Source organism: Microtus pennsylvanicus, chromosome 5 (genome assembly GCF_037038515.1).
Source record: "Microtus pennsylvanicus isolate mMicPen1 chromosome 5, mMicPen1.hap1, whole genome shotgun sequence".
Lineage (NCBI taxonomy): Eukaryota > Metazoa > Chordata > Mammalia > Rodentia > Cricetidae > Microtus > Microtus pennsylvanicus.
Window position 1 is genome coordinate 83,331,321 of NC_134583.1, and position 69,470 is coordinate 83,400,790.

At 46.8% G+C, this 69,470-nt stretch overlaps 5 protein-coding genes and 1 pseudogene across 6 annotated transcripts; 1 reads left to right on the plus strand and 5 right to left on the minus strand.

The window, feature by feature from the left end:
- Window positions 1-6,003: 6,003 nt before the first annotated feature.
- Window positions 6,004-6,822, minus strand: LOC142851031 (uncharacterized). The gene is made up of 3 exons (XM_075974921.1): window positions 6,705-6,822; window positions 6,372-6,647; window positions 6,004-6,299 (listed from the first exon to the last, which is right to left on the minus strand). Exons 1-3 carry the CDS (start codon window positions 6,820-6,822, stop codon window positions 6,004-6,006), a joined length of 690 nt encoding a protein of 229 aa, XP_075831036.1.
- An 8,835-nt stretch (window positions 6,823-15,657) lies between these two features.
- On the minus strand, window positions 15,658-22,145 carry LOC142851032 (uncharacterized). Of its 2 annotated transcripts, none has more exons than XM_075974922.1 (2): window positions 21,601-22,145; window positions 15,658-16,330 (listed from the first exon to the last, which is right to left on the minus strand). In XM_075974922.1, exons 1-2 carry the CDS (start codon window positions 22,143-22,145, stop codon window positions 15,658-15,660), a joined length of 1,218 nt encoding a protein of 405 aa, XP_075831037.1. The 2 variants fall into 2 exon arrangements, with proteins under 2 accessions (XP_075831037.1, XP_075831039.1); XM_075974924.1 differs by lacking the exon at window positions 15,658-16,330 and having other exon boundaries at window positions 21,309-21,934; window positions 22,040-22,145.
- A 10,521-nt stretch (window positions 22,146-32,666) lies between these two features.
- On the plus strand, window positions 32,667-33,371 carry LOC142851033 (uncharacterized). The gene has a single exon (XM_075974925.1). It carries the CDS (start codon window positions 32,667-32,669, stop codon window positions 33,369-33,371), a length of 705 nt encoding a protein of 234 aa, XP_075831040.1.
- A 5,328-nt stretch (window positions 33,372-38,699) lies between these two features.
- On the minus strand, window positions 38,700-39,286 carry LOC142851363 (large ribosomal subunit protein eL15-like; annotated as a pseudogene).
- Window positions 39,287-41,606: 2,320 nt separating this feature from the next.
- On the minus strand, window positions 41,607-42,398 carry LOC142851034 (uncharacterized). Its single transcript, XM_075974926.1, has 2 exons — window positions 41,785-42,398; window positions 41,607-41,652 (listed from the first exon to the last, which is right to left on the minus strand). Exons 1-2 carry the CDS (start codon window positions 42,396-42,398, stop codon window positions 41,607-41,609), a joined length of 660 nt encoding a protein of 219 aa, XP_075831041.1.
- Window positions 42,399-62,989: 20,591 nt separating this feature from the next.
- LOC142851364 (uncharacterized) lies at window positions 62,990-63,769 on the minus strand. Its single transcript, XM_075975221.1, has one exon. It carries the CDS (start codon window positions 63,767-63,769, stop codon window positions 62,990-62,992), a length of 780 nt encoding a protein of 259 aa, XP_075831336.1.
- Between the last annotated feature and the right edge of the window lie 5,701 nt (window positions 63,770-69,470).

The following is a 69,470-nucleotide window of genomic DNA, read 5'->3' on the forward strand; positions in this document are numbered from 1 at the left end:
ATTTGTAGGCCAGGGATGTCTAGAAATTGGTCCATTTTTTTTTCCTGTTTGAATTCCTGTCCTGACTTGCATTAATACTGAAGAGAGATTTGGAAGTGTAAGCCAAATAAACCCTTTCCTCCCAAGTTGCTTTCATGGTGTTTCATGGGGTCAGCAACAGTGACCCCAACTAGGACAGAGATGGTACAGGATAGTGGGGTGTTGCTGTGACAAACCGACCATGTGTTTCGGGGAGGACTGTGGAAGGACTTTGGAACTCTGGACTAGAAACGTCATTGAGTGTCGAGAGCTTAGTAGGCTGCTCTGTGGGAGCTTGGAAGATAACAACATTGAGAACAGTGCAGAGGGTGGAGGCCTGGCTTGTGAGGTGTCAGATGGGAAGAGTGTCCATTTGTATGAAGAGTCTGTGGTGCCTGATCAGCCAGAAGCTGAAGAATGAGGTGTGTTTAATAAGAGCCCAGAACCACAAGGTAAAGCCTTGACTTTGCGGGGGTCATGGATGCTGATCAACTGTGATTAAGAAGAGACCAGAATCGTTGAGGTGCAGCTTTCTAGAAAGTGTTCACTTGGGGTCAACACACAGAAGTTATGGTCTCCAGAGGAGCCCAAGGTTGTACCTCCTGCTGGTAGCCAAACTTGGCAATCTAAGAGTCACCCTGGTGGTACTGATTTTGAAGGCATGAAGGGGTCATGGAGAGCAGCTGAGGCTTGGCACTGTGTGGCCGGGTTGGAGTCCCTGAAGACAGCCCAGAGAGGATATTGGTGGAAGTACAGCCCCCTATAGCAGAAGACCCTGGCATGCTGGAAATGCCAGTACATTGGAGTGACCACCAAGAACGGCAGAATCAGAGGATTCTCCAATCAGCTGGAGTCCAGAAGACAAGCTGTGTGTGCTGCAGAGGGCAGAGCCAGAGAAGTGACCCAAGCCCTTTGGAGGAGCTCAGCAGAGTGTGAGCGAGTCCCAGACAGCGGGCACTGAGTTATTTATACTGTTGGAATTTGATTTTGCTTGGCTCAGATTTGTGGCCTGGTTCTTCTCTCTTCAAGTGAGAAAGCATTTAATTTATTTTTTTTTTATTTTACAAGAGACCACAATTGAGAGACTTTGAATTTAAAATGACTTTGGATTTTAAAAGAGACTGGCTATTTTAAAGAGAATAAATTTTCTAGTCTTTGAATTTTTAAAGACTGAGGGACTTTTAAAATTTGGAAGGTTTATAGTGTAATGTTGATGTTAAAGTATGATCTAGGGGAAGAACAAAAACGGAAGGTTTATGGCTCAACAGTAATGTGTTTGTGGGCCAAGCTGACAAGGGGTCAATTGTGCTGGCTAGTTTTATATCAACTTGACACAATCTAGAGTTATCAGAAAGGAAGGAACCTCAATTGAGAAAATGTCTCCATAAGATCCAGATGTAGGGCATTTTCTTAATTAGTGATTGACTGGAGAAGGTCCAACCCATTGTGGGTGGTTCTGTCCCTGGGCTGGTAGTCTGGGGTTCTATAAGAAAGCAAACTGAGCAAGTCACAAGGAGCAAGCCAGGAAGCAGCATCCCTCCATGGTCTCTGCACCAGCTCCTGCCTCCAGGATCCTGCCCTGCTTGAGTTCCTGTCCTGAATCTGAAAGACAAAGTCAGTCACCAAATGGCAGTGGCCAGAATGATTGGGAAAGAATCTAAAAAGCTCAACAGAGCGCCACACCCACAGGAGTGCAAAGCCCAATGAGGACTAACTAGGGAGAAATTTACTGATAGTCAAGTTTTTCTCAGAGTCCAAAACAAAGCCCATATACACATTTTCAGTCTGAGACACCTGGTAACTCCTAGGTGGTAAGGGCGAGATCTGTGGTGGACCACAAGCGAGGCTATGGACCTGCCAACTAAGTGAGCCAATAACTCTTGAACCGTTCAGAGGGAGCGTATTTACCAAGTATTTCCTTACTGTTCAGGCTGTGATAGGCTCAAAAATGTCCACCTCAGTACAGATCACTCCAGTCTCTGCCATAGGGTCAGAAAGCCCACTAGGCCTCTCCTACTCTTGGGAGTCCTTTCTCACTTTCCCTTAGCAAATTTACATCCGTGGAGACCTCCAATCATCCAGTACCATCGCTATGAGAATAAAATCAGACAGTTCATTCAAAGGTGCCTTGAGCCAGCCTTGGTCCAAACACAGATGAACAGGAAAAAATGGTCTCCTGCCAGTTATTCCCCTACCCAGCCCCCTCCCCCCACACACAATCAAACCAGGAGATTAGAGTGGACATTTACTGACAGCCAAGCTGGCCCAGCATGGTCATGCACCTGGTAGGTTCGAAAGTAAACAGGACATAAAATGAAGAGATGAATCCACACACGTTGTTGTTGTTGCTGTTGTAGAGAAGCAGCAGAAAGATCCGGCCAGATGATGGGCGAACGTGTAGGTTGTGCTCTCTCTCCTCACTCCTCCATGGACGGCCTATAGGATTTGCTGATGTTGCTGGAGAGGGATGTTTGCTGGGAGGCTGCTCTTCCAATTGGTGCAGCTCGTGCTTATATCTCTAGGGGCTGATCTTCTTCCAGTTAGTGCAGGTGGTGCTTGATATCGCAGGGGATGATTGGCTACGGGAAGGATGGTGGGTTCGGTGGGTTTGGGTGGTGGAGTGGTTACAGAGTCCAACTGGTGGTGACTGTGGTGCAGCGGCCTGCCTGCAGGACTCTTACCTGTTGACTGGCTGCTGAGGCTGAGGTGGGAAGGGAAGGGACACGGGATGTGCCCTGGGACTCAGGCCCTAGGGATTGGGGCAGTTTACTCACCTCTTCTTCCAATTGTTACAGGTGATTTAGCCTGGTCTCTTATAGAACCTATGACTGCCATCATAGGGATAGCACCATTCATAATAGCCTGGGCCCTCCTCGATCAATGCTAAATAAGAAAATGTAGATCTTGCCTACAGCCAGATTGTATGGAAGCACTCTCTCAATTGTATCTCCCTGCTCTCAGATGACCCTAGCTTATGTCAAGTTGACATAAAACTAGCCAGTACATTGACCGTCACAGTGACCACTACAATGACAACCAGTGACCACCATGACTGACATTCACAGTGACCACTGAAACTGACCACAGTGACCACTATGACTGATAATTAAAGTGAACTCTACAACTGACCACCAAAGTGACCACTTTGACTGAGCCTAATAGTGAGTACTACAACTGATGCCTCAATGACCACCATAGTGACCACTATAGCTAACTATCATAGTGAGACTACAGCTGACTACCTCATGACCACTATGACTATCACAGTGATCATCACAACTCACGCCCACAGAAACTATTATGACTGACCCCCACATGACCATTCTGACTGGCCATGACAGTGATTACTGCAACTGACCACCACAGTGAACACTACAATGGATATCACACCTAACCTCTGCAGATAACCATCTGCCACCCAGGGTACAGCCCCACTGCTCTCTTCCATGGCCCCATGTTTTCTAGGAAAGACTGGTTGATTCACATACAATGTTAGAGGAGGGCATTGAGGCTTAAGAGACACATGGCATTGCTGATGACTCCGGTCCAGCAGCAATGTGTGGTGTGAGCCAGTCTCTCCAGTGCAGGCCTACATCCCCTCTGCCAGGGAAGACCTGTCCTCAGTTTCCCCCACAACCTCTTGAGTAGCTAACTCACTAAGGGAGCTTCCAGAGGCAGACTGGCAATGAGGAAATTTCCACGCTGATGACACCTGCCTGCTATGACATGCTGAGAAAAACATTGGGTGCTGGGGAGAGGTCATCTGAGGAGAGGAGATCTGACTTAGCAGGAAGGGGTATAATGGACCAGCAAGTGCGAAGGCCCTGGGGCAGGTCCTGTGCCAGCACATAGGAGGGGCTGCAAGGAGACTGAGGCAGCTGTCCCCAAGCCAAAGAAGGGGACAGGGTTGGTGGGTTTAGGAGATGGGATGATCCCGAGTGGGCCCAGTGTAGTAGACATGGCTGAAATGGAAGGGGGCATATGCTGATTGGACTCTCAGAGCAGTACCTTGCTGATAATGGCTGGGTCTGCCCTCATCAATAACTAATTAAGAAAATGCCGTACAGCTGGACCTTCTGTGCTGTGGGACAATGGTCTGTATCCTGTCACTTGTATTTTAAATAAATGCCGATTGGCCAGTGGCCAGGCAGGAAGTGGAGGCGGGGCAATGAGAGTTCTGGGAAGAGGGAAGTTTCAGTCTGCAGTCATCACCCAGACACAGAGGAAGCTAGATGTGACTGTCTTGCTGTAAAAGGTACCAAGCCACATGGCTAACACAGACGAGAATTTGGGGCTAATATAAGAGTTAATAAGAAGCCTGACCAATCAGTTTATAATTAATGTAGACCTCTGTATATTTCTTTGAAACTGAATGACTACAGGACCCGGTAGGACAGAAAACTCGCTCAATACTTATGGAAGCATTTTCTCAATTCAAGTTCCCTCTTTTACACTGACTAGAGTATGTGTCAAGTTGACATAAAACTAGCCAGAACACCTGATCTTGTGTCCATTTTGGTATCACTGGATCCAGTTTCTGAAGGCTTATGAACTCTGAGAAGAGTCATTGTGGTCTTGCATTTTGTGTCTCTGTGTTGAGATTTGTGCATCTGTAGGGATGGCTAACTTTTCCACTTACATTTATTTTATTGTATTATTTGTTTTAATGAGGATGGATGATTTGAGTGCATGTATGTATGTGTATCACACATGCATCTGGTGCCTGAGAAGGACAGAAGAGGCCTTGGAATCCCTGGGACTGTAGCTAGAGACAGTTGTGGACCTCATGTGGGTGCTGGGAATTGAACCCAGGTCCCCTGGAAGATCAGTCAGGGCTCTTAACCTCTAAGTCATCTATCTCTCCAGTCCCTCTTCACAGCGTTCTCTTGAGGGCTTAATCTCCAGTACCACTCAAGAGAGAAAACAAGCTACAGCCACAACATCAAATTAAACCATATGTACATATACAGTAAAATACAGTTAACAAGGCCACACAGTGATGGTACATGCCTTTGATCCCAGCACTCGGGAGGCAGAAGCAGATGGATCTCTGTGAGTTTGAGGCCAGCCTGGTCTACAGAGAGAGTTCCAGGACATCCAAGGCTACAGAGAGAAACCCTGGCTCAAAAAAAAGGAAGAAAGAAAGAAAGAAAGAAAGAGGAAAAACCCTAAATAGTTAACAGTAAGCACGTACACACAGAATACACCAAAAGATATAAATTTAATAAAGGCAAAACAATAAAATACAGAAATGGGATAAAAGGGAAATATTGGGACTGGGAAAGAAAAAAAAATCCAGATTTTAAAAAGAGAAAAGGAAGAGGAAAAAATAAAGACTAAAAATAAGAAAATTTGGGGATAGTGTGGAATAAGAAAGAGAGAAAGAAAAAGAAATCACTAATGTTTCCTTCCACCTGAAATAGTTGAGGTGGATCAGAGAGGCCTCTTTTCTGTTCTTCTGTTCTCACTAGCACCACTGACCCCTCGGCCAGCCCAACAGCCTTCAACCCAAACACAGTATCAGCACACATAAAGATTTAAAACACATACACACAAACAAGAATGTGAGTATAGGCTTCTCAAAACAGAGTCATGACTTATTAAAAACATTTTAAATATAGATTTTAAGCATGAGAGCTAAGATTTATTATTTATTTATTTATTTATTTATTTATTTATTTATTTATTTATTTATTTATTAGCACAGGCCAGGTACAGGGATGATGGGACAGGTGGCAGTTGTGTGAGCATACCAGCGACTAGCCTGGGGATTGAACAGGCTCAGTTAAAGCCTATGCTATACGTGGAGGTGGAGATGAACATCTTGCACAAAGCAACCGAGTTGTAGGATTTGAAAATGGGGTGACAAGCAAGAGAAGGTCTTCAGAATCTGGGGAGCCAGAGGTGAGGCTTTGGCCTGGAACATTGGGTGCTTACATATGATCCAGGATGTGCTGGAGTCTCTTGGAGCCTGTGGTCAGCCGTTCAAATCTTACACTGGCAGCACACAGGCCCACAGGAACAGGACCCAGAGCAGCAGGGCTTGCAGCAGCTGGACTGACAGCAACAGGGCTTACAACAGCTGGACTGACAGCAGGACCCACAGCCTGAAGAGCAGCAGGGCTTGCAGCAGCTGGACTGACAGCAGGACCCACAACCTGAAGAGCAGCAGGGCTTGCAGCAGCTGGACTGACAGCAACAGGGCTTACAACAGCTGGACTGACAGCAGGACCCACAGCCTGAAGAGCAGCAGGGCTTGCAGCAGCTGGACTGACAGCAGCCTCCACAGGAACCACAGCCCCCACAGGAGCCACAGCCCCCACAGGAGCCACAGCCTCCCTTGCAGCCTCCACAGGAACCACAGCCCCCACAGGAGCTACAACCTCCCTTGCAGCCCCCACAGGAGCTGCAGCCTCCCTTGCAGCCCCCACAGGAGCTACAACCTCCCTTGCAGCCCCCACAGGAACCACATCCTCCCTTGCAGCCCCCACAGGAACCACAGCCCCCACAGGAGCTACAGCCTCCCTTGCAGCCCCCACAGGAACCACATCCTCCCTTGCAGCCCCCACAGGAACCACAGCCTCCCTTGCAGCCCCCACAGGAACCACAGCCCCCACAGGAACCACAGCCTCCCTTGCAGCCCCCACAAGAGCCACAGCCCCCACAGGAGCTACAGCCTCCTTTGCAGCCTCCACAGCTGGAGCAGGAACAGGCAGGCACACAGCAGCACACAGGCTTGCAGCAGCAGGAGCCACAGCCCCCACAGCTGGAGCCACAGCCTCCGGAACAGCCACAGCAGCTCATGGTTTTGGTATTTGGCTGAGGATGGAAGAGGTCAGAGTAAGTCTGGTAAAGAGAGAGGTGTTAGGTATGGAGTCTCCTGAGCCTAGGGCTTTTATATCTCTGCCCAGGTCAAGTGCAGAGCTGCACATGGTCACTTCCTGGTTCCTGCTTGTGCCCTTTCTCTGAAGCTGGTATTTGTTTGTTTGCAGAGCCATGAGACCCTGTTAGTTCCGATCCAGCATACACTGCCCTAGGTTTCTAAATTTAGCTCCTTCCTCATATTGCTTTTTTCTGTCCTGGGTGGTGGTGGGGTGTTGGCTGTGTTGCTTCTTGTTTTTAAAGCCAGTCACATTTGATCATGTGTCATGAAGGATCAAGGAATCACTCCCAGATTTCCCTTGTGAGAGTTATCCCACTATTTAATTTTAATGTTTCAATGTTATCAATAACAACTTAGTTTAAAAAGTAGAATATTGGCCGGGCGATGGTGGCGCACGCCTTTAATCCCAGCACTCGGGAGGCAGAGGCAGGTGGATCTCTGTGAGTTCGAGACCAGCCTGGTCTATAGAGCTAGTTCCAGGACAGGCTCCAAAGCCACAGAGAAACCCTGTCTCGAAAAACCAAAAAAAAAAAAAAAAAAAAAAAAAAAGTAGAATATTAGGCAACAAATGGTCCCTTTAAAAAAAAAAAAAAAACAAGAGTATCTCACTGTATTGCCCTATTTTCCAGGGCCATCTAAGTTTCCAGTCCTGGTTCCCACTCTTCTTACTAGTCCAGGGAGGTTAACCTCAGCATTGCCCTGGTTTGGGAGCTGTGCATGCATTATAAGACCCTGGCATGCACTGCAGCGTTCAGTCTCTCTGGCATTGGCCCTCCCCATGCCTGGTCCATGGTTGTGTAGTCTCTCAGTGCACGGCACCCTGCTCGTTGGTTTCAGCTCTCACCAGAGCATATCAGGGCAACTGACTGCCTCTCTCTAGTGGAGCTTCACTAGAGTTTTGATAATTATAGCATAGCTCAGTATTTCTTTTAACACAGCTCCCGAAAGTGTGTATATGTGTGTGTAAGCATATATATATATGTATATATATAAGTATATGTGTGTGCGTGTATGTGTGTGTGTGTAGGCATGTGTGAGTGTCTGTGTATGTGTGTGCACCTGCACTTGTGTGCATGTGTGTAAGAGGCCAGAGGACAACCTCAGGTGTCATTCCTTAGGCTCTTACACTTTTTTTTTAAAACCAAGTGTGAAGGTTGACTTTAATTGCCAAATGGACACAATCTAGAATCACTTGGAAAGAGAGTCTCAATAAATACTGTCTACCTTGGACTAGTCTATGGGCATGTTTATCAGGAACTGTCTTAATGAAGTTAACTGACTCAACCCACTGTGGGCAGTACCACTCCCTAGGCAGAGAGTCCGGAGCTGTGTAAGAGTGTAGAAACAGAGGTGCTGGAGAGATGGCTCAGTGGTTAAGAGCTCCTGCTGCTCAGACACGTGAAACAAATTTGGATCCTAACACCCACGCTAGGTGGGCTGTAACTTCAGATCTTGATGTGGGAGTCCCCTCTGTGTGCTGTGATTACCATAAATGAATAAAGAAACTGCCTTGGCCTGTTTTAGGGCAGAACTTAGGTAGGCAGGGAAAACTGAAGGGATTGCTGGGAGGAAGAAGGCAGAGAGAGAGAGAGAGAGAGAGAGAGAGAGAGAGAGAGAGAGAGAGGGAGAGGGAGAGGGAGAGGGAGAGGGAGAGGGAGAGGGAGAGGGAGAGGGAGAGGGAGAGGGAGAGGGAGAGGGAGAGGGAGAGGGAGAGGGAGAGAGAGAGAGACGCCATGGAGCCACCGCCACCAGAAATAGACGTGCTGAAACTTTGCTTGTAGGCCATGACCTCGTGGTGATGCACAGATTAATGGAGATGTGTTAAACTAAGATGTAAGAGTTAGCCAATAAGAAGTTAGAGCTAATGCGCTAAGCAGTGATTTCATTAATACACTTTCTATGTGATTATTTCAGGGCAAAGCCAGCCAGGCAGCCAAGAAGAACAAGCAGCCCCCTACCTCCTACAAGATCCAAGGGATCTGACACCCTCTCTGGCCTATGGGTACTGTACATCCACTCACAGACATATTCACAGAGACACATAAATAAATGCAATTAAAAGAATTCTTAGAAAGAGCAGAGGAAGCAAGTTTAATGCAAGTAAGCCGGCAGGTAAGCAGGGGTTAATTTATCTTGGTTCTTGACTGTGGGCATGATGCCACTAGTTGTGACAAGCCCTATGACTTCCCTGCAGGGACAGACTGTAATCTGGAATTGTGAGCTCCACTAAGCCACTTGCTGTCAGGGTGTTTTGTCATAGTAACAAATGTGAAGCTGGAGCCTAAGGTCTTCTGCTAGCCAGGAACTTGCCATGCAGCAAGCATGACCAATAAGGCCCTGGAATATGCCCGTCTTCACCTGCAGTGGTTTGAAAGAAAATGCCCTCCAAAGGGAGTGGCACTATTAGATTGTGTGGTCTTTTTGGAGTAGGTGCAGTCTTGGAGGAAGTGTGTCACTGTGGGGGCCGTCTTTGAGGTCTCTCTTCTTAAGCTCCAATCAGTGTGACTGTCAGTCAACTTCCTGCTGCCTTCTGGTCAAGATGTAGCCAGCACCACATCTTCCTGCACGCCACTCGTCATCAAGATGATAATGGACCACCAACCTCAATTAAATGTTTTCTTTGTAAGCATTACTGTGGTCATGGTGTCTCTTCACAGCAATAAAAAACCCTAACTAAGACATCACCTCTCCTGTGCCAGGATTACAAATGTGCCATCATGCCCAGCTTTTTTTTAAAACATGAGTTCTGGGGGTCAAACTCAGGTCTTCATGCTTGCAACCCAAGTACCTTACTTACTGAGCCATCTCCCTAGTCCCAAAAGTTGTATTTTTAAAAATCATTAACAGCAAAGATATTTTTCAGGTTTATAGTTCATCATTGATAACTGTGAAGTTTTAGGATCATTCTCAAATTTGAGGACATACCATATATGACTTGCATTATTCCGAAGTCAGTCTCTGAAACAAACTCACGTTCTGTCATTTTCAAAGTCTATGACCTGAGCAGAACTCTGCAGAATGCATTGTATCATGACCTGTATCATGACCACCCTGTGGCTGTCCACCTAGGAGTCACAACACCATCTTGTCACGATTGATGGTAGGAATACTTTTGGAAGACTTTCATTTGATGTTGTGGGGAGGGCTCAGCTGGTAAAGTGCTTATTAGACACACAGAAGGACCAGGGTTGAGTCAATCCACATTAAAAGCTGAGTTGCAAGCTCTTAAAGACAGAGACATAGGATCACTGGGGCTCACTGTGCAGTCAGTTTAGTTAAATTTGTGGGCTCCATGTCAGGGAGGGACCCTGTCTCGAAAACAAAGTGGATGGCTCCCAAGGAAGGCTTCTGGCCTCCACATGAATGTACACATGTGTCCAGCTCACCCTGACGGGCAGCCCCATGGGCTTTAAACTCTACCTACTGCGTTCCATCTCCACAGATGGAGTTGTCTGTTCTTCCCCGTGGCCATCCTTTCCTGTTCCTACTCTAGGGACTCTAGCTGGTGACAAGAACAACACTTGGGTACTCATCTCCTCTCTCAGGACTAGTCTCATTTCCCCTGTGGGCCCAGGTGTGCTTTGGGTTGACTTTGTGAGGCAAAGGGTCCTGTTGGCGGGGCATTGGTCTGGTTTCATCTTGGGACAGGGGTGTTAGAGTGGCTGGTGAGCTTGAGGATGTGCTTCCTGCATCCATTGCTTTTCTCATTGCCATGACAATAGGCCTGACAAAAGCAACCCAGGGAGGAAGAGTCTGTTTTGGCTCCCTGTTTGAGGACAGTGTCCATTGTTATGGTAGGGAAGGTGTGGGAAGGAACTTGAGGATGCTGATCACACTGCATCCACAGTTGGAAAGCAGGTGAATGCTGGGCTCAGCTGACTTTCTCCCTTTTACCTTCTTTTTTCAGTTTGGTACCCTAGCTCAAGGGATGATGCCACTCACACTAAAGACGGGTCTTCCCTTCTCAGGTAAGCCACTCTAGAAATGCCCTCACAGACACACCAGAAGTGTGTCTCCTAGGTGACTCCAAATCCAGTATGAAAGCTCAGCTAGTACACCTCAGCTTCAAGCTGAGAATTTGTGACCTGGTATGTCCTCGTCTTCTCTGGACAGGTTCCAAGGTTCCTATCCTGGTTCCAAGGACCTGGTATGGCAGCTTGTGAGTCCACTACCTGCCTTGTCTATATATCCAATGCCTAGAGAAAGAAGCTGCTGATCCCTCAGGCTGCAGAAAAGCTCTGGTGGCCAACACCACTGATTCTATCTTTGTCCTGATCTTCTCATTTGGCTTGACCAGCAGGTTGCTTTACTTAGAGGAAGTAATATGACCTATATCACAGCTGACACAGTCACAGACCCCTTTCAGAGTTTTATGGCCATAGCTGTGGCTTGGGTGCCTTGGCAGCTTACAGCTCATGTGTCGGCTGGACCGTGGTTTGGATGGTATAATTGTTGACTCTAGCCTGTGGAGGAGCAGGCATACACTGCCGTCCTCTATACAGTCTCCTGAGTTTTCATGTGTTTCTGTTTGAAACCAATTTTTGTCCTTGTGCAAGGGGCAGCTCCAGATAAGGTTCCCCTTTGAGTTGGGGGTAAGGACTGGGGTAACCACCAAACTGTAAGCCTGACATAGAAATTTTCAATACACACCTGAATAGGAGTGACCAAGTAAGCCTCATCCTTTTCTGCCTGGGAGAAATGCCTTCTCTGACCATTTCCAGGAAGAAGATTCTTTTAGGCTTAATCAAGGAAAGCATGAACTTCCTTATGGGTTTTTCTTTTGTTAGAGTCGTTTACCATGTGTGCTTATGGGTGTATGTCTGTGCACAGATACCCCAGTGTCTGTGAGGATGCCAGAGGGCAGCTTGCAGGAGTCAGTTCCTTCTTTCACAACATGGGTTTTGAAGTCCACCAACTCATGTGGTCAGGCTTGGCAGCAGGTGCCTTTACTCACTGAGCCATCTCAACAGCCTCTTTATGGGTTTTTATTAAGACTCTACAGTATAAATTTATTTAAATTTAAAACAAGCTATAAATCACTTACTTGGACAATTATCACATCTTGTAGTGTTTATGCAAAACATCATCTAGAGGCAGTGACCTGATTGCTTTTCAATCCCCTCACTGTTCTGTCTAGACAAGCCTGCTGTGGAATGGCCCTGAAAGTTATGTCAGAGTCCCTTTAATGGATAGCCCCAGACCTCCCAAGACAGAGCTGGATGGGACTCAAAAAAAAAACTCTCTAAGGTCTAAGGACAAGGTGCCCAGTCTGGACACTCATTAGGGAAACACACACACACACACACACACACACACACACACACATTACGGGGAAGGAAGGGTTTCCCACAGTGTCACCAAAAGGGAGTGAAGGCAGAGCTCAAGTGGGGGTGAAAGGACTCTGAATTGGGAAGGGGTGAGTTTCTAGGTGTTTAGCAACATATTTCATCTTTCTGTACGTGGGACAATAACCTAAACTCCCCAGCAAAGCCTGGGAATGTTCCAGAGCCTTTGGGGGCAGGGAAATCGTGCAGCTTATAGGGCTGTAGGGTGGCTGGAGTGTGGTGCTTCTCAGTCAGAAACACAAAGGAAAAGGGAAGACTGGGGGCGGGGACATCACTAGCTCAGGACCTGAGAGACACCCTCCCTGCAGTGTCTGCTTTATGTACTTTCCCCATCCCTCATCTGTCAGGCCACTCTGGCCCCAAATGCACACCGAAACACCTGGGCATATCAGCTGCCACCACATGAGAAGTGGTGTTATGTCACCCATGACAGTTAGCCGAGTGACCCCTGCACCAGTGTCAGGTGCTCTGCCCTCCCTGAACAGCTCAGGAGGCACAGCCCAGAGCTGCCACCAGCACTCGTGAAGACCCTTTGCTCCCTAGAGGCTTCCACTCACAGAAAACCAAGTCTTTGGCTTTGTACAAAGGAAGAAATTCTAGGATGAGTTTACATGAAGCCGAGTTAAGTGTATTCAAAAAGATTTCTGGCATAAATTTAAGTATGGGGAGTAACAGGAAGTGAGGTATTCAGAGAGCAAATAGGACACATTCTAGAGCATGGGGCATAGCTTCTGCAGGAAGAGTCCACTTCATAGTCTTTGACAATAGTCAAATAGAAGATTCTTCTGGGTTTCAAAGTTATTAACTTTAAAAGGTTGCTGAAGGAATTGAGAGGAGATCGCATGTGCACCTGCAGGGGATCGCTGATTAAGGACCATCGGAGATCGGGAAAGGCTGTGTGGAACTTAGGTTGTTTTTCTAAACACAGAAGCAGATAGTCTTGTGAGATTCTTAGAAAATGTTAATTGTGTCAGGGTTATTGACTCTCAGCTGGTGAGACCTTAATCAGACTCAAGAGGCAGGCTTCTTCCCCTTGCTGTGTCCCCTCAGGGTCCTCTGTCTTTCTATCTTGTCTTCACTGTATGATCTGAGATTCAGAAGGTTCACAGACAGAGATGCTTGCAGAGAGGAGGGGTGTGGAGACAATGAATGTAACAGGCTAAGAAAAGAATTGTGTTGAAGACAGACTGTGAGGAGGGTGTTTATTAACTCTGGGAACTGCAGAGCTGGAGATAGAGGGTGTGAGGAACTCTCCTAGGGCCACCTGATGAAGAAGACAGGATACATTCAGTCCAGCTGCTGTGTCCCTGTGTGCTGCCAGTGTAAAATCTGAGGCTCTGACCTATATCTCTAGTAGCCCCAGCCAAAGACCAATACCTACATGTCTGCCCTGCTGATGTCTGGAGTGTGGAAATGGCATTGTTGAGATGAGAACTGGCATTCTTGGGCTGTGTGAGAGCGATGCCCCCACCACTCATCATCAGACCTGAATGTTCCTAAAGGCATCGAGCCACAACATACATTTTGTAACTTTCTTTAATACTGAAAATAATTTTCACGTGTATGGATGTTTTTCCTGCATGTGTATCTGCATCACATGCATGCCTGGTGCCCATGGAGGCCAGAAGGGGGTTTGAGCCCCTGGGATTGACATTGCAGATGATTGTGAGCTGCCTAATGTGGGTGCTGGGTCTTCTGCAGCAGCGGTGCACACCCTTACCCTCTGGACCATCTCTCTAGCCCCTACCATGAGTTCTTCTGTGATGTGTATTCTCACCTCTCTTTGGTAAACACCCAAGAGTCGAAATCACTGGGTCATACAGTTAAGTTCTGCGTTTAACACTTGGAAAGAGCCAGGTTATCTTTTTTTTTATTATTTATTTATTTATTAAAGATTTCTGTCTCCTCCCCGCCACTGCCTCCCATTTCCCTCCCTCCCCCAACTAACTCCCCCTCTTTCATCAGCCCAAAGAGCAGTCAGGGTTCCCTGCCCTGTGGGAAGTCCAAGGACCTCCCACCTCCTTCCAGGTCTAGTTAGGTGAACATCCAAACAGCCTAGGCTCTCACAAAGCCAGTACGTGCAGTAGGATCAAAACCCATTGCCATTGTTCTTGAGTTCTCAGCAGTCCTCATTGTCCGCTATGTTCAGCAGTTCCGGTTTTATCCCATGCTTTTTCAGAGCCAGGTTGTCTTTTAAAGTGGCCGCATGGCTTTTAACTCATATCAGCCACACACGAGGCTCTGACTTCTCCACAACAACACTTGACATCTTTCTGTCTCGCGAGCAGTCATCCGAGGCAGTGAGAACCAGCCTCTCACTGAGGTTTTGATCTGCATTGCTCTAATGACTGACAGCTCTGGGTTCTGTGTATGGGACTTGGCTGTTGCTGTCATAGCACAACATGGCCGAGGCCACTTACAGAAAGAAGGAGGGGTTTATTTAGGCTCGCACTTCTAGAGCCATGAGAGTCTATAATGGTGGAGAAGCATTGCAGCCAGCAGTAAGCTGAGAGCTTTTATCTCGAGACACAAACTGTAAGCAGAGAGAGCAAACTGGGATTGACTTGAGGCTCTAAAACCTCAAAGCTCACGCCCACAATAACAGTGCCACCAACCAGAGGATCAAACATTCAAACATCTGAACCCATGGAGGATCGCTTCCTTCAAACCACCACGCAACCTCCCCAGATCCCATTCCCCAATTGCTTTCTGATGTGACACAATTTCATTTTCGCTTCCCTGAGCCTTTCAGGAGAGCAAGTGATTTTGGTCGCACTTCTTCATCTCCTGGGCCTGGCCCTCACTCTGGTGCATATATGGGCACACAAACCAATTAGACTCCTTCCTCAACATGGTCTGGTGCAAAGTACTTCTTCCACTGATAGCCTTACCTATGGTGGGGAAAATCAGCCACCTCTGGATACCATTCTGAAGCCCTTAACATTCTAGGAGCGTGGCTCATTCATACAGCCATACACTCCTCGTGCACCACACATTAGTAGAACACATTTTATGAATGACAACTTGGCATGAATGGCATTGACCTATTAGGGAAGGGGATCTGGGGAAGATGATCACTTTAACAATAGAAACAGAACACTCTGAGACTGAGACTAGTGGGAAGAGAGTTTATTTAAAGCTCTTGGATACATTTCAGATCTTCACAGAATCATTTTGGTGCTGGCAAAGCCTGGTTAGACATACTAGGGAATGTGAGAAAGAGAAGTTAAAGAATCTGGGGGGACTAAGTTACAACATGAACCTCTAAGGGAAGCGTGATGGCAGTGATAGCTCCTTCCCATCAAGGGCTGGAAAAGGAAGCCTTGAGCATGAGAACTATAGTCACCCAGCTTCCAAAGAGGGTAGGCTTCAAGGTGTTAAGGAATAGGTACAGTTAGTTCTTGGAAAGCCTTAGATCTTACATTGGCAGCACACAGGGCCACAGCAGCAGGGCTTGCAGCAACTGGACTGGCAGCAGCAGGGCTTGCAGCAGCTGGACTGGCAGCAAGACCCACAGCCTGAAGAGCAGCAGGGCTTGCAGCAGCTGGACTGACAGCAGGACCCACATCCTGAAGAGCAGCAGGGCTTGCAGCAGCTGGACTGGCAGCAGCAGGGCTTGCAGCAGCTGGACTGACAGCAGGACCCACATCCTGAAGAGCAGCAGGGCTTGCAGCAGCTGGACTGACAGCAGGACCCACAGCCTGAAGAGCAGCAGGGCTTGCAGCAGCTGGACTGGCAGCAGGACCCGCAGCCTGAAGAGCAGCAGGGCTTGCAGCAGCTGGACTGACAGCAGCTAGACTTGCATCCCCCACAAGAACCACAGCCCCCACAGGAGCCACAGCCTCCCTTGCAGCCCCCACAGGAACCACATCCTCCCTTGCAGCCTCCACAGGAGCCACAGCCCCCACAGGAGCCACAGCCTCCCTTGCAGCCTCCACAGGAGCCACAGCCCCCACAGGAACCACAGCCTCCCTTGCAGCCTCCACAGGAGCTACAACCTCCCTTGCAGCCCCCACAGGAGCCACAACCTCCCTTGCAGCCCCCACAGGAGCCACAGCCCCCGCAGGAGCCACAGCCCCCACAGCTGGAGCAGGAACAGGCAGGCACACAGCAGCACACAGGCTTACAGCAGCTAGAGCCACAGCCCCCACAGCTGGAGCCACAGCCTCCAGAACAGCCACAGCAGCTCATGATTCTGGGATTGGATTGGGAATTAAGTAAATCAGAGGAGCAGGTAGAGAAAGAAATGTGTAGGTATGGATCCTCCTGAGCCTGAGGCTTTTATATCCCTGCCCAGGGTCAGGTGTGAAGTTGCTTATGGTAACTTCCTGATTCCTGTTTGTGCCATTTCCCCCAAGGAAATCTTGTTTGTTTTCATTTCAAGTTGATGTACAAGTTGTGTTAACTTGTGTTGACAGAATTTCCTGTAAAGCAGCCTCCAAAATGGAAACTCATGTGCTTCCTGTTCTGGATGTGAGGGGATATGAAGTTGTGGGGCAGGACAATTGTCTATATTCTGTCAATTATGTTTTAAATAAATGCTGATTGGCCAGTAGCCAGGCAGGAAGTATATGCGGGACAACCAGACAGGAAGTAGAGGCGGGTCAATGAGAACAGGAGAATTCTGGGAAGAGGGAAGCTCCCTCTCCAGTCCTGTCCAGCCACAAGAAGAAGCAAGATGTGATTGCCCTGCTGAAAAAGGTTCTGAGCCATGTGGCTAACATAGACAAGAATAATGGGCTAATGTATGTTATAAGAGTTAGACCTGGATGGAGGTGGGTGGTCCTTGGACTTCCCACAGGGCAGGGAACCCTGATCGCTCTTTGGGCTGATGAGGGAGGGGGACTTGATTGGGGGAGAGGGAGGGAAATGGGAGGCAATGGCGGGGAAGAGACAGAAATCTTTAATAAATAAATAAATTAAAAATAAAAAAAGAGTTAATAAGAAGCCTGAGCTAATGGGCCAATTAGTTTATAGTTAACGTAGACCTCTGTGTGATTTCTTTGGGACTTAATGATTGCGGGAACCAGGCAGGACAGAAACCTCTGACAACAAAGTTGAGCTATGATATAGGTGTTCTCAGACTTCTTTTGGAAGAGTCAACCCAGGCACTACAACTGCTGTCTTGTGAAGATAATGCCTGGGCTGTGAGCTCCCAGTATCCACTCCTGTTTGGGGCAGGACCTCCAGTTGGATCCTGGCAGACTGTCTCACCCTATGATGGAATGCTGCCCTTTTACTCCAAGCTTGAGTTTCCCTCCAAGGTGGAGGAGCTGCACACAGGCTGAGCACCCAGACACAGGCGGAGGACACAGGCTGACCACTCAGACACAGGCAAAAGAACTACATACAAGCTGAGTACCCAGACACATGTGGAGGCGCTGCACACAGCCTGGCCACCCAGACACAGGCAGAAGCGCTGCACACAGCCTGACCACCCAGACACAGGTGGAGGAACTGCACACAGCCTGACCCCCCAGACACAGGTGGAGGAACTGCACACAGCCTGACCCCCCAGATACATGGTTTTATGTGTGTCTCATGTTGGCCCAGTCCTCTTTACTCAGTTGTCACCCTTTAGAGAATGAGCATCTGCAGGGGGGCATGTGATATGGGATTCCCCTCTGTATGCTGTGAATACCATTGGTTAATAAAGAAACTGTCTTAGGCCTGTGATAGGGCAGAGTAGAGCTAGGCAGGGAAAACTAAACTGAATGCTGGAAGAAAAGGAGGTGGAGTCAGGAAGAAGCCCTGTAGCCTTGCTGGGTGTTGGAACCTTGCCAGTAGGCCTCAAGCCTCATGGTAAAATATAAAATACTGGAAATGGGTTAATACTAGATGTAAGAGCTAGCTAGCAATACCCTTAAGTGATTGGCCAAGCCGTGATTTAAATAATATAGTTTCTGTGTGGTTATTTTGGGAGTTTGGGCAGCTGGGTGGTTGGGAAACAAACAAGTGGGCTCATACAACAGGCATGCCTATTCTAAGACCTGTGCAGGTAGAGGGCCTAGAGTGGGCCATGGTTGGTGGGTTACAAACAAATGTCTTGGGGGTTTCATTGGTGACAGCAAGCTGGGCCTAGGGGTACTGTGGCTGTCCAAACTCTCTCATCATAAAATGATGTTTTTCCTCCCCTTTCCTCACTTGATTCTTTGGGGGGGGGGGGGTCACTACGTTTAATTTACTTTCAAAGAAGAAGGGACAGAACAACAGCCTTCACTAGGAGGCATAATGGATTTGGTGGCACCACAGATATCATTATGGTAAAGAATATATTTGTACTTTTGATAGTGAGCCTAGCCTTCTATGGCTGAGCCATGGATAAATATCTTGAACTGGCCATCTTCTGTGATGAGATTGGTGACTACCCCTGTAAAAAGTCAAATGGTCCTGTAGCACCTGTGCCACTACAAGACAGTACGTGAGCCGGGAACTAAGCTAGAGACTTAAAAACACATAGACAGAGACAGACAGAGAGAGACATGGTCACAGGTCATCATGATACAAGAATGCCAAGTTTATTGTGCTCAGGGGCAACTTATACAGTGTTCTGGCAACGCCCCAGCTCTCAGGATCTTTCAGCTGCAGACCCACCAGACTGCCATCAAGGTCTCGTGCTCAGAGCAGCTGCAGGCTGCTCAGAGCAGAGGAAAACAAGTTGTTTTGCTCAGAGCAGCTGCAAGCACCAGAAAAATAAGCCTCTCACAGAGAATTCAGGGTCCGGGGGTCCACAGCCCCCAATAGCTCCCAACATACCCCACTTGTCATCAGAGAGCCTTCATCCAGTAACTGATGGAAACAGATGCAGAGATCCACAGTCAAACATTAGGTGAGCTTGCTGAAGAGAGGGAGGAAGGATGATGGTAGGAGCCAGATGGGTCAAGGACATCACAAGAAAGCCCACAAAAACAACTAACCTGGCTCATAGGAACTCACAGAGTTTGAACCAACACCCAGGGAACCTGCATGGGACCGACCTAAGCCCCTACATATATGCAACAGTTGAGGGGCTTGGTCCACTTATCAGACTCCTAACAATGGGAGCAGGGCTTGTCCCTAACGTTTTGGGTAGTTTATTCCTCATACTGGATTGCCTTACCCAGCCTAAAGATAAGGAGAGATGGTTAGTTGTACTGCAACTTGATTTGCCATGCTTTGCTGATACCCATGGGAGGCCTGCCCCTTTCTGAACAGAAACAAAGGAGTAGATTGAGGGGGTGGAGAGGAGGTGAAGGGGGGCTTGGGAGGAGGGCAGGAGGGGAAACTGCAGTCCAGATGTAAAATAAATAAATAAATTTAATTTAAAAAGAAGAGTACATTGTCAGGTGCTGATGGCACACGCCTTTAATCCCAGCACTTGGGAGGCAGAGGCAGGTGGATTTCAGTGAGTTCGAGTCTAGCCTGGTCTATAGAGTGAGTTCCAGGACAGCCAGGAATGTTACACAGCAAAACCCGGTCTTGAAAAACCAAAAAGAAAGAAAGGAAGGAAGGAAGGAAGGAAGGAAGGAAGGAAGGAAGGAAGGAAGGAAGAAAGAGAAACACAATCCCCAAAGAGTACATTTATAGGGGGATATTTTCAGTTTATGCAAATAACTCATTTTCCTTTTACTTTGCTCATGAATTTTAGCAGGAGTAGATCTTCCCTGCTGTGGTATTCTTTTTTAAAATTTAAATTTATCTTAATTTAAATATTTTTTAAAGATTTATTGTTATTTAAGATTTTTAATTATGCACACACACGTGTGTGTGTGTGTGTGTGTGTGTGTGGAGTGCATTTGGAGGCCAATAGAGGGTGTTGATCCCCTGGAGCTGGAATTAGGGGCAGTTGTGTAGTGCCTGACATGGGTATGGGGAACTGAACTGAGATCCTCTGGAAGAGCAACAAGCGCTCTACTGCTGAGCAGCCATCATCATCATCATCATCATCTTTGTTGTTGTTGTTAAATTATATGTACATGTATACATGAATGCAGGTGCCCCGGAGAGTCCAGAAGAGGGCGTCAGATCTCTTGAAGCTAGAGTTACATGTTGTTTCAAGCCTCCTGATGTGGGTGCTGGGAACTGAACTTGGGTCCTCTGAAAGAGCAGTCTGCACTGTTAACTACTGAGCCCTATCCCCAGCCCCTGTGTTCCAAAGACAAGTCTGTATTTCCTTGTTTCTTCTGAACTCTTTAGTTCAAGGGCTGAGTTTGGAAGTGCCCCCCCCTTTAGTTTTCTGGAAAGACTTAAAGGTTATTAGTGAAATCAGTAAAACCACTCTGCCAGAATTAGGGGGAAATTTTTACTTAGAAATCAAATTTCTATAGTTTTTCTCGCCTTTCAGTTTATTCAGTACAACGAGGCATGTTCATTTACTTGGCTTTATTATTTGATTTTGAATGTCTCATGTCAGTTTCATTAGCTGGGACCCAATACCCGTTACTGTCTCTGTGCACTTTTGGTTTCTGTTCCTTCCCCCCTTTTCGAAGGTTTTTAAAGGGGGGAAACCTGGCCTATTATATTCTTTCTGCACATGCATTTTGAGGCCATGAATTTCCATTCAAACATGGCTTTAGATGCATTCCCCCGGGTTGGTTTGTGTACATCCTTGTGTTTTCTTGTCCTTCCCCGGGATCCCATCAGCACCCCCGAGCTCACCCACATCTGTCCTGCAGTGATCACCCAACATGTCTGCTGTTGTCCTCACTGGGTGTCCCTGTCTCTACTCAGAGCTCTGTGCAATGGACATGCTTCAGTTTACCTCTGACTTGGGCAGCCTGTGACCTCAAATAAACAAATGGGGGACTAATTGTGAAGAGTGGTGAGAGCAAGAATGCAAAGAGAGGGCAGAGCTGGAGTGCAGGGACGTGGTGAATATTTTCTGACAGAAAGGAGCCACAAAAGAAGATTTGCCAGTGAGGGAATGTTTATTTATTGATGCTTCAGGGTTGACAGGATCTTTAATCATAATTTTTCTTTCAGCAGCTCATGCTTGTATCTTAGGGGTTGGGGGACTGATCTATGGCCATGGGCACCTCAGATAAATTGGGTGCAGGGGGCCTTAGATATCTACATTTGGAGCCTCATATCTTGCACTGGCAGCACACAGGGGCACAGCAACAAGGCTTACAGCAGCTGGATTGACAGCAGGACCCACAGCCTGAAGAGCAGCAGGGCTTGCAGCAGCTGGACTGGCAGCAGGACCCACAGCCTGAAGAGCAGCAGGGCTTACAACAGCTGGACTGACAGCAGGACCCGCAGCCTGAAGAGCAGCAGGGTTTGCAGCAGCTGGACTGACAGCAGGACCCGCAGCCTGAAGAGCAGCAGGGCTTGCAGCAGCTGGACTGACAGCAGCAGGGCTTGCAACAGCTGGACTGACAGCAGCCTCCACAGGAACCACAGCCCCCACAGGAGCCACATCCTCCCTTGCAGCCCCCACAGGAGCTACAGCCTCCCTTGCAGCCCCCACAGGAACCACAGCCTCCCTTGCAGCCTCCACAGGAAGCACAGCCTCCCTTGCAGCCCCCACAGGAGCCACAGCCTCCCTTGCAGCCCCCACAGGAACCACAGCCTCCCTTGCAGCCCCCACAGGAACCACAGCCCCCACAGGAGCTACAACCTCCTTTGCAGCCCCCACAGGAACCACAGCCTCCCTTGCAGCCTCCACAGGAGCTACAACCTCCCTTGCAGCCCCCACAGGAACCACAGCCTCCACAGGAGCCACAGCCTCCCTTGCAGCCCCCACAAGAGCCACAGCCCCCACAGGAGCCACAGCCTCCTTTGCAGCCCCCACAGGAACCACAGCCCCCACAGCTGGAGCAGGAACAGGCAGGCACACAACAGCACACAGGTTTGCAACAGCAGGAGCCACAGCCCCCACAGCTGGAGCCACAGCCTCCAGAACAGCCACAGCAGCTCATGGTTCTGGTGTTTGGTTGAGAATGGAGTAGGTCAGAGGAGCAGATAGAGAGGGAAGATGTATGTGTAGGTATGGCTCCTCCTGAGCCTGGGTCCTTTATATCCCTGCCCAGGGTCAGGTGTGAGGCTGCACATGATCACTTCCTGATTGTTCTTTGTTTTTCTTCTAGCACAGCTCTATGGCAATGTAATAAACATTGCTCTGTCCTGTGACCCACTTCCTCCACATCAGTGGTTTTTCTGCAGATCTTTAGGCCTTGGCTCCCCAGGGTCTCGTGCTCCTGGGCATAGAAGAGCTTCATTCTCCCTTCCCCTGCGCCCTGCAGCTTGGGTGTCTCACGGCATGGTGGACTTTCTACTTGTTTATTCATTTCCTTTCCCTTATTTGATGGAAGCCCTGAGTTCTGCTGGCTCTTCATTTAAATTGGACAAAATTGAGGGGCTGTTCTATGTCTCAGGGCAGAAAATTCTAGCATGAGTTTTCTTCAGGCCCCTTGCTCAACAGGCTTCTCAGAATCTTTCACACCCCTGTTTCCTCCTCGGCTGGATCTGCCTCATCCTCTCTCAGCTGCCGCCCTCACCCAGGAGTTATGTTTGTTGTTTGTTTTGTTTTTATGGGACAGTCCTCCTTTCTCTCCTCCTTTTCTACCCTTGCCCTCTGGAACTCAGCTTTCCTTCAGCCCACTGTCTGTTCTCCCAGCTCTCCAGCCCACTGTGGTCTGAAATGCCCTGGAACTTCAGGGTTTTTTTTTTGTGGTTTGTGAGGACTGACTTCCATGGTGTCTGAACTAATTTACATCCCGCTCATAGTGTGCAGGGTTCCTTTTCTGCTACGTCCTTGCCAGCCTCTTTGGTTTCTTTTCTTGATAGAAGCCACTGTGACTGGGATAAGGAGAAATTTCAATGCAGTTTTGATTTACGTTTCCTGATGCAGCACCGACTTCCCTAGCCCCCATGTATTTATTAGGCACCTGTACCTCTTTTGAAGAGGTTATTCTGTCCATTCTCCCATTTGTTGATTGAACTCTTTGCTATTTTTATGTTCACATTTTGATTTATTTATTTTATCTTGTATATATGGATGCTTGCCTGCATGTATTACATGCACAGGCCCACAGAAGTCAGAAACTGGTACTATACACCCAGGAACTGGAGCACAAACAGTTTGTGAACGTGGGTGCTGGGAACTGAACCCAGGTCTCTGCTCTTAACCGCTAAGTCATCTCTCCCACCCTTTGATGTTTACTTTTTAAGTTCTTTATATATATTCTGGATGCTAAGTTTTACTGGGTGAATAGCTGATAATATTTCTCTTTTATTCTGCAAGTATATCCTCACTCTGAAAATGGTTTCTCTTGCCATCTAGCAGATTCTTAATTGGAAGCAACCTCATTTGTAGTTTTTTGCTATTATTTTTTCCTCATCTGTTGGAATCATGATGACCTGAGTTTGATCTCTGGAACCCACCCACATGGTAGCAGGGGAGAACTGATTCTGGCAAGTTGTCTTTTGACATCCATACATCTGCCATAACACATATGCACACACTCCTCCAATAAGTAAAGAAATTCATCATGTGCATGTGTGTGTACGCATGCGCTTTTTTTTTTTAAAAAAAGGTATTTGAACAGAAGTACTTAGCATGGATGAACAATCTGCTCCCTGAAGGCATGGCCTATTAAATGAAAATCCCGGTGGCTGGCCTGAGATAGCTGCTTGTGAACTGTCGGTCAGAGAGGCCCCAGAGGTCTCCAAAGCAACATTGACTATTGCCATTTCCCTTGGTTACCTACTGTACCCACATGGTTAGACCCTGTTTATAAAGACCGGCATGCTATGCAGGGCACAGAGATAGCAATCTCAAACAAACCAGGAACCATCCTTCCAGTCGAGGAACTTTCAGAGTGCTGGAAGGTGCTATGCAGGCTGCTGAGGGAGGAAAGCCATCATGGTCTTTCCCACTGCTGGACCCTACATGCCACATACCACTGGTGCAGTTGCTATCTGATTGGAGCTGAGGCCATTACCACAAAAAGGAATTTCTTGTCTGTAATCCTGGTAAAGCCCATGGTTGGGGAGGTCCTAGTCCTTAGGGTGGACCCCATTATTTTTCTTTTGCTAAATGGTCATGTTGTCAAATTGCCTCTAAATATGTATGCCTCGCCCGTGACCCTGCTTTGCTCTCAGGTCAGAGAGGCTTTGTGCGGCAGGCAGCAGGCAGCAGGAAGACTGAGTTCTTAGCCCTAAATCAGATATCTTTACCATCCTGCCTTCCCTGATCCCCAAATCTCAGGGAACACAGAGGGGAGGGAGTGAAAGAAGGTCCGAGCAGGAGGACACACAGCAGTGCTGAGGAATGCTGTCTTCCAGGTGTGACATCACCTTTGCAATCTTACGGTAGCTGTGGTTGCTGGCACACGATGAAGACAGGTGCCATTCCAGCATGGACGAGGGAGGGCTCACACCCCTCTAGTTGAGCTCCTGGCAATTGGTAGCTGGCTGCTGGGGGAAGAAGAGAGTCATTTTTCTTTAGGAGTGTATATGTGAGTGGATTGTCCATGCTTCAGTATGAGGGCAGCTCTAATTAGACTCAGTGGGTTACAATTTTTTTTTTTTAAAGATGAGCACACTATGGCCAAAAGCAACTTGGAGAGGAAAGAGTTTCTTCCAGCTTATAATCGCAGTCTCTCATGAAGGAAAGTGAGGGCAGGAACTTGGGAACCTGGAAGCAGGAACTGAAGCAGAGGCTGTGGAGCAGTACGACTTACTGCCGTGTTCCTCATGACTTCCTTAGCCTTATAGAACTCAGAACCACCTGCCCCACGGGGTGGGATGACACTACCCACAGTGAACTGGGCCCTCCCACATCAATCAGTAATCAAGAAAATGTCCTGTAGACTTTCCTACAGACTAAGCTAATGAAGATATTTTCTCAATGGAGCTTTCCTCCTCCCTAATGACCCTAGCTTGTGCCAAGCTGATAAAAATCTAGCCAACACAGAGGGACGATGTGTTGGTGGGGCAGTTGAAGAGCAACTAGGGAACAGTTGGGATATGTGTGGTCAAAATATATTGTAAATATATATGAAAATCTCAAAGAATAAATAAGGCTATTACACATGTATGAAAAGCTACTGATTTTTGCATGTTGCTTTTATATCTTTGCACTTTGCCGAATGCTGGGAAGAGAGAGCTGCTTGTTCTTCCCAGCTGCCCTCCTGGCTAGCTTAGGCCTGAAATAATCACACAGAAACCATATTATTTAAACCACTGCTTGGTCCATTAGCTCTAGCTTCTTATTGGCTAACTCTTACATATTAGTTTAACCCAGTTCTATTAATCTGTATATCACCATGTGGCTGTGGCTTACCAACTAAAGTTTGGGCATCTGTCTCTGGCAGGGCTACATGGCATCTCTTGACTCCACCCTTCTTTCTCCCAGCATTCAGTTTAGGTTTCCCTGCCTACCTCTATTCTACCCTATCAGGCCAAGTCAGTTTTCTTTATTCATTTATGGTAATCACAGCATACAGAGGGGAATCCCACATCAGCTAGATGTATTATATCTAAGAGGCTTCTACTGGTCTTTCGTATCACCCATCAACAGGGACAGTTTGATTCCTTAATTCCTATTTTATAGCATTTATTCTATAGCACTCTTTCTCTTGACCTCCTTACTGCTATGAATAACTTTTCAAGCACTGCATTTTCTTGTTCCTAATTCTACTAGAGATATTTTCAGCTTTCCTTTCTTCAATATAATGTTGACTACAGGTGTCCTGTATAGTTTTTGTCATGTTGAGGTACGCTTCTTTGATTCCTAGTTTCTTTAGAGCTTTTACAATGGAGTGATGTTGCGTTTGTCAAAAAGCTCCCTCCATCTGTTGACATGATCGCTTGTCTTTCGTCCTTGATTCTATCCAAGTGCTGTATTGCAATGTGTGGTTTGTGAGTGTTGAACCTTCACTGCGTTCCTGAAATCAACCTGATTATGCTGCAGGATCTTTAAACATATATTGGATGTAGTTTGAAAGTGAGAATTTAGGCATCTATGGGGAAATTGGTCTATGGTTTTCCCTATTAATCCGTTTTTTTATGCACATCTGTATCAGGATAGCACTGACTTTAAGATACTGAGTTGAGAAGCTTTCCTTCAAGTAGAAACCAGAAGTGAGTCAGCCCCATCTATGTTTTTCTGCGTTGAGACTCTATTACTGGCTTAATACGGCTGAGTATTGTAGATCAGTTTAAGCTCTCTATAGAGCTTTAATTTTGGCAGGTTATGTGTGTCTAAACATTTATCAGTTTTTTCAAAGGTTTCCAGTTTATTGATCCATTGATCCCTTGGGTTTCAGTGACATCAGAAAATACCTTCTTCACCTTTAATTTTATTAATTTAGACCTTTTCTTTCTTTCTTCTTTTTTTTGATTTACTTGTTTAGTTTTATGTGTATGACTGTTTGGCCTACATGTATGCCTGTGTACCATGCACATGCCCAGTGCCTATGGAAGTCAGAAGAGGGCATCAGATCCCCTAGTCCTGGAGTTATAGGTGGTTGTAAGCTACTCTGTAGGTGCTGGGAACAGAACCTTGGCCCTCTGCAAGAGCAGTCAATCAGCCAGTTCCTTTATATCTCTCCAGCTCTGCCTTTCCCTTTTTCTTATCTTTACTCTCCCCAACCCCCCAGCTCTCTTTAAAATCCCATATGGAGAATCACACCCAAGGCCTCATGCATACTAGGCAAGAATTCTGCTAGTAAACTCCACCTCCAACTCTCCTTTCTTTTTGTTAGTTTGGCTAAGGATTTGTCAATGTTCTTTTCAAAGAACCAATGCTTGATTTCATTGAGACTTTTGTATTATTCTTTCACACAGAGAAGCTCTCATTGTAAGATGTGGTGCAAAAGGGACCTTGGTGGGTCCTATGGCAGGTGAGGAACATGGGCGAGAGACAAAATATGCCCTGCAAAGAGAGCTTGAGTATGGAGTTTTATTTGGGAAAAAGGTATTGGGAGGGAATGGAAAGACACATAGACAGAGAGAGAAAGAGAGAGAGAGGGAAAAGAAGAGGAGGGAGAGAGACAGAGAGAGAGGGAAGGGAAGAGGAGATAAGAGAACAGACAGGAGCTTGCCTCAGTGGGAAAAGAGAGAGGAAGGGGGAGCTTGTCTCTTAAAGGGACATGGTACCATCTTCTATGCAAGCTGGCCCAGGCATGACAAGATGTGTCAGGGTGTGCCTGAATACTAATAGCCATCACATGGGTGCTGTGTCTTTACAACACAAATTCCATACACAATCAAGGGGAATCTATGTAAAATGGAAGACATGTTTACAATTCTGCTGTTATAGGAGGGACATGATGTATTCATAGCATTGGTGGGACATCCAAGGGATATCAGTGCGCTAATCTGGAGGTCAGAGCATTCACACATAACGAGAAGTTATTAACTTGGACAATAGCAAACTGTAGGTAGCCAAGACCCTTGGCAGGGACTGTGCCCATCCACTTGGAAGAAATAACCAAAGGCAGCTTATTATTCTCAGCTACCCCCAAAGATCCCTGGTACCACAGCTCTCAGGAGGGGGTATGTAGTAGGAGAGTGAGTTCCAATTTAACACTCAAGGGCTGTAGGGATGACTCAGTGGTTAAGAATGTGTACTGCTCTTCCTGAGTACCTGAGTTCAGTTCCCAGCACCCCCGTCAGGCAGCTTACCACTGCTCGCAACTCCAGCTCCAGCAAACACAACTCTTACTTCTGGGGGCACTGCACATGTGTGGCACAAACAGTTGCATAAAGATAAAAAGTCTTTAAGAATTACTGTAGGAAGTACTGAAAACAGCCTGGTATTGGCATAAGAACAGACAGGAGGGCCGATGGAATTGAACAGAAGACCCAGATAGTAATACACACTCCTTCGAACACCTGATTTTTGACAAAGAAGCAAAAAAATATCAAATGGAAAAAAGAAAGCACATTTAACAAATGGTGCTGGCATAACTGGATATCAACAAATAGAAGAATGAAAATTGACCCATATCTATCACCATGCACAATGCACAAAACTCAAGTCCAAATGTGTCAAAGACCTCAACATAAAGCCAGCCACTCTGAACCTTATAAAAGAGAAAGTGGGAAATACACTTGAACTCATTGGCACAGGAGATCACTTTCTAAATATAACATCAGCAGCACAGACACTGAGAGAAACAATTAATAAATGGGACCTCCTGAAACTGTAAAGCAAAAGACGTGGTCAACAAGACAAAATGACAGCCTACAGAATGGGAAAAGATCTTCACTAATCCCACATCAGACAGAGGTTTGATCTCCAAAGTATACAAAGAACTCAAGAAATTGGACACCAAAAGAACACAATCCAATAAAAATTAGAGTATAGACCTAAACAAAGAACTCTCAACAGAGGAATCTAAAATGGCTGAAAGATACTTAAGTAAATGTCCTTAGCCATCAGAGAAATGCAAATCAAAACAACTCTAAGATTCCATTTTATACCTGTAAGAATGGCCAAGATCAAAAACACTGATGACAACTTATGCTGAAGAGATTGTGGGGAAAAGGGAACACTCCTGCATTGCTGGTGGGAATGCAAGCTGGTACAACCCCTCTGGGTGTCAGTGTAGCAATTTCTCAGAAAATCAGGAAACAACCTTCCTCAAGACCCAGTAATACCACTTTTGGGTATATATCCAAAGGATGCACAATTGTGCCACAAAGACATGTGCTCAACTATGTTCATAACAGCTTTGTTTGTCATAGCCAAAACCTGGAAACAACCTACATGCCCCTTGACCAAAGAATGTGGTGTGGGAGAATTGTTTGTAATCTGTCAATCATGTTTTAAATAAATGCTGATTGGCCAGGCAGGAAGTATAGGTGGGAAAACCAGACAGGAAGTAGGAATGATGTAATGAGAACAGGAGAATTCTGGGAAGGAGGAAGTTGATTCCTCTCAGTCCTGCGCAGACCACTGAGGAAGCAGGATGTGACCTGCCAGCTGAAAAAGGTACCAAGCCATATGGCTAAAATAGATCAGAATAATGGATTAATATAAGTCATAAGAGCTAATAAGAAGCCTGAGCTAATGGGCCAATCAGTTTTATAACTTATGGAGATCTCTGTGTGATTTTCTTTGGGGCTTGCCAGCTGTGGAGAACTGGGTGGGACAGAAACCCCAACAAGCAGGCCCTGATTGTGTTATAAGAATGGATAAAGAAAATGTGGTACTACATAATGGAGCACTACACAGCAGAAAAAAATAATGACATCTTGAATTTTGCAGGAAAATGGATGGAGCTAGAAAACATTATTGAATGAGGTAACCCAGACAAAGAAAGCCAACTATCACATGTATTCACTCATAGGCGGTTTTTAAACATAAAGCAAAGAAAGCCAGCCTACAAACCACAATCCCAGAGAACTTAGACAATAATATGGACACTAAGAGAGACATACATGGATCTAATCTAAATGAGAAGTAGAAAAAGACAAGATCTCCTGAATAAATTGGGAGCATAGGGACCTTGGGGGAGTGTTGAGGGGAAGGGAGAGAAAGGGAGGGAGATCAGAGAAAATGTAGAGCTCAATAAAAATCAATAAAAAATTTAAAAAGCAAACAAAATACCAAAAAAAAAAAAGAATTACTGTAGGAAAGGATTCAGGGAAATGTCTTAAGTACTCAGTTAAGAGTACTGGCTGCTTCCCCAGAGGACCCAGGTTTGATTCCCAGCACTGATAACAATCATCTATAGCTCCAGTTCCAAAGGATTTGATAAACTTGTCTGGCCCCACAGGCACCAAGCACACAGGTGGTTCATATATGCTGATGCAGGTAAAACATCCATACCCATTAAATAGATAAATCCTACAATTATTAAAATGATACATTTAAAAATTACCATATTAAAAAAACACTTGGCAGAAAGGAAAATTGAAAACTCTGTGCCACTAGAGAAATTCCCAGGAATCCACAAGGATGACCCTGTACATGGAGGGTCGGCTTGTTGTTGGGGGTTTCTGTCCTGCCCAGTACCCCCAGCTGTTTAGCCCCAAAGAAAATCACACATAGGTCTCCATAAATTATAAGCTGATTGGTGCATTAGCTCTAGCCTCTCACTGGCTAACTCTCACATCTTGATTAACCCATTTTTCAGATCTATGTTAGCCATGTGGCAGTGGGGCAGATCACATCCTGCTGCTTTGGTGGTCTGGGCAGGAGTGGGGGGAATCAACTTCCTCCTTCCCAGAAGTCTCCTGTTCTCATTACATCATTCCTACTTCCTGTCTGGTTTTCCCGCCTATACTTCCTGCCTGGCCAATCAGCATTTATTTAAAACATGATTGACAGAATACAGGCAATTCTCCCGCACCATGACCCCAGCTAAGACCCTAAGCAATTGTGAAGAAGAGGCCTGAACTAGCCTTGCCCTGTGGTCAGATTGATGACTATCCCAATTGTCATCATAGAACCTTCAGCCAGAAACTGATGGAAGTAGATGCAGAGATCCACAGTGGAGCACTGGGTTGAGCTCCCAAAGTCCAGTCAAAGGGAGGGAGGAGCAATAATATGAGCAAAGGGGTCAAGACCATGATGGGGATATCCAATGAAACAGTTTACCTGAACTAATGGAAGCTCACCAACTCTGGCTGGATAGCAGGGAAATAAGACCAAACTAGGCCCTCTGAGTGTGGGTGACAGACTGCAGGGCCACTGGCAGAGGGACCAGGACTTATCCCTACTGCTTGTGCTGAACCCATTCTCCTTGGAAGGATACCTTGCTCAGCCTAGATATAGTGGGGAAGGCTTTGGTCCTGCCTCAAAGCAATGAGCTAGACTTTATTGACTCCCCATGGGAAGCCTTAGAGTGGATGGGGGTGGGGTGGGAGGGGAGGTGAAGGGAAAGGGAGTAGGGGAGGGGGTGGGAATTGGGATTGGTATGTAAAATGAGAAAAAATTGTTTGCTTTTTAAAAATAAACAAATAAATTTAAAAAGAAAATTCTTTGCCAAAGACCAATGTTTAGTAGAGAATTCATAAAACAGATTGGCCATGCAAGTGAGCTTTGGAGACCCCAGTCTGTAGGAAGTGGGCACCCTGAGATTCTAGTCTGTGTCCCAGCTCTGGCCCTCTCCCTCCCTCCCTCCTTCTCTCCTTTCCTCCTTCCCTCCTTTCCTTCCTATGGGTTTTCACTTTCCCTGGAAGTACATGGAAACATTGGGCTCAGTCCTCTGGGGAAACATGACCCAATGGTGGCTGGGCTCACAGATGGAGGTAGTCAAGATATGGTAGCACTCTTGTGGTTAGAGCCAAGATGACTTTGGCACTGAGATAGCAACCTGTATGTGGTTTCCCAGGGTCTGGGACGCATATGGCCACTGATTGCCCAAGCACCAGCACTTCCTAAGATGTTTTCTGGCAGCCAGGGCTTTGCATAAACCTCATCCCATCCTCAGAATTCCTCATTAGCTTTACTCCATGCTCCACAAGTAGCTGTTTGTCCTTGTATATTTCTGGTTCACCGTATTCTTCTGACTGTGGCTCTCGCGTGTTATTTTACTGCACCAGGGTGTCCATCCTTCCAGTACAAAGAAAGCTAGCCATCAGGGAGGAAACATCCAGGTCAGCACCTGTTTGCTTTCTCCATGTTATCTGATCAGTGCCTGTGGTGTCTTCAACAACAGGGTCTTGACTATCAAATTCTTGTGGGCAACCAAGAGCAGTGGCAACAGCTTGTGCTTGTCTAAGGGGGTCTCCAGGACACCTCCGACCAATAGCTTGAAGAGGAGAATCCTATACCTAGCAGTGGACTTTTTATTTGGCAACCTATGGCTTCTGGGAGGAGCATTATCCCCTGTAAAGGGAAATAAAAATAAACTATTTTATATAAAGCTTATAAACTAGTATGTCTAGAAAATTTGATTTTAAAATAAGCACAAGGATATGAGGAGTTAGTGTGAGACCTAGCATGAGCACAAGTGTGCACGGAGACCTGTAAGGCAGTAATGAGAAGAGGCCATAAACGGTTGGATAATTGCCCCGCTGATGAAGGGAGCTAATAAACAGCATGAGCAATTTTTTGGCAGGTCACTATATACTTCAAAGGGGAAGAAATGGGTAAAGAATGACCACAGGAGAACTGAAGGGCTGCCTTCTCACCTGTGTAGATCCTCCTTGGGGGCTGCAAACTGCAGAGAATGTGCTGTTGCCACCCCAAATGACATTGGGGTCACACCAGAACCTGAAATCAGAGCATTGAAAGCTTAGGGAGGAAGACTATGTGTAGGAAGTATGTCACAAGGTACACCAATGCTTGTGTTACTTTAAATCGCAGGAAACGTCCCATGCAAACAGTACAAAAATAAGTATAAGGAAGAGATCTTGGACCAATCAGTCACCTAGGACAGGGATATAAAGGGCCCAGGCTCAGGAGGCTCCACACCTACACATCTTCCCTCTCCACTCGCTCCTCTGACCTACTCCATCCTCAGCCAATCACCAGAACCATGAGCTGCTGTGGCTGTTCCGGAGGCTGTGGCTCCAGCTGTGGGGGCTGTGGCTCTTGCTGCTGCAAGCCTGTGTGCTGCTGTGTGCCTGTTTGTTCCTGCTCCAGCTGTGGGGGCTGCAAGGGTGGCTGTGGCTCTTGTGGGGGCTGCAAGGGAGGCTGTGGTTCTTGTGGGGGCTGTGGTTCTTGTGGGGGATGCAAGGGAGGCTGTAGCTCCTGTGGAGGCTGCAAGGGAGGCTGTAGCTCCTGTGGAGGCTGTGGCTCCTGTGGGGGCTGCAAGGGAGGCTGTGGCTCCTGTGGGGGCTGCAAGGGAGGCTGTAGCTCCTGTGGGGGCTGTGGCTCCTGTGGGGGCTGCAAGGGAGGCTGTAGCTCTTGTGGGGGCTGTGGTTCCTGTGGGGGCTGCTGCCAGTCCAGCTGCTGCAAGCCCTGCTGCTGTCAGTCCAGCTGCTGCAAGCCCTGCTGCTGTCAGTCCAGCTGCTGCAAGCCCTGCTGCTGTCAGTCCAGCTGCTGCAAGCCCTGCTGCTCTTCAGGCTGCGGGTCCTGCTGTCAGTCCAGCTGCTGCAAGCCCTGCTGCTGCCAGTCCAGCTGCTGCAAGCCCTGCTGCTCTTCAGGCTGCGGGTCATCTTGTTGTCAGTCCAGCTGCTGCAAGCCTTGCTGCAGTCAGTCCAGCTGCTGCGGCCCTGTGTGTTGCCAGTGCAAGATCTGAGGTTCTGGTCACAGTCCTCCAGTAGTCCTGCAGACCAGCTCCCTCCAGACAAGAACAGGAGTGGCAGCCCTGAGCCCTGACGTTCACCCCTTCATCTTCATCCTCTGGTCCTGAAGCTTCACCTCTAGATGGAGGGGGACATGCCCTGATGTGGAGAAGAACACCTCTTGCTAGCCCACTCCTCATTCCACAGTCAGTGGATCAGACCTCCATCCACTTCCACCTCCTCCTCTCCAGTCTCCAATACGCTGACTCCTTGGGATCTGGCCTCATCTGGAGTCTCCATCAAGTCCACAGGTAAGTGGCAGACTGGAGCTCCCCACAACTTGCGGCCCCAGGGAGCTGTGAGCTCCTTTCCACCAAGCATTGGCCTGGCCAGGACCATCTCCACTTGACCACCTCTGGGTTTCTGTTCTCTGCTTCTCTGTCTGGGTGTACACTGTGCCTTTGATACAAACATCCTTCAATAAACATTCTCAGTACACTATACTTTTTTATGTCGTTTTTTGTTCTTAAAACTCATCAGTAAAACCTCCCATTTTCTCCCTACCCAGTTTGTCCTCTGAGGTTCCTTGTGTTAGTTCCACAGTGCATTCTTTTGCTTTCTTCCCCACACCCCAGTCCGCACCAGAGTCAACCCCATCACACCCAATATGGAGTACGCTGGGCCAAGGAGGCTAGACAATACCGCAGCTTCTCCAGAGTTGGCATCTTTGGAGAATCTGGGAACAGATGTGGTGCAGTGGGTGTTTTTCTAAGTCACCGAGCCAAAAACAAGCCATTTAAAGACAGTCCTGTAAGAACTAGGGGTGCTGCTGTTTCTCTCGTGGGTACAGCCAGAGCTTTTGTGCTTAGCGGTGTGACCTGAGGACTCCCTGGGGTGTCTAAACCTGCCTTCCTTGCCCTGAATACCTTCAGGCTTGCTGAAAAGGAGTTGTAAAGCATCTTAGGGGTCTTTGTCTGTGTCTTACCATCTCTTACTGCTACTGTGAGTTTAGAAAAAAAAGGAAGCAGTGAACAGTTCCTCTCTCTCAGTCACACAGGCCATTTCACGTCTGTAACAGTTCATGTGGTCCAAGGCTGAGTCATCCATCAGCAGCAGAGGCTACATTCCATCAACGCAGGACGTCTGGTGGCCAGTAGGGCTTAGAATCAGAAACGGTTGTATAGATGCATCCCATCAAGATGATAAAGCCAATGCCCATGCTCATAATTTTTCATGCCCCCTTCCTTCTCCTCTAGTTCAGGGGCTCTACCAACTCAGCTACATCCAAGCCCCCAGACTTCTATATTTCTTACTATGGGAACTAAGGACCCTGGACTGCTGTAAGAAATTACTAAAAACTGAATAGGTTCAAATAGGAGAAATGTGTTTTCTCAGAAAATGGGAAGCCAGATGTCTAAATTGAAGGTCTTAGCTGAGAGCGGCCTACTCTCTAGAGATTGAGAGAGAACCAATGATTCATCTGGTGGATGCTGGCATTCTTAGTGTCTTGGTTACTTTTCCATCACAGTGGGAAGACATCATGACTAAGGCAACTTATTAAAGAAAGGGTTTATTGGGTGATTACAGTTTCAGAGACTGAGAGTCCATGACCATCACAGCAGGGAACATGGCAACAGGCAGTAGTTGAGAGCTTACACCCTGAGACACATGAGGAAGAGAGAGGACTAACTGGGAATGGTAAGGACGTTTGAAACATCAAAGCCTACCTCCAGTGATACATCTCCTCCAACAAGGCCATCCCTCCTAATCCTTCCCAAACAATTCCACCAACGGGGGATCAAGCATTCAAATATATGAGCCAATGAGAGCCATTTTCCTTCAGACCTCACAGACTAATGGCTGTAGCCTTCTCACCTGTCTTTCTCCCTCCCTGGTCACATTCCCTCTGCCTTTGTGGGACTCAGTATCTCTATTTTATAAGGATATTATGGGATTTACGGTTGACCCAGATATTCCACGTAAGCTCATTTCTCTTTTGGTTTTGTTATTTTTTTTTGTTTTGAGTTTATTGGGAGGTTAATTTAAATTTAATTTTATTCTATGTGTATGGATGTTGCGCCTGCATATATGTCTGTGCACCATGTGTGTGTGTAGTACCTGTGGAAGTCAGAAAAGAGTGTTGGATCCCTTGAAACTGGAGTCATAGGCGGTTATAATCAGCCATGGAGTACTGGGAATTGAACATACACCTTTTACAAGAGCAGCAAGTGCTCTTAACCACTGAGCCATCTCTTCAGGCCCCAGTTTCTTATTTTTATAGGAAAGGAACTCAGTCTGTGGTCAAGGCTAGTCTTGGACTCAAAAAATCTTCCTGTCTCCATCTTCAAAGTCCTGGGACTATAGGCATAAGACACCATCCTAGATATCATCTAGGCTCATTTCTAAATTCTTTACCTGGTTGTGTCCGTAAATTCTTTCAAAATAAGCTAAGGCCAGTCTTGTGCGCCATCCGTATCTTCCCAGACTCCAAGATTTGGCATGGCATGCATTTCAGAGAACCACTGTTCTTTATTCTCAGCCTCACATATGCCTTGTGTGCAGATCACATCCACCCAACTCGCCCCACGTCCATTCCAGACACACGGAAGCATCCCTCTGCCTCTCTACGCTCACTTCTGTGTTAGTATTAGTTATTCTTCTCATCGATTGACAAAAGCAATTTCAGGAGGGAGGAAGGGAGGGATTTCGACTCCCAGTGTGAAGGTACTGGTCCATCCTGATGCAGGAGGCACAGAAGCAGAAATGTTTGCAAGTAGAAAGCAGACGGCGATGTGTGCTGGTTTTCCATTTGTTTTCTTCTTTTTCTTCAGATCAGGATCCAAGCTCGTGAATACTGGCACCCACATTCAGAGGAGGTCTTCACACCTCAGTTAAGCCTCGCTGGAATTTTCTTCACAGACACCTCCAGCCGTGTGCCTCTGAGGTGATTTTTAACCCCACTAAAGTGAGAAACAAGACTGCCCATCACAACCCCCCACTCCAACATCGTCACCAATCGTAGTGGGTACAAACCGGTACAGGGCACCATTAGCTCCAAACCCCCAGTTGTCACCATCTAAACCACCCAGAACAGGTTCTCTGGGCAAGATCTACCTTGGACCAATGATGACAATGCTCTACAGCATAGGGTCCCGTGGGCAGAAGATGACATGCCAGTGCCCTATGGCATAGGGTGGCATGGGAAGAAGATGGCATTTGCAGGCATTCTCATTCCCAAAGAGGAGATGATAGAAGAAATCAAGGAGAAACCTATCTCCAGCAGGTCTGAGAACCTGCCAAGCAAATGTCATTAGGGACTGAGGCTTTGGGTAAAATCTCTACAGTTTGGTACACTATCCTGTAGACCACAAAGGTCCCATTGGCCTCCAGGCCACCCTCAGGCCTCCTTCCTCTCTCCAAAAGGACAGGACCCTGCAGAGCGGGAGTCTTGCCATCCCATTCCTTACCTGGACACAGACACCCTGCTTTCTTTTCCTTTGTCTTAGTTGTCTCCCTATTGTGGCAGTAAAAATGCTAAGATGAAGGTAACTTGTAGAAGAGGTTTTTTTTTTTGAGAATTATGGTTTCAAAGGTATAGGAGTCCATCATGGTGGGGAGGCTTGGCAGTTGCAGCAGGAAGCTGAGAGCTCACGTCAGAAGCAGAAAGAACAACGGGAAACAACACAAGTCTTGAAACTCTCTAAACGACTTTAGTGGAACACTTTCTTCCAATGAGGCCATACCTTCTAAGCCTCCCTGTACTAGGTGGTTTTGTTGGTCAACTTGGCACAAGCTAAACTCATCAAAGGAAAGAGCTTCAGTTGAGGAAATGCCTCCATGAGATCCAGCTGTAAGGCGTTTTCTCATTTAGTGACAAATGGGGGAGGGCCCAGCCCATGGTGGGTGGTGCCATCCCTGGGCTGCTGGTCCTGGGTTCTATAAGAAGGTAGGCTGAGCAAGCCATGGGAAGCAAGCCAGGAAGCAGCTCCCCTCCACGGCCTCTGCATCAGCTTCTGTCTCCAGGATCCTGCCCTGTTTGAGTTCCTGTCCTGATTTCCTTCAGTGATGAACAGCAATGCTGAAGTGTAAGACAAATAAACCCTTTCCTCCCCCAACTTGCTTTTGGTCATGGTGTGTCACCACAGCAAAATAAACCCTAACTAATAGAGTCCCTAAACAGCACACTAACAGAGGATCAAGTGTTCAAACAGGTGAATGGTGGGGAGGGGGCATTCTCACTAAACCATAGCACGCTCCATCCCCCCAGCCATGAATGGCCTTCCCACACGTGCCACAGGAACTCACATCACAATGAAGCAAGAGAAGCATCCTTGGACCACTCCCCAGTGCCTCATCTCTGTTCCAGGCTTCTGCTTAGAAGGCGGAGCATGCATTCATTGCATGCCCAGTGGGACAATTCAGCAGTTCCTGGGGCTGTCTCTGCAGAACACACGTCTTTAACAAGAGTTATCCTCATGCAGCGGGTTTTTGCAGTCTTGATGGCTTAGTGATTCCTTCCTCAATTGTTTCTTCCACTTCTTTCAAGAAGAAAGAGGAAACAAGTCACACCTTTAGTATTCTCCTTGGAAATATCCTCAGCTAAATATCTACATTAAGCACTTAAAAAAAAATCAGCTTTTTTTTTTTTTTTTTTTTACCGGCTTGGCACCACATCCACCTGCATATAACACAATTGCCTGCCCTCTGGTTTTTAATAACATCGTTATTTCTTTCTCAGCCTTCTCTGGCAGAGTCCTTAACACCCACACATTCACCAACAGGCCATTCCAGGTTTTGTGGCCTTTTCTGTGATGTATCTCAATGTGTTTCCTAATTACCTAAATCCAGGACTGTATCATGTTTAAGTACTGCCTCGTCCGCCACCTATTTTAAGTGTTTCGATGCTGTCCCAGCAGCCTCCACTCTCAGACACCGAAGTTGGCATTTGTTTTCCATGATCTTTTAACAAGTGACCGCAGCACAATAGTTTGCACTTATGACATTTTCTCCTAAATTCTGGTGACAGAAGTCTGAAATTGAAGGTTAGCAGGGTTCCTTCCCCTAGAGAGCTCAGAGTCATTACATTTCTGGCCTCTTGTGATGCCATGTAGTTGACATTTCCTAACATGTGGCTAAATGCCTGAAGTTTGCCTCCTCGGTCACACAGTGCTCCCTCCCACATGTGGTCTGTTGGTCTGTCTGCCCATCTGTCTGTCTGTACTCAGACAAACCAAGGAACTCTCCGCAACTTAAGATGATTAATTTTGTCTGCAAAGACTCTTTTTTTTCTTTTTCGGTCCTACATTGTATATTGGGTATGAATTGTACAAACATTACTTGTATTAGCAGTAACGGTGGAGCTGCAGAGTGTTGCGCCTTCTCCAGGCTGCACAGCAAGAGCCACCAATAGTGTGGTGGAACTTGCTGCACTTTCCAAGGCCACGGCTCCTGCGGCCTGCAGATGTCAGCCCACACATCTCTCTGTGCGTGTGGACCGGTTTGGTGATCCATTGGGTGTCAGGGTTTCTTCTGATAGCTTTATGGAATGAATCGATGAGGATAACCTCAAAAAAATTGTATGTGGAATCTTCGCCAACCCAGTAAGAATTCAGGACTCTCAGAGCCCCACAGTGGCGTCCAGCTCTCTCCTCAGCAACAGACTGAAGGCTTCAGGCAAACTTTAGCTGGTTCACACCGTGATGGACAGGCTTGCCGTAGGTCGCACAGGGCGGGCATTTGCAGCCACCGTGGCTGACCTTGCTTGGCCTTGTAGCCCAGCCTCTGCGCTTTGTCTGGCCTGGTGGGGCAGGGAGCTCGGTGCAGCGCGGGACAGCTGGCAGTACTGCCAGCAGCGGACCCTCAGCAGGAAGCACATCACGTCTGACTGCTTTTTCCGCCACAGCTCCTGGATGTACTTGTAGGCACCCATCTTGGCTCACCTAACGGCTGCCGTCAGAGGAAAGCGCAAAGACTCTTTCTCACAATAATGTGTCTGTCATTCTTTTGCCAGATGAGATGACAATCACAAATCACACAAATTAGGATGCAGGCGACCTATAATGATGGACCAGAGTAGAGAAAACTCACTATAGCTCAGCAGAGGTGCTGTCTGTCCACTGGGTACATCAGCACCACATCCCATGATTCCTTACTTATGTGGTTCGTGTGACTTGTGCCATGTGGCAGGCTTTCTAAAGGACACAGGACATGATGGGAGGAAGCCGTAGCATTCTGTAGTTCACAGGCATGGTTGCCGACTCACCCTGTGGCTCACACACACGCTCATCAACCTGTCTGCCCATTCTTGCGGTTCATACATGTGGTTTCTAACTTGACTCACGGTCATCAGCCTGCTCACTTACACACGGTAGCTCACACACACTGCATCCTTCCCCAGGGTCACTGACCCACCCACTCATTCACCCTGTAGCTCATACACATATTCACAATGCTATTAACTCCTCTCTGCCACTGCGGGTCAGTAGCTAGAGGTTTGTTTGTCTAGCTCCTCTGACCCCTGGTCAAGAGTGTGTGTCTAGATCTGCCACAAAGAGCCTTGTCTTTCAGAGGACCCTCATCCCAAGTGGAAATGGACACATGCCTCAGTCCATCCTCATATATCATCCAATTCATGTGTGTCGGCTCAGCCTCCTATAATCCTTGCTTCCTCCCCATTTGTATGTGGACTTCCTATAACACATGAGGACATAGCTTCAGAGAAACTGCCTAACTGGTGCCCAGAATGTGTAAGTCAACCCTGTACAACCCACATCAAACCACGTGTGTTAACTTTTGTGGGCAGTGTACACATACTTATGTTATGTGTAGAATGTGTTTGTATGTGTGCATATGTGTATATGGTGTGCATGATGCAATATGCATGTTCAGACAGTGTGTTTGCATGCATGTGTAGCATGTGCATATATAGAATGGGTGTTTGCACTATGCACAGTGTATTTGTAGTGAATATAAGGCATGCATGTGTGTACATGTAATGTATATTCATATAAGTATACAGTGTGTGTATACCATGTGTGTCTATACAAACACAGTGTAAGTGGGTGTGAGCACTTTCTTCTCCTTGTTTTTAGCTGCCCCTTTCCCTCCTTGCCTTGCTCATACTGTGTCATGCTGACCTTCTTTCATTTCCCCATGATGCCCATCTGTAGAGCTATCTGGGCCTCTTCTTCACAGAATTTCCAGCCTGACAGGTCAGGATCCATACTTAGCCATGTCTCCGTGTCCCTTGCTGCAGGTTTCTTGGTGGCCCTGCATGAGTTTCAGATCAGGTTGCAGAACACCTCGGTGTGAGACCCAAGGCTCTTATGACCTAGAGAATGAAAAGGATTTCAGGCAAGTTTTCTGGCTATCCTATAACAAGTCAGGTTCCTGTGACAAATGCTCCAAGTGAGCCTACTCCTTCCAGGCCTTCAGAGACCCCAGTCTTTCCCCATGCCGAAGTCCTCTGTAGCTTCATCTTAATCTCCCAAGTGCTTAGTAGGCTCTGCCATAGCACCTGTTTCCTGGCCTCTCTATGTTGCCTCATTTTCTAGATTCTCAAAGGAACCCAAGATTCTGTAACAGCTGCCCTGGTTCTCCAGCTTCCATTGTCCTGTGCTGGGTGTGTGCTGGGTTTGGTTTCAGGAGCAGGCTGACAGAACTAGACTAAATTCAGTAGGCTTAAATGAAGCACGGGGCAGGGGACAGGGGTAGGGGTATATTGCTAGTTAGTTATGAGAACAAAGAACAACATGAAAAAGTATAGTGTACAGAGAATGTTTATTGAAGGATGTTTGTATCAAAGGCACAGTGTACACCCAGACAGAGAAGCAGAGAACAGAAACCCAGAGGTGGTCAAGTGGAGATGGTCCTGGCCAGGCCAATGCTTGGTGGAAAGGAGCTCACAGCTCCCTGGGGCCGCAAGTTGTAGGGAACTCCAGTCTGCCACTTACCTGTGGACTTGATGGAGACTCCAGACGAGGCCAGATCCCAAGGAGTCAGCGTATTGGAGACTGGAGAGGAGGAGGTGGAAGTGGATGGAGGTCTGATCCACTGACTGTGGAATGAGGAGTGGGCTAGCAAGAGGTGTTCTTCTCCACACCAGGTTATGTCCCCCTCCATCTAGAGATGAAGCTTCAGGACCAGAGGATGAAGATGAAGGGGTGAACGTCAGGGCTCAGGGCTGCCACTCCTGTTCCTGTCTGGAGGGAGCTGGTCTGCAGGACTACTGGAGGACTGTGACCAGAACCTCAGATCTTGCACTGGCAACACACAGGGCCGTAGCAGCTGGACTGACCGCAGCAGGGCTTGCAGCAGCTGCATTAACAGCAGCAGGGCTTGCAGCAGCTGGACTGACAGCAGGACCCACAGCCTGAAGAGCAGCAGGGCTTGCAGCAGCTGGACTGACAGCAGGACCCGCAGCCTGAAGAGCAGCAGGGCTTGCAACAGCTGGACTGGCAGCAGGAAGACCCACAGCCTGAAGAGCAGCAGGGCTTGCAGCAGCTGGACTGACAGCAGCAGGGCTTGCAGCAGCTGGACTGGCAGCAGCAGGGCTTGCAGCAGCTGGATTGACAGCAGGACCCACAGCCTGAAGAGCAGCAGGGCTTGCAGCAGCTGGACTGACAGCAGCAGGGCTTGCAGCAGCTGGACTGACAGCAGCAGGGCTTGCAGCAGCTGGACTGACAGCAGCAGGGCTTGCAGCAGCTGGACTGACAGCAGCAGGGCTGGCAGCAGCTAGACTTGCAACCTCCACAGGAGCCACAGCCTCCACAGGAGCCACAGCCTCCCTTGCAGCCCCCACAGCTGGAGCAGGAACAGGCAGGTACACAGCAACACACGGGCTTGCAGCAGCTGGAGCCACAGCCCCCACAGCTGGAGCCACAGCCCCCACAGCTGGAGCCACAGCCCCCACAGCTGGAGCCACAGCCTCCACAGCTGGAGCAGGAACAGGCAGGCACACAGCAGCACACAGGCACACAGCAGCAGGAGCCACAGCCCCCACAGCTGGAGCCACAGCCTCCGGAACAGCCACAGCAGCTCATGGTTCTGGTGATTGGTTGAGGATGGAGTAGGTCAGAGGAACAGATGGAGAGGGAAGATGTGTAGGTGTGGAGCCTCCTGAGCCTGGGCCCTTTATATCCCTGCCCAGGGTCGGATGTGAAGCTGCATTTGCTTTCTTCCTTGTTCTTGGCCTCCCTGTTTACTCTAGACTTGTTTGGTAGCTTTTCTTTGGTCTGTTGACTCTCTATGGTTGGAATGTGGGTTTTCTGAGGTAATTTCCTGCGGAATTTCATACTGAAGGAAAATGCTCTCTTACTTGGCTCCTGTCATTGAGTGAGGCCTGGTTGGAACTCAGGCTCTTACACCCGTATGCAGGTTTCCATTGTCCTCTCCTGCAGAATGGGGATTCCCAGAGTGGCCTCCAAGGATGTGAAGGTTTTGTGAGATAATTCCTGCTTATGCCTACTTGAGTCCCTGCCGAGGGCTCCCACCTCTGTGTGGTGCTGTGTGTCTGAGACATGCTCAGGCTGTGGCTTCTGCTGAATATCTGGTTCCGAGATGCCCTCAGACCAGTGCCATGCCACCCTCTGCTGCTTCCCTTTGTGCGACACAGCAGTGATGGCAGGGTTCTCCACCCTGGGGAGATGGTGTCTTTGCTTCTGTCTTCCTGTTCCCAGGACAGTCTCTGTAGCTGTGACATTCCTAATATGCATGATATTCTGAGACATTTGTGTGCCTCTCCCTTCAGCTATCAGACTATTGAATTACAGTCCTCAAGGTATTGGAATTTTCCCAGGAGTCTCACGCTGGGGAAGGGAAAGGCTGAAGCCTGGTGCCAGCCAGAGGGGAGCCTGTCTCCCAGAGAGATCTCACAGAGTTCTGAGAATTTAGACCACCTTGCAGGAGAGCCTGGAGCTCACAGTAATTGGTCTGTGATGGGCAGGACCATACCCTGACCAGGACTGTTTGGCTCTGCACACCTCCTGCCCTCTGTTTAAACCCAAATTTCATGACAGGACCTGAGAATGGGCTAGGGAGGTGGCTGGACGTCTTTGTTGCTCATCCCGATATGGTGACTCTGAATAATACTCCTTTCTCTGTTTTTACTATGACTTGTCTGTTAATGGTTCCATTGAGAGGAGCTGGGTATAGATTAGAAATACTGGGGCCCAGGCTCATACCCTAATAACTCTGATAACAATTGTGGTAAGATGGGGTGCACGTTTTTTTCTTAGAAAGTTGACTCAGGATGGAGAGGCCAGAGCAAGTGGTGCCACAGCCATGTAGTCACTTTATGCTAGGGGTTTTCTTCTTAATCTTCCCACTTTAGCCAGCGTCAGCTGCTTCAGTCTCAACTAGGTGCAGCAGAGAAATGAACGCTGTGTTTCTGTTTTGGAGTCTAGACAAAGTCATTTCTTGGTACGTTTCTTCTTTGTCTGTACCTTTCTTTCAGTTTGGGTCCTTTGCACACTCATACAACTGTTCTTTCTGTATTTCTCTCTCCATTGGTAAAGGTCTCCAAGCTTTGGCTGTTGAATGCCCAGGAGGGCAGTTTTAATTGCCTTTTAGATTTAACTTTTCTGTAACATCCTGTCAAAGCTTAGACAGTCCTTAGTGGCACTTGGGTGCTTCAAAAGGCTGCTTTGCACGTTTTTATCCTTGGCCTCGCAAAACTCAGAGTTTGTCAAGCCTCTGAAGGAAGTTGGCACCAGATGTTACAGTTGTATAGCGATATTTTGTTTGTGTTTTAACAAATAAAGTTTGCCTGAAGATCAGAGAACACAGCTAAGCCGCTAGAGACCAGGGAATGGTGGTGCACACATTTAATCCTAGGATTTGGGAGACAGAGGCAGAGGGATCTCTGTTAGTTCAAGGCTATCCTGGGCTACACAAAATTGAAACTGTCTAAAAGAGAAACAGAGCTCACACAAAGGTGATCCCAGCACTTGGGATCCCACGCCTTTAATCCCAGCACTAGGAAGGTGGAGACAGGAGTGATATGGCTGGGCGGAGAGAGGAATATAAAGAGGAAGAGACAGGAGTCAGTGCAGTCTGGAGATGCAGTTTGAAGCAGTTAGTCCAAGGATACACTCTGAGGACAGGATCGCCCTTTTGTCTAAGGATTCAGCAGAGTTAAAAGGCCTCTCTAGTGGCTGACTGCACTGCTTCTCTGGTCTCTCAGCTTTCAGCCCCTTATATCTGACTCCAGGTTTTTATTAAGGAAAATTAGAATTCGTGCTACACAGGTGTGTCTCTGGTCTTGCATTTTTGAAGTAAATAACTCAGCCAAAGCATGCAGAAGACATGCACAGGTTCAAGCCGATTGGGTCTCAGCCCTGAGAGTGAGGGTCCCACTCCTAGCCAAGGGCTATCAGAAATTGGTATCCACTGGCAAATGGAAAATAAATGTTTTTCCAGTAGTCTCACTGGTACATAATCCACGCTTCAGGGCAGGCCCCACATGTAATCGTAAGCCCTGGGAGTAGCTGACCAACCGAAAAATGAGTTCAGTGGTATTTCTATGGACTTTTTGTTTTATTTTGCTTTGTTTGAGCATTTCTCCCCTTATGGGTCTTTTGCTTGTCAGTTTTGATTTTCGTTTTTTTGTTTTTGCAGGTTTTTTTTTAAAAAATGTTATATGTTTCTTAGGTTTTTAAGTTTGTTTCTTGTAACATGATGGGCTGCCTGCTTGTTGTTGGGGTTTTTGTCCCGACCGGTACCCCACAACTGTTTAGCCCCAAAGAAAATCACACATAGGTCTCCATAAATTATAAGCTGATTGGCCCATTAGATCAGGCTACTTATTAGTTCTTGTAGCTTATATTAACCCATTATTCTGATCTATGTTATCCATGTGGCTCAGTACCTTTTTCAATGGGGCAGATCACATTCTGCTGCTTCGGTGGTCTGGGCAGGAGTGGGAGGAATCAACTTCCTCCTTCCCAGAATTCTCCTGTTCTCATTGCATCATTTCTACTTCCTGTCTGGTTTTCCCGCCTATACTTCCTGCCTGGCCAATCAGCGTTTATTTAAAACATGATTAACAGATTACAGACAATTCTCCCGTACCAGTTTCTGAAAGAGAGAACATATAGTTAGGTGAGTAAGGAGGTGGGGAGAATCTGAGGGGAACCGAGAGGCATGATCAAAATACAGTATATAGAAAAAATTCAAAAATCAGGTCAGTGGTAACATATGCCTTTAATCTCAGCATTTGGGAGGCAGAGACAGAAAGATCTCTGTGAGTTTGAGGCCATCCTGGTCTACAGAGCAAGTTTTAGGAGAGCCAAAGCTATCTAGAAAAACTCTGTCTCAGAAAAATACTAACAATTTTCAACTAAAAAGATAATTATAATTCAGCCAAGAGACATAGATAGTTTGATCAGAAGTTTATTTAGCAAAGCATACATTCCAAATGAAGTTTGAAGCAGTTTACTCCAAAGCAGTGATCAGCCTGGTGGCTTAGGTGACATCTTCCCCCTTCCAGACCTTTCTTCTTCCTTTCTTTGTTTTAGGGTTTTTCTTCCTGTGAGCCCCACAAAAGGTGTGTGTGTGTGTGTGTGTGTGTGTGTGTGTGTGTGTGTGTGTACCAGAATGCAGGGACGTTATTTTGACCTCAGATCTTTTGAGGATGCAGACCCTCTGCATATTCAAAATCATGTGTAAGTATGCCTGCCCAGAGGCTTTCATTCCTGATATAACTGGAATAACCTATCTTAAATTTCAAGGCGGTTAAACCACAAAAGGCCATCGTAAGCCTTAGGGGACAGATACACCAGGACATACCTGCAGTTTTCCTTAGTTATTCTTATTTATCTCCTTGTTTACCTACTATCACAAGGCCCTGTGAGAAAGTAATACCTGCCGGCCAGGAAGAGACCTTGCCAGAGCCTCAACCTGCCAGCACTTGGTGTTGCCTTCTGCTACAAAGCCCAGAGAAGACCATGCCCATGGTTTATCAGGAGTGCCATGCAAGCCCACAGTGGATTTTGTGTGTGAGTGTGTGTGTGTGTCTCAAGGTTAACGATAAATATCATAGGTAAGGGGCAGATATGGGACCCAGCAGGGAGGTGGAGGCAGAGGCAAAAGGAGGTGCCAAATGACATGTGTGGGAAAGATTATAGGGTTTGGTAACAGGTATGACTGCGGGCACCCAAGAGGACCACAAGCTCTTCATCGTGGAAGGTAGGAAGGCATGATTCCCTGAGCCTGGAACGGCTCCTCAGCTGAACCATGACCCTGTCCCAAAGCACCTCAGAGATTGCTTTCTCTGGGGAAAGGGTCTTTACAAATGTAGTAAGTTGGGGCTGGAGAGATGACTGAGCGGTTAGGAGCACTGACTGCTCTTTCAGAGGACCAGTGTTCAATTCCCAGCACCCACATGACAGCTTGCAACTGTCTGTAACTCCAGTTCCAGGGGATCTGACACCGTGTCATCAATGCACATAAAATTAAATTAATTATATATTGAAAAACAAATGTAATAAGTTACCAAGGGGCCATAGCAGACTTCAGAGGCCTCGTTGCACACAACTGCACCACCAGAAATGGAACCATGGCACAGACACACAGAAGAAGAGCACAAGGAGAAGATGGGACCACGGGAGGAAAGAGGCCACAGCTACTGCCCTGTGACACCTCAGTTTAAGACATCCAGTCTTCACAATCCTAAGACTGCTTTTTCCCCTATTGTTTTTGTTTTTCACTTTCTGGTTTTGGTTTCTGTTTTCATGACACTGGGATTGAGTCCAGAGTCTCATTTACGCTACACAATTTCCTATACTAAGCCACATCTCCAGTGAGATCTTTGTGTTGTTTTCTTCATTTAAATCTCTGTAGAATTCTGTGAAGGAACCCTAGCAAAGAGAGGTCACGGGATGCAAGGCATGAGGGTAACAGCTAAACCCCACAGCTTCCTAATTACACAGACTGGAAACACAAGATGATGGTACAAGCTCTTGAGAGGTGCACAGTAAATTTATTTAATAATTCAGGTACAGACTTTAGCAAAGAGAGAGCTCCTGGGTGAATCACAGCTACAGAAGCAGGGGAGAAATAAAAAAATTCCTTCCCCCATGATTTAACTTGGGGGTCTCCAGTGCCATCATGCCCTGGAGATTAAACTCCAAAGGAAGTAGGGCTCAGGCAGCTGGGAAGGGGATGAAGCTGAGGCCTGGGGTGAGATGCGTGAGGGCATTCAGGCTCAGAATGTTCCCAGCAAGTCAACTGGAGCCTTGGAATTCTGGGAAGGTGGAGTGATGAAACCAGGAAAGACATGAAATTTAGGTAATAGGGCAGGAGTCAGGACATGGTTTGCTCCATAACCTCAAGGTTGCAGACTGGCTGCTGATATTGGCATCACAGCCTGCCAGAATCCAAAGAATGAATTCGAGGTTTTTCGAGGTGTTAGAATACAGTTTCGGTTGATCCTTGAGAACAACATTTTCAGGACCCAGCTGAGGTGTGTACACAGAGTCTCAAATCTTGCACTGGCAGCATACAGGGGCACAACAGCTGGAGTGACAGCAGGAGGGCTTGCAACAGCTGGACTGACAGCAGCAGGGCTTGCAGCAGCTGGACTGACAACAGGACCCGCAGCCTGAAGAGCAGCAGGGCTTGCAGCAGCTGGACTTACAGCAGGACCCGCAGCCTGAAGAGCAGCAGGGCTTGCAGCAGCTGGATTGGCAGCAGCAGGGCTTGCAACAGCTGGACTGACAGCAGCAGGGCTTGCAGCAGCTGGACTGACAGCAGGACCCGCAGCCTGAAGAGCAGCAGGGCTTGCAGCAGCTGGACTGACAGCAGGACCCGCAGCCTGAAGAGCAGCAGGGCTTGCAGCAGCTGGACTGACAGCAGGACCCACAGCTTGAAGAGCAGCAGGGCTTGCAGCAGCTGGACTGGCAGCAGCAGGGCTTGCAGCAGCTGGACTGGCAACAGCTGGCCTTGCAACCTCCACATGAGCCACAGCCTCCCTTGCAGCCTCCACAGGAGCCACAGCCCCCACAAGAGCCACAGCCTCCTTTGCAGCCCCCACAGGAGCCACAGCCCCCACAAGAGCCACAGCCTCCCTTGCAGCCTCCACAGGAGCCACAGCCCCCACAAGAGCCACAGCCTCCTTTGCAGCCCCCACAGGAGCCACAGCCTCCACAGGAGCCACAGCCTCCCTTGCAGCCCCCACAGCTGGAGCAGGAACAGGCAGGCACACAGCAGCACACAGGCTTGCAGCAGCAGGAGCCACAGCCCCCACAGCTGGAGCCACAGCCTCCAGAACAGCCACAGCAGGTCATGGTTCTGGGATTGGGTTGAGGATGGAGTAGGTCAGAGAAGGTCTGCTGGAGAGGGAGGTGTTAGGTATCGAGCCTCCTGAGCCTGGTCACTTTATATCCCTGCCCTGGTGTCTGCACTCAGTACATGATCATTTCTGTTTCTGTTTACATGTAGGCAAGATATTTTTAACCTCTGCTGTCCAATAAACTGCTGCTAGTTCAAGGAAGGAGGGAAGGAAGGAGAACAGGAAAGGAGGAAGGAAGGAATAAAGAAAGTAAGGAGGAAGAAGGAAGGTAAGGACAGAGGGAGAGAAAGGGGGTGTCAACCTTGTCACACATTTTAAAATTTCTGGTTTGCCTTCAGGGTGGTTTCTATTGCTGTCTTTGAAGTTTGCCTGTTCTTTCTTGAGCAATGTCTAATATGCCATTAAATCCATCCATCCATCATCCATCCATCCATCCATCCATCCATCATCCATCCTTCCATCCATCCAACCAACCAACCATCATATTTTTACTTCTCTAGAAGTTACATGCGGGTGTTTTATACTCTCTGATGGGCGCAGGTGAAGGCTCACATGGCTGTAGATGAGGAATAGAAAGTGAAAATGCTCTTGGGACCTAGAAATCGGAAAGGCTCAATATCCACGCTTCAGTGCCAGGTGTGGCATCAAATCCACGGCTGGCCATCAGAGAAGGACAACACCTATTCCTGAAGACCATTTCACAATCTCCAAATGACAAAAGCCTCTCCTGTCTCCAGCGTAAGTCCAGCACAGAGGCCAAATCATTTCTACACATGGACTGTGATCTAATGGAGGGGAATGTCAGGAGCTCAGCCAACCAGGAAGACTGGAGGCTGAAGCTGGTAGCGGTGGGAAGTCCTCCACCTTCCAGTCTGCTCCACATTGGCTGCCCTGCTGAGTTTTCTGTTTGTTTCTATTAATGTTTTAATTTTCTTTTTATGGTGTTTTGCCTGCATGCATGTCTGTGTGCAGGTGTCAAATCCTCTAGAAGGGGAGTTACAGACAGTTTTGAGCTGCCATGTGGGTGCTGGAATTGAACCCAGGACCTCTAGAAAAACAGTTAAGTGCAGAGCTCCTAACCACTGAGCCATCTCTCCAATCTCGCTCCCCAGCCACCCTACCCCCTCCTGTCACTTGGTTTTTATTTTAATTTATTTTTAGATTTTTTAATTGATTTTTTATTGAGCTCTACATTTTCTCTCCTCCCCTCCCTTTCTACCCTCCCCCAAGGTCCCCATGCTCCCAATTTACTCAGGAGATCTTTTCCTTTTCTACTTCCCATGTAGATTAGATCCATGTATGTCTCTCTTAGGGTCCTCATTGTTGCCTAGGTTCTCTGGAAATATGATTGTAGGCTGGTTTTCTTTGTTTTATGTTTAAAAATCACTTATGAGTGAGTGCATATTTGCCTTTCTGGGTCTGAGTTACCTTACTCAATATGATGTTTTCTAGATCCATCCATTTTCCTGCAAATTTAAAGATGTCATTATTTTTTCTGCTGTGTAGTACTCCATTGTGTAAATGTACCACATTTTCCTTATCCATTCTTCAGTCGAGGGACATTTAGATTGTTTCCAGGTTCTGACTATAACAAACAATGCTGCTATGAACATAGTTGAGCACATATCCTTGTGGTACCATTGAGCATCCTTTGGGTGTATATCCAAAAGTGATATTGCTGGGACTTGAGTAAGGTTGCTTCCTAATTTTCTGAGAAATTGCCATACTGATATCCAAAGGGGCTGTACCAGCTTACACTCCCAGCAGCAATGGAGGAGTGTTCCCTTTACCCCACAACATCTCCAGCGTAAGTTGTCATCAGTATTTCTGATCTTGGCCATTCTTACGGGTGGAAGATGGAATCTCAGAGTTGTTTTGATTTGCATTTTCTGATGACTAAGGACATTTCCTTAAGTGTCTTTCAGCCATTTTAGATTCCTCTGTTGAGAGTTCTCTGTTTAGGTCTGTACTCCATTTTTTATTGGATTATGTGATCTTTTGGTGTCCAATTTCTTGAGTTCTTTGTGTATTTTGGAGATCAAGCCTCTGTCTGATGGGGGGTTAGTGAAGATCTTTTTCCATTCTGTAGGCTGTTGTTTTGTCTTGTTGACCATGTCCTTTGCTTTGCGGAAGCTTTTCAGTTTCAGGAGGTCCCATTTATTAATTGTTTCTCTCAGTGTCTGTGCTACTGGGGTTATATTTAGGAAGTGGTCTCCTGTGCTAATGCATTCACGTGTTCTTCCCACTTTCTCTTCTATAAGGTTCAGTGTGGCTGGCTTTATGTTGAGGTCTTTGATCCATTTGGACTTCAGTTTTGTGCATGGTGATAGATATGGGTCTATTTTCATTTTTCTACATGTTGATATCCACTTATGCCAGCACCACTTGTTAAATATGCTTTCTTTTTTTCCATTTGATATTTTTTGCTTCTTTGTCAAAAATCAGGTGTTCAAAGGTGTGTGGATTGATATCCGGGTCTTCTATTCAATTCCACTGGTCCTCCTGTCTATTCTTATGCCAATAATAGGCTGTTTTCAGTACTGTAGCTCTGTAGTAGAGTTTGAAGTCAGGGATTGTGATGCTTCCAGAAGTTTTTTTTTATTGTACAGGATTGTTTTGGCTATCCTGGGCTTTCTGCTTTTCCGTATGAAGTTGAGTACCATCCTTTTGAGGTCTTTGAAGAATTTTGCTGGGATTTTGATGGGCATTGCGTTAAATCTATAGATTGCTTTTGGAAAGATTGCCATTTTTACTATGTTAATTCTGTCTACCCAAGAGCATGGGAGATCTTTTCACTTTCTGATGTCTTCTTCAATTTCTTTCTTCAAAGATTTAAAGTTCTTGTCATACAAGTCTTCCACTTGCTTGCTTAGAGTTACTCCGAGATATTTTATGCTATTTGTGGCTATTGTGATGTTTCTCTGATTTCTTGCTCAGGACATTTATCATCTGTGTTCAAGAGGGCTACTGATTGTTATTAGTTAACTTGTATCCTGCTACAATACTGAAAGTGTTTATGACCTTGGTATAATTTTTGTAGTCGCTTGTGTAAACTATCATATCAACAGCAAATAGTGAGAGTTTGACTTCTTCTTTTTTGATTTGTATCCCCTTGATATCCTTTTGTTGTCTTATTGCTCTAGTGGAGACCTCAAGAACTATATTGAATAGATATGGAGAGAGTGAACAACCTTGTCTTGGTCCTGATTTCAGTGGGATCACTGAGAGTTTCTTTCCATTTAGTTTGATGTTGGCTGTTGGCTTGTTGTATAATGCCTTGTATCCCTGCTCTCTCCAAGATTTTAATCATGAAGGGATGTTGTATTTTGTCAAAGGTTTTTTCAACATCTAATGAGATGATCATGTGGTATTTATTTTTCAATTTGTTTATATGGTGTATTACATTGACAGATTTCTGTATGTTGAACCATCCCTGTATGTGTGTGATGAAGCCGACTTGATCATAGTGGATGATGGTTCTGACGTGCTCTTGGATTCGATTTGCCAGTATTTTATTGAGTATTTTGCATCAATGTTCATGAGTGGACTTTGTCTGTGTAAACGTAAGTCACAAAACAATTATGATTAATAAAAGGGTTATTTATTTAAGGGAAAACTTACAGATCACTGTCCTAGACAACAGCCCTCTGCGCGACCAGGAACAGTCTAGTAGCAGGAAGCAGAGCTGGAAGCAAGAGAGAGAGAGAGAGAGCAGGGCTACTGCTGCTTTTTAAAGCAAAAAAGACCACACCCAAGTGGTCTGGTATCTTAAAGGCTGCTGGATGAAGGAGTGGAAAGAGCTGAAGGAGCTCTTGCAGCAGGTATGTAATTCTCTTTCTTAGTAATGTCTTTATGTGGTTTGGGTATCAGGGCAATTATAGCCTCATAAGAAGAGTTTGGTAATGTTCTTTCTGTTTCTATTGTGTGGAACAATTTTTTTTTTGGTTGGGAGACTTTTGATGACTGTTCCTATTTCTTTAGCAGTTATAAGTCTATTTAATTTGCTTGTCTGATCTTGATTTAATTTTGGTAAGTGATATTTATCCAGAAAGTTGTTCATTTCCTTTAAGTTTTCCAATTTAAGGTTTTCAAAATATGACCTGATGAGTCTCTGGATTTCCTTCCTGTCTGTTGTTAGTCCCCTTTTCATTTTTGATTTTGTTAATTTGGATATTCTCTTTCTGCCTTTTAGTTAGTTCAGATAAAGGTTTGTCTATTTTGTTGATTTTCTCAAAGAACCAACTCTTTGTCTTATTGAGTCTTGGCATTTTTTCTTTGTTTCTATTTTGTTGATTTCAGCTCTCAATTTGATTATTTCCTGCTGTCTAGTTCTCTTGGGTGAGTTTGCTTCTTTTTGTTCTAAAGTTTTCAAATGTTCTGTTAATTCACTAGTGTGAGAATTTTCCAGCTTCTTTATGTAGGCGTTTAGTGCTATGAACTTTTCTCTTAACACTGCTTTCACTGTGTCTCATAAATTTGGGTATGTTGTTTGGTCATTTTCATGGAATTTTAGGAAGTCTTATTTCTTCCTTGATCCATTGATGCTTCAGGTGAGCATTGTTTAATTTCCATGTGTTTGTGGGCTTTCTGGAATTAGTGTTCCTGTTGAATTTTAATTTTAAGCCATGATGATCTGATAAAATACATGGGGTTATTCCATTTTTTTTATATATCGCTTGAGGTTTGTTTTGTTACTGAGTATGTGGTCAATTTTTGAGAAGGTTCCATGAGGTGCTGGAAGAAGGTATATTATTTTATGTTTGGATGGAATGTTGTATAGATGTCTGTTAAGTACATTTGAGTCATAACTTCTGTTAATTCCCTTATTTCTCTGTCAATTTTTTGTCTGACAGACCTGTCCAGTGGTGAGAGTGGAGTGCTGAAGTCTCCCACTATTAGTGTGTGGAGTTTAATGTATGATTTAAGCTTTAGAAGTGTTTCGTTTACATATGAGGGTGCCCTTGTATTCAGGGTATAGATTTCAGTATTGAGATTTCCTCTTGATTGATTTTTTTCCTGTGACTAATATGAAGTGTCCTTCTTTGTCTCTTTTGATTGATTTTAGTTTGAAGTCTATTTTGTTAAGATATTAGGAGAGCTACACCAGCTTGTTTCTTAGGTCCATTTGATTGGAAAATTTTTCCCAACCCTTTACTCTGAGGTGATGTCTGTCTTTGAGGTTGAGGTGTGTTTCTTGTATGCAGCAGAATAATGGATTCTTTTTTCATATCCAATCTGTTAGCCTGTGTCTTTTTATAGGTGAGTTGAGGCCATTTATATTAAGGGATATTAATGACCAGTGATTGCTATCTCCTGTTAAGTTAGTTATTGTTGCTGGTGATGTCGTTTTGTCTTGAATAGTGTCTTTCATATGTTTGATTGCTTTTTCTTGGTTTTCTCTAAGGGATTTATTGATGTCTTCCATTTTTTTGTTTGTTTTTTTCCTCCATTTTTTGAGGGAATTTTTCATTTCCTCTTTAAGGGCCTCAAATATTCTCTTAAAGTTATTTTTAGGTCATTTTCTTCTGCTTCATCTATATTTGGTTGTTCAAGTCTTGATGTTGTAGGCAGTGACGTGTTGTTCTTTGTATTGTTGCGTGTGTTTTTATCTTGTCTACCCATCTTTTCCTCTGATAGGTGTAGTTGGGGCTGTCTGTGACTGGTGATCAATCTTCCAGGTGCCAGTGGATTCAAGGCTCAGATGGTTGCTCCTCATGGTGCAGTCAGTGCCATGGTTCAAGTCACCCCATTGGTCTCTTCGTGTTCCTGGAGGTTGTTAGGCACTCCTGGGGTTTGCTCTGTACCTGTGGAGTTCACTGTCTCACACCTGCTCCTGCCTAGGTTGCTGGCTCAGTCCTGTTTCTGTAAATGTCCCTGGTCTGAATCTACTCCTCCTCCTGTGGAGTTTGCTGTCTCAGGCCTGCTCTGGTCTAGGTTGCTTATATCGACTTGACACAAGCTACAGTCATCTGGGAAGAGGGAACCTCAATTGAGAAAATGCCTCCATCAGATTGGCACATAAGTTAGTCTGTGAAGGCATTTTCTTTTCCTTTCTTTCTTTCTTTCTTTCTTTCTTTCTTTCTTTCTTTCTTTCTTTCTTTCTTTCTTTCTTTCTGTTTGAGATGGGGTTTCTCTGTTTAACAATTCTGGCTATCTTGGCACTTGCTTTGTTGATCAAGCTGGCCTCAAACTCACAGAGATCCTCCTGCCTCTGCCTCCTGAGCTCTGGGACTAAAGGCATGCACTGCCAACCACCACACATCTGGGGGCATTTTCTTGATTGATGATTGATGTGGAAGGGCTTAGCCTATTAGGGTCAGTTCCATCTCTGGGAAGGTAACCCTGGATTCTGTAAGAAAACAGACTGAGAAAGTCATGGAGAGCAATTAAATAAGCAGCATCCTTCCACAGTCTCTGCATCAGCTCTTTCCTCCATATTCCTGCCATGACTTCCATTAACGTTGGACTGTAAGCTGGAAATGAAATTCTCCACAAGATGCTTTTGGTCATGGTGTTTATCACAGCAATAGAAAGCCAACCAGTAGACCAGGCTCACAGGAGGCAACCACTGTTCCAGGTTCTCACCATTTCTTTTCTATGACTCCTTGCCTCTTTTCTGCCAGATAGTTTTTCTAGTTAGCTGTTTTTATTTACTTTATGGTTTACATGGTCTTGTCATGGATTCTCAATGTTGCTCTTGAGTATTTCCTTAAAAAAAACTTTTTAAGCTGTGTGTGGTGGTAAACACCCTTAATATCAGCAGGAGGAGGGTAGATGCAGATAGATCTCTGTGAGTTTGAGGCCTACCTGTTCTATATAGGAAGTTCCAGGCCAGCCAAGTGACATGGTAAGAACCTGTCTCAAAATATAAAGCAGACCAAAGCAATATAAACTTTTCTGTTAAGGTATATTTGTTGTCCAATATAAGGGGTTTCAAGATGACATTCTGGGCATCCTTTAAGTGCATCATTTATTGGCCATGTTCACCCCCTCACCCTTCCTGTTCCCTTTCTTCCTTCCATATAGTGTCCTCCTCTCCACAGTTAGTCCCCCTTCTGCTGACATGCCATATTACACATATACCATGTGTGGGGATTGCATACCTAATACGATGTTCCCCAGTAACATCCATATCCCTGAATATGACATAATTTCATTCCTAGTGACTGAAGGCTCCATTGTGCATGTAAACCACACTTTCTTTATCCATTGGTCTGTGGATGGGCGTCTCTGCTAATCCCACAGCCTGGCTGCTATGGGAGGAGTGTGGGTGTGAAGGAGTCTCTGCTGTGTTGGCTTGGGTCCTTTGACTGTTCTCCCAGGATACTACGTGTGTCTTATGGTAATCCTCCTCCTCATCTTTCAGGAACCTCTGGGCTGATTTCTACAGTGGCCACAGTAGTTTCCCCACCAACAGTGTTTGAGGGTTTCTCTGCATTGTGTTTATTAATTTGGGGGGGGGTTTGTTTGTTCATTTGTTTTTTTTCAAGGCGGGGCTTTTCTATGTAGCCCTGGCTGTCCTAGAACTTGCTCTGTAGACTAGGCTGGTCTAGAACTCGCAGAGATCCAACTGCCTCTGACTCTGTCTCTTGAGTGCTGGGATTAAAGATGTGCACCACTACCGCCTGGTCTTGTTATTTATTTTAATGGTAACCATTTTGACTGGGATGAGGCAAAACCCAGTATAGCTGGGTTTTTCGTATCTCTTATGATAAAAATACTAATTTTCTTAGTGTATTTACTGGCAATTTGTACATCATTTTTATTTGTTTTTCAGTTTGTTTATTTAGTTTATTTTATGTGTGTGACTGTTATGTGACGCATAGCTTGGGAGCACAGTCCTACATGGCCAGGCAGGCTTGGCAGCAGGCACAGAGAAATGGGTGCTCCCTTTCTCCTTGTTCACTCTGGACCCAAGCCCATGGGATACTGCTGTCAACTGTCAAGGTAGTTTCTTTTCCTTTCTAATTTTTAAAGATTTAGTTTTATTTTATGTGTATGGGTGTTTTGGCTGCATGTTTGTATGAACACTACATGTGTGCAGTGCCTGAGGAGGCCAGAAGTGGGTGTCAGACCCCCCAAAACCTGTTAAGTTGTCATGTGGCTGTTGGGAATTGGCCTCTGCTCTTAACTGCTGAGTCATCTCTTCCGGTTTTCTTTATTTTTTGAAAAATGTTATTCATTTAGTTCATTTAAAATATATTTATTGAGCCTAGGCAGTTTGGATACTCACCTTACTAGACCTGGATGGAGGTGGGTAGTCCTTGGACTTCCCACAGGTCAGGGAACCCTGATTGCTCTTCGAGCTGATGAGGGAGGGAGACTTGATGGGGGAGGGGGAGGTAAACGGGAGGCAGTGGCAGGGAGGAGGCAGAAATCTTTAATAAATAAATAAAAAGTAAAAAAAAAACCCTGAAAAAAAAGAAAAAAAACAGCAAAAAAATTAAAATATATTTATTTTTATTTAATTTTTGAGAATTTTATACACGTATACAATGTATTTTGATCATATCCACCCTGTCTCTACTGTATTAATCCCAGCATCCTGGGTGTGACACTACTATAGTATTTGTAGGGTGGTGCCATGTGACAGTTGGGACAGGTACCTTGTGCTTTGTAGTGATTATACATGAACCCCTAGCTATCCAAAAACGAACCATTAAATCTATAGAATAGGAGTGGGCAGCTCAGAAGAGTTTCTGATTGCTGGAGTGAGCTGATGTTTATAACTTGCTCGGCAGTGCTAAGTGGCAGTTAGCAAGTGCCATTGAGATCCGGTGTGGCAGCAGAGGTAGTAGTTAAATAAATTACCAGTTAGGCAATTGGTAAATTAAATCCTAAGTGTATTTCAAAAGTTCAATTAATGGGGGTTGCCTCTGTTTGGAAGTGGGTGGTGATGCTAAGGAGGTGGGCCTGAGGGGGGAGCCTCTCATTATGACCAGGATGGAATAGGCCAGGAAGGAGCTGGTTCCAAAGCAGGTCAGGGAAAAGTTGGTGGCCACATTAGCTGATCTCCTGGACCAGGCTTACCCATGTGTCCCTCTTTCTCCCACTGTAACCCCAGCTTGCTGTCTAGATTTCATCCTCCCGGGCCTGTGATGGTTTGAAAGAAAATGTCCCCCAAAGGGAGTGGCACCATCAGGAGGTGTGGCCTTGCTGGGATGGGTGTGGCCTTGTTGGAGGAAGTGTGTCACTGTGGGGACAGGCTTTGAGGTCTTTCTTCTCTAGCTTCACTTAGTGTGGCAGTCAGTCACAGACAAACAGGCTCTTGGTCGCCTGCAAGATGTAGCCAACACCACGTCTGCCTGCACGCTGCTGCCATGCCCCCCACTTCATGATGACAATGGACTGAACCTCTGAAACTGTAAGCGAGCCACCCCCAGTTTAATGTTTTCTTTATAAGAGTTGTCATGGTCATGCTGACTTTTCACAGTAATAGTAACCCTGACTAAGACGAGGCCTTAGTAGCTGTTAGTCATTGTCACATGGTATATCCTACCAAACACGTCTCCAGAAGGATAGCCTAGAAGGAGCCCAGGAGATGAGGCTACTGGGAGTCAAGGATAATTCTGGGGGCCTGGGCTGTCACCATCCTTTCGCTTCAGGCTAGTTTGTCTTTGACCTTACAGCAGAGCCACGCTGGGCTTCTCCCTCGGGACATGTTCCACAGCTGAACCCCTCCAGACTAGCTAGCCACAATGATCAGGTTATTCCAATTCTGATTATTCACCTTCCCAATCAGGAAAAAAGTCATCCCATCCTGAAAATCTGAACACACGGATCATGTCTGGAATAGTGCAGCACTTGGAAGCTCTCCATGTACCAGTAGCTGTTATCTTTAGAGACGCTCACCTGTGTGCACTCACAGACGGACACACACACACACACACCACAAAACACAGAGGATTCCATGATGTCAGCAGGAGAGGGTTCCACTACTTTTTGTATGGGGATCCCTTCTCTCGCCATCAGACAGTCAATCATTCTACAGAGGAGGATTCCCAGACCCCCCAAAAAAGTGTTGGTGCCCACTTTTCTCACATCCACCTCTCTCTGTGCTTAACTAACTCTGAGCCCCTACACTTTTCAACCAGGACGTGTTCTCATGTTCTAAGTGCTGGAGTTTGCTGTCACTGGCTTTGGCCATGTTTTTGGGGTCACTGTCATACATGTCATGGAAACAGATATATCTACATCTGGTGTGTGTAATATGAGCATAAGGTACATATGTGAGCCAGCTGTGTTTCACAGAGGCATGCCTAAAATTCAATGAAAGGATTTTTTTTTCTTTCTTCCTGTTCTAGTTTTACTTCTGTTGCTGGCAAAAGACACTTGTGGGAAAACCAGGTTTATCTCAACTTAATTCCAGACACTCATTGTGAGGAAGTCAAGATAGGAACTTAAAACAGCTAGTCTCTTCACCTGTGCAGTCCAGAGCTTAGAGGAATTAATGTATGTGTGCTCACTGCTAGCCACTTCACCTGTGCAGTCCAGAGCTTAGCGGAATTAATGCATGTGTGCTTGCTTAACTGCTTGTGCTCAGTTCCATTCCTCAACGCTTATATAGTCCAGGACTCTCTGCCTAGCGAATGGTGCTGCCCACATCAAAGAACTTAATCAAGACATTCCTACAAGATATGCTCACGGGTCAACTCAATGTAGACAGTCCCTCATGGAGACTTTTCCCAGGTGGCTAACCAGCACGCTTCTCTTCTCTCCCTCCACCTATAAGCCTTTTATGCAGAATCTTGACCCATCCCGTTTTCAATGGACCTACAGCAGTAGCACCAGGTCTTTCTCTACCAACAGTTGTGTTGGTGGGTCTGGTCTGGGTCTGTAGGTCTCAAGGTTTTCTGGGCTATAGGCTCCTCCTCTTCCGTGGAAGAACTCCTTCCCCATCAGCAAGACAGTTACCTACAAGAATTGCTAGTCAAAGGTGGGCAGTGCTCGTTCCGGGCCACCGTTTCCTCAGCATCTAGTGGCGCACACCTTTAATCCCAGCACTCGGGAGGCAGAGGCAGGTGGATCTCTGTGAGTTCGAGACCAGCCTGGTCTACAGAGCTAGTTCCAGGACAGGCTCCAAAACCACAGAGAAACCCTGTCTCGAAAAAAAAAAAAAACCAAAAGAAGAAACATCTATTATATGCTCTCTCTCTCTCTCTCTCTCTCTCTCTCTCTCTCTCTCTCTCTCTCTCTCTGTGTGTGTGTGTGTGTGTGTGTGTGTGTGTGTGTGTGTGTGTGTGGGGCTCAGCCCTGTGCAGCATGGAGGTGGACATTTAAAATGGGTTTGTTTAGAACTGGCAGGACAGCTCATTTGGTAAAGTTCTTGTATGCACTTGGCAAGTCCAAAGACCCCAGTTTCATCCCCAGGACCCATGTGAAATGCCAGGTAGAGTCTTAGCTGAGGGACATTGGAGACATCAGAATCCCTGGGGATCACTGGCCAACCATCCTAGTCAAACCAGAAATCCTCAGGCTAGTGAGAGACCCTGCCTCGAAGGGTGTGCACAAGGTTTCCGACAATGAGACCTGGGGTTGCTCTCTGGCCTCCACACCTGTGTTCACACGTTGTGCTGGCTAGTTTTATGTCAACTTGACCCAAGCTAAAGTCAACTGAGAGGAGGGACCCTCAGTTAAGAGATTGCCTTCATAAGATCAAGTTGTAAGCAAGTCTGTAAGGCATTTTCTTAATTAGTGATTGATGGGGGAGGGTGCAGCCCATTGTGGGTGGAGCCATCCCTGGGCAGGTGGTCCTGGGCTGTAGAAGAAAGAGAGCCCAGCAAAACACGGTGGGCAAGCCAGTAAGCAGTACTCTCCATGGCCTCTGCATCCACTCCTTCCTCCAGCTCCATGTCCTGCTTGAGTTCCTGTCCCGACTTCCTTCAGTGATGAACAGTGATGTGGAAGTGTAGACCAGAAAAATCCCTTCCTTTCCAAGTTGCTTTGGTCATGGTGCTGCAGCATAGCAATAGCAACTGAGACACACGTTAAAATAAAATAAAGTAAACTGGGCTCATTTATTCTTAAATTTAGTTCTCCTCTGTAGTTTCCCCAACTTTTCATTCGTTTTCTACATCTTTTCTTCTGCAAGTGAGATAATCCTAGAAGTTTATGTATCCCAATCCTCCACTCACTGCCACTATTGCGGCCAACACGGAGCGGCCATCACGGAGCGGCCATCACGGAGCGGCCATCACGGAGCGGCCATCGTGTTTCCCGTTTTTATTCCCGAGGTAAAAGGCTAACACCTCCCTTCTCACTCAGTACCCAGCCAATAAACCAAAGCCACAATTCCTGTAATGAGAGGGTTCTGGGGCAACCCAGACAGACCCAATTATGCCGTCCAGACCAGCTCCCCCTGCACTTTGGGGAAGTAACAAACACTGTGTCCTCGTTTGCTTTCTGTTGCTGTGATAAACACCAGGACCTAAAGCAACTTTGGGAAGAAAGAGTTTATTTGACCTCACAGGTCATAGCTATGAGGAAGGAAAGTCAGGGCAGCAGCTTGGAGGAAGGAACAGAGGCCATGGAGGAGTGCTGTTGGCTGCCTTGTTCCCCATGGCTTGTTCTATTTGCTTTTGCAGACAGCGCAGGACCACGTACCCAGAAGTAGCACTGCTCACAGTGGGCTGGGCCTTCTCACATCAACCATTAATCAAGACATTGCCCTATAAACATTCCCACAGGTCATTCTGATCTGGGAAGTTCTTCAATGAAGGCTCCCTCTTCCCAAGTGACTCTAGGCTTGTGTCAAGTTGACAGCTGATGCGAACTATAACACATGGCAATCCTCCTGTCGGAGCCTCTTGAGTGCTATGATTCCAGGTGTAAGTCACTATACCCATCTTAGAATGCTATATTTTTAAAGAAAATAGTAAGATTGTCAAGATGGCTCTGTGAGTAAAAGTCCTTGTAGTGAGGGCAAGCCTGAAAATCCCAAGTGTGAACCCCGGAACCCAAGGTGAGAGGAGAGACCCTTCTCCTGAAGTGTAAGTGTGTGTGTGTGCGTGTGTGTGTGCATGTGAACGCATGCGTGTTTGTGTGCTTGCGAGCGTGTGTGTATGTGTGCTGTGTGCATGTGGTTGTGTATATATGTCTATATCACTAAGCAATAATAAATTAAATTAACTAAAGACAAACACATCTTGGTTTCATACTGATATGCCTAATTCAAGATCCAGAGCTTTGCTCTCACATGGTTATGTATTCCGAGTTCCCAGTTCCCTTTATCAACTTGATGTGTTCACGATTCTTAGAGTAACCCCAGTTTCCCTGCCGCCCCCACGAAGGTCCAGAACAGCAGGACAAGACCTTTACTTTTGTGCTCTCCTTTGCTTAGGACTCAGGCTGCTCATGAATCCATGTCACACTTTTCACACAGTCCAGGGGGCTTTGGAGAACTTCTAGAAGGAAGGCTGGGTGTACAGCCCTGCTCTGCTGAAGGACATGATAGTTACTTACAGACTGCTCCGTGTTAGACAAGAGTGCCACCTGCTGGAAGCGTGGTGGAAAGGCTCCAGAGAGAAGGGCTTGCTGAGGGTAGACATCCATTGAGTGCTCCCAGAAAGCTGCAGGCCACTGTAAGGCATCTGAGAAAGCCAGAGCCTTCAAAGAGGGTTGTCAGAGGGGTGGGTCTGACCCAGCTAGGAGCTGTCACGGCTTCAGAGCCTCTTTTGGCCAAGCGGTTTGCTGTCCCTCCAACCAAATCTAGTGAGGCGCAAAGGGATCAGAGTCCCAAGAGAGGGAGGAGACAGGAAGAAGGAGGTGCGAGGCAGGGGGGACCTTAACTGCCCTCGGCACCACCAGGCTGCTGGAGCCCCACACACAACAACAAGAAAAGGGGGAAACCATGAAGTGATCGCGAGTGACAGAATGAATGAGGCAGGGTTGCAGTTGGTTCATGTGATATGTTTTATTGGTTTGTGATATGCAATTTAAGATAAAGCAGGGGTTGTTATTTCTTGGCATACTAGTCTGAGAAAGTCTTTATACTCACCTTATTGTGGCAGCACCAAGGGTTGACTCTTGCTAAGTTGAGACAAGGCAGGGATGGTCTCATGAGGGCAGATGGCTAAGTGGGCGGGCTATGTGAGGACACTATAGGTAGTATGACTCCAGAGAAGAATTTCCTAGGAGACAGTGGAAGAGAAGATGGCCTCTTCTTGGGAACTGGAAGCCAATTTTTACTTGGTCCCGTGGGAAGCAGGGGTGCTTAGGAAACATGCATTATGATCTGAAACCCAGTGACATAATTGAAGGGCACAGCTTGAAGGTCAATTTGAGAGCCTCAGATCTTGTATTGGCAGGACGTGGGGACACAGCAACAGGACTTCAGCAACTGGACTAACAGCAAGAAGATCCACAGCCTGAAGAGCAGCAGGGCTTGCAACAGCTGGACTGGCAGCAGCAGGGCTTACAGCAGCTGGACTGACAGCAGCAGGGCTTGCAGCAGCTGGACTGACAGCAGGACCCACAGCCTGAAGAGCAGCAGGGCTTGCAGCAGCTGGACTGACAGCAGGACCCACAGCCTGAAGAGCAGCAGGGCTTGCAACAGCTGGACTGACAGCAGGACCCACAGCCCGAAGAGCAGCAGGGCTTGCAGCAGCTGGACTGACAGCAGCAGGGCTTGCAGCAGCTGGACTGACAGCAGGACCCACAGCCTGAAGAGCAGCAGGGCTTGCAGCAGCTGGACTGGCAGCAGGACCCGCAGCCTGAAGAGCAGCAGGGCTTGCAACAGCTGGATTGACAGCAGCAGGGCTTACAGCAGCTGGACTGACAGCAGGACCCACAGCCTGAAGAGCAGCAGGGCTTGCAGCAGCTGGATTGACAGCAACAGGGCTTGCAGCAGCTGGACTGACAGCAGCAGGGCTTGCAATCCCCACAGCTGGAGCAGGAACAGGCAGGTACACAGCAGCACACAGGCTTGCAGCAGCTGGAGCCACAACCTCCACAGCTGGAGCCACAGCCTCCACAGCTGGAGCCACAGCCTCCACAGCTGGAGCAGGAACAGGCAGGCACACAGCAGCACACAGGCACACAGCAGGTGGAGCCACAGCCTCCACAGCTGGAGCCACAGCCCCCACAGGTGGAGCCACAGCCTCCAGAACAGCCACAGCAGCTCATGGTTCTGGTGTTTGGTTGAGGATGGAGTAGGTCAGGGAAGCAGGTGTAGAGGAAGATGTACAGATGTGCAGCCTCTGAGCCTTTATATCCCTGCCCAGGGTCAGGTGTAAACTGTGCATGGTCACTTCCTGGTTCCTGTCTGTGTCATAGTCTAGGACTCTCTTCTGTATGGTGTTTTCTAGTACCTCTGGTTTCCTTGTGCCTTTCCCAAACAGACTGCCATGTCTCCCTAGGAATGTTGCTCCTCAGTAAACATCAACAAGTGTCCAGTAGCACCCCCCTTCTTTGTGGTCATAGGGAAGCACGGAGACAGGAATGAACGACCCAGGTACAATGTACTTGCTAGTTTATTTGAGTACAGCTTCTGTATTTTCCAAGACCACTTTTTAAAATTTTCTGTAAAGACAGGGTTTCTCTATGTAGGTAGCTCAGGCTGACCTGGGACTTGCAGATGTCTATCCTACCTGCCTCAACCCCTCTAGCGCTAGAATTATAGGTGTGTTCCAACACACCCGATCCAACATTGCCTTCTAAAGATATATTTCTTGCTAAAGCAGAACCAGGGCACTCGGGTCCTGACCTTTAGAAGTTCTACCTAAGGACTGATTCTTCAGGTCTAGAGCCTGGGCTCAACTCTGATGTCTGCTGGGCTCCTGTCTGCTCAAGACATTGTGGGAAGCCTTGCATGTAGACTGAAACACCATCTTGGTCCCAGAGCTCAGCTCCACTCCACATAGTGCGTATCTCTGTCTAGAAAAGGCACATTCTAGGCCATTCGGACTGTCACCCAGTGATGGACAAGTGTAGGTAGTATACCAATTGTCCAATGATACTTAAATACAAATTTGTGTAAATATGTCTAGAATCCTGCCTGGGGTCTGAGCAGCGAAAATGTTCTATGGTGTTCCCCCAGAAGCCACATGGTGGCACTGGAGAGTCCGCTGTCCGGCAGCCTCACACTCAGAGGTTCTTTCCTCTGGCCTTTCACGCTCCACTCTCCACACTCCCTATCTTGTTGGAGAAGGAGCAGCTGTATCTGGATGCAGGTGTAAAGATGCCAAAGAAACCTTGGCAAGCACAAGGTGCACCTAGGAGCACCCAGACCATCCAGGATGAAACCTGACTCTGGCCTCCCCTGAAGGCCGGGTCTCAAAGAGGCACAGGGTCCTCTAGCTCCCTTCTATCTTCTACTCATATCCAAGTACTGAAATAACTCACCAGATTCTGTCGGAGCTCCTCTCACTATGTTTGGCCAGGCTGCCTCTGAGGACAGAGGGGACCTCACACCCGCAGACCCTTGTTCTTCAGACTCCATCTATCGTCTTTAGAATTTTAGGGCTAACCAGCAAAGCGGGGAATTATAAGCCATCCCCACTGAACCATCAACACGGCACACACACCAGGAATCTCCTGCTTTAATAGGTGCCATCCCTAAAGGGGATTTGAGCCCTGTGCTCCAGGACACGTGTGTTTCTATGATATACACATGCTTTCATATAAGTGTGCAGTATTTATTGCGTATATACAAACTTTATCTTTTTATGTTTAAAATACTAGCGTAGCTCAGCGCCTTGCTTTTCGTCGGGGCGTGGGCATCTCCTGCAGAGTCAGCATCAGAGAGCAGTCCAACGAGCTCTAAAGACAGCAGACTAAATATGGGCCTGGTGATGCACACCTGAGGCAGGAGGACTGCCACAAGTTCCATGCTTGGCTACAGAGCAAGACCCTGCTGAAAACAGAACAAAACCCCTGAAAAGATTAAACATGCAGCTATGGCTGTTTCTAAAACAATTTTATAAAACTGGAAACAACTTTTTTTTTAGCAAGCTTGAAAACTTGGGGGAATGGACACATTTCAGAAAGAATGAAACTGCCAAATGCATAGGAAATAATTTTGAAAAATTGGACAAACCAGTAAAAACCTCAGAAGGCACTGAAACATTCCTCAGATCTTAAGCCCTATAAAATCCCAAACACAGCAGGTTCACACCTGAGTTCTCATAGATGTTCCTCTTAATAAGAAAAATAACCCAAAAGGGAAAGATAAAGACTCCTAAAGCAAGGAAGGGCTGCCAGATAAAAGATAGGGACCCACATCGTCACCCGCCAAAGTACACAACTTCTAAATTTAAATTTAAAAATCCAATATGGCTATTTTGTACAACAAGGCAGAACCAAAGAGAGCCTATATGAGAACACAGGAAGGACTCACTGCTAGAAAACATCACTGTAAGCCAGATGTGGTGGCCCAGATGTGGTGTCTGCCGTGCCCATGACCCCAGCAGTCAGGAAGATGATTGCTTACAGTGTGAGGCCAGCCTGGGCTACACAGTAAGGCTGTGTCTCAAAAGGGGAGAGGAAAGGGAGGAGAGGAGAGGGGAGAGGAGGGGAGGGGAGGAGAGAAGAGGGGAGGAGAGGGGGACTAAGGAGATGGTGGCTCAGTTAGGAAAGTGTCCACCTTGTAAACATTAGAACCTGACTTTTAGTCCCAGAACCTGATTAAAAATGCCAGGAATTGCTGGGAATAGTGGCAGAAGCCTTAACTCCTAGCACTCAAGACCAAGGTAGGCAGATCTTTATGAGCTGGAGGCTATCCCGATCTAGACAACAAGTTCCAGGACAGCCTGGGATACAGACTAACATCACATTTAAAAACAAAACATCCAGGACCACTAGTGCATGCTTGTATCCCAAAGCTGAGTAGGACATTGTAAAGGAAAACTCTTAATCTTCGCAGCCTGTACAAGGTTTTGTAAGAACTTTTATCTTAGCCACAAGCAACACGGATTTACACAAACTGTACTTCCAGTTAGCTCTTGTGTAATCTAAGTTGCTTGCTCTGTGGGATCAGTTATCTCTTCTAAATCCTGTGATGAGATTTGCTTTCTCAGCCTCAGCTTCCATTTGGAAACAGCAAAGCTGAATTATTCCACTACATTTCCAATGAAATTCAAAATTGACATTTCAGTTAGCTGCCATTTTATTAGCTTTGATGGAGGCAAACCTCTATACAACTACTTTGCTTTTTATTTCAAATGTTATAACTAACTGCTAATTTCCTGCACTTGGCGAGCCACTTTTAAAGAAAGAGAAAAAAGAGGCAATATTTTCCTATAAATATAGTTCAAAAACTGTCCCTAATTTCTTATATTTTCTCTCTCTCTCTCTCTCTCTCTCTCTCTCTCTCTCTCTCTCTCTCTCTCTCACACACACACACACACACACACACACACTTTAAGATAGGCATGCCGAAAATGACTTTTCTTATGGAACAAGTTAAGAAAAATGCACACACAAAACTGAAGAGACCAGAGCTTTAATGCTGGGTTATGCTGGGGATTCTGGGGCAGATTACATTTTACCCCAGTTTGTTTTAACACGTAGTACTTCTCAAAAGGGTTAGGCATCAGGATGCTCCCTGGGGAGCACCAATCTGGCAAAAGCTTGATATTAGCACAGTTCACAAAGACAGTAGAGATCTCCTGACATCCCTCACTTTGATGGTTCGGCAGATACCCAAGGACCAAGATATTCCCTGGCATTTGGTAGATAGCCCCCCACCAAACAAAAACAAAAACAGAAACAAATCCAAGCCAGAATCTGAAAGACAAAGTCAGTCACAAAATGGTAGTGGCCAGAATGGTTGGGAAAGAATCTAAACAGCTCAACAGAGAGCCACACCCACAGGAGTGCAAAGCCCAATGAGGACTAACTAGGGAGAAATTTACTGATAGTCAAGTTTTTCTCAGAGTCCAAAATGAAGCCCATATACACATTTTCAGTCTGAGACACCTGGTAACTCCTAGATAGTAAGGGCGAGATCTGTGGTGGACCACAAGCAAGGCTATGGACCTGCCACTAAGTGAGCCAATAACTCTTGAACCGGTCAGAGGGAGTGTATTTACCAAGTGCACATTCCTTACAGGTTCAGCCTGTGATAGGCTCAAAAATGTTCACCTCAATACAGATCACTCCAGTCTCTGCCATAGGGTCAGAAAAGCCCACTAGGCCTCTCCTACTCTTGGGAGTCCTTTCTCACTTTCCCTTAGCAAATTTACATCCGTGGCTTTGGAGACCATCCATCATCCAGTACCATCACTATAAGAATAAAATCTGACCGTTCATTCAAAGGTATCTTAAGCCAGCCTTGGTCCAAACACAGATGAACAGGAAAAAAATGGTTTCCTGCCAGTTGTTACCCCCTCCCCATCCCCACCCCCCCACAATCAAACCAGGAGATTAGCGTGGACGTTTACTGACAGCCAAGCTGGCCCAGCATGGTCATGCACCTGGTAGGTTCGAAAGTAAACAGGACATAAAATAAAGAGATGAATCCACACACGTTGTTGTTGTTGCTGTTGTTGTTGAGAGGCAGCATGGGCGAGCGTGTAAATTGTGTTCTCCTCTCTCCCTACGGAACCAGCCATTCTGGGCTGAGGCCCAGCTCTGCAAAGCTGTAAGTAAGCTAGCTGTCTCACGTTTGTTGCTCTGACCATCCAGGGCTCTAGTATGAAGTCAGGATCTCAGTTTCTCACCCTAGCTTCCCAGGTAACTTCACCCAGAGCCTCTCAGAACACCCACATCCACTTCTCCGCTTTGCCCAATAGGAATGGGAACAACTGATGCTCGCCGAGTGGGAAGGCGAGGGAATTGTCTCAGGGAAGGTAATTCTGCCCCTGTGTGGGACCACTCAATTTCGCTCCTCCCATCAGGACTCTTATCGTGAGGGTCTTCTGACTGGCCACCAAAGTTCTTACTGAAATTCTTAGGGTCAGGAGCCTGCGCCCTGGCAGCCCTGATGAGCTAGGCTCAACCACCCTTCCTCCGCAGGCCAATTAAACAAATAAATAATAACAAAAATCAGAGAAAGGAGATTTACTCTGGGGAGCCACAAAGAGGAACAAAGAGGCCCAGTCCATCTTTGGAGTCCTGACGTGATGTTCAGATTTAAAGAGTGAGAGGTATACCTAATTACGCAGTCCTGGTCAAGGTGTGGTCTTGCCCATTGCTGACCCTTCATTGTCTTAGCCCCCTTAATAAATCCTTCCCTTCCCTTTGTCTGTCCATGGGTCCATACAACTCATTGTAAAAAGGCCCAAGATCCTGGGAACTCAGCATCTGCCCTCTAGGCTTATATCTGTGCCTGTGACAACAGGGGGTCCCTCTGTAGCCCTGGCTGGCCTGTAACTTGCTAGCTAGACTAGGCCATCTAGAGCTCATAGAGATCTGCCTGCCACTGTCTCCCTGGTACTGGGATTAAATGTGTACATCACCACGCCTGGCAAAAGTTTGTTTTAAAACACAACACTTACAGCAGTTGGCATTTCCCAAGGAAATAAAGCTATCTTGGGAAGACAGCATGGGGGGAATTCAGTCAAAGCGTTCTGTGGAAACCCAGGTCTGGCATGGCCCATGTAAAGGAGAAGAGGCAGATGAGCTGGAGAGTCACAGAATGGAAGCAAGGCTCACTGCTCTCTTTACAGCTCAAAGGAAGGGGCCTGGACATCTTCTGGATTCTTGTTAATGTTTCCCGGAAAGCATCATTCTCCAGGAGATGTGGCAGTCTGTTTGGGAATGGGTAATGGCACGCAGAAAAGAGAGCTGGACTGTGACTCAGACAGGAACCAGGAACTGGTCACATGCAGCCTCACACTTGACCCTGGTCAGGGATATAAAGGGCCCAGGCTCAGGAGTCTCCACA

Excerpts from the sequence above, each read along its gene's own strand:
- LOC142851034 (XM_075974926.1), bottom strand. The coding sequence starts at position 42,398 with ATGAGCTGCTGTGGCTGTTCCGGAGGCTGTGGCTCCAGCTGTGGGGGC. Across the intron at positions 41,653-41,784 it reads TGTTGCAAGCCCTGCTGCTC|TCAGTCCAGCTGCTACGGCC; the intron begins TTCAGGCTGCGG and ends GCCCTGCTGCGG.
- LOC142851031 (XM_075974921.1), bottom strand. The coding sequence starts at position 6,822 with ATGAGCTGCTGTGGCTGTTCCGGAGGCTGTGGCTCCAGCTGTGGGGGC. Across the intron at positions 6,648-6,704 it reads CTGCTCCAGCTGTGGAGGCT|GCTGTGGTTCCTGTGGGGGC; the intron begins GCAAAGGAGGCT and ends GCTGCAAGGGAG. Across the intron at positions 6,300-6,371 it reads CTGTGGGGGCTGTGGTTCCT|GCTGCTGTCAGTCCAGCTGC; the intron begins GTGGAGGCTGCA and ends GTTCCTGTGGAG.
- LOC142851364 (XM_075975221.1), bottom strand. The coding sequence starts at position 63,769 with ATGAGCTGCTGTGGCTGTTCTGGAGGCTGTGGCTCCACCTGTGGGGGC.
- LOC142851033 (XM_075974925.1), top strand. The coding sequence starts at position 32,667 with ATGAGCTGCTGTGGCTGTTCCGGAGGCTGTGGCTCCAGCTGTGGGGGC.
- LOC142851032 (XM_075974922.1), bottom strand. The coding sequence starts at position 22,145 with ATGAGCTGCTGTGGCTGTTCTGGAGGCTGTGGCTCCAGCTGTGGGGGC. Across the intron at positions 16,331-21,600 it reads TCCTGTGGAGGCTGCTGTCA|CTGTGGGGGCTGTGGCTCCT; the intron begins GTCCAGCTGTTG and ends TTCCTGCTCCAG.